Source organism: Nerophis lumbriciformis, linkage group LG16 (assembly GCF_033978685.3).
Source record: "Nerophis lumbriciformis linkage group LG16, RoL_Nlum_v2.1, whole genome shotgun sequence".
Lineage (NCBI taxonomy): Eukaryota > Metazoa > Chordata > Actinopteri > Syngnathiformes > Syngnathidae > Nerophis > Nerophis lumbriciformis.
The window spans coordinates 23,757,618-23,829,706 of NC_084563.2; the positions used below are offsets into that span (position 1 = coordinate 23,757,618).

General features: G+C 39.8%; 2 protein-coding genes across 3 annotated transcripts; both read left to right on the plus strand.

The window, feature by feature from the left end:
- The first annotated feature begins 25,850 nt into the window (after positions 1–25,850).
- rnf4 (ring finger protein 4) lies at positions 25,851–44,990 on the plus strand. Its single transcript, XM_061976814.2, has 8 exons — positions 25,851–26,073; positions 31,512–31,546; positions 38,846–39,029; positions 39,109–39,191; positions 40,201–40,213; positions 40,286–40,406; positions 44,674–44,725; positions 44,789–44,990. The coding sequence occupies exons 2-8, from the start codon at positions 31,535–31,537 to the stop codon at positions 44,936–44,938; spliced, it is 615 nt and encodes a 204-aa protein (XP_061832798.1). The 5' UTR covers positions 25,851–26,073; positions 31,512–31,534; the 3' UTR covers positions 44,939–44,990.
- Positions 44,991–48,008: 3,018 nt separating this feature from the next.
- Positions 48,009–53,072, plus strand: LOC133617097 (sequestosome-1-like). Of its 2 annotated transcripts, none has more exons than XM_061976816.2 (4): positions 48,009–48,319; positions 50,239–50,332; positions 50,414–50,509; positions 52,868–53,072. In XM_061976816.2, exons 1-4 carry the CDS (start codon positions 48,245–48,247, stop codon positions 52,885–52,887), a joined length of 285 nt encoding a protein of 94 aa, XP_061832800.1. In that variant the 5' UTR covers positions 48,009–48,244; the 3' UTR covers positions 52,888–53,072. The 2 variants fall into 2 exon arrangements, with proteins under 2 accessions (XP_061832800.1, XP_061832799.1); XM_061976815.1 differs by having other exon boundaries at positions 48,091–48,319; positions 50,224–50,332.
- The last annotated feature ends 19,017 nt before the right edge of the window (positions 53,073–72,089 follow it).

Here is a 72,089-nt window from a genome sequence, read left to right on the forward strand (position 1 = left end):
TTGTGGCGTAATCCATGGTTTGGAGTTGGGATAAATATGTATTGTTTTGGTTGGAATTGTGGAGCTGATGCAGAATTTGATGTAGTCTGTGATGACAGAGACCCTGTCATTCAACTACCATCAAAAATGGCCTAGTCAGTACAAGCTAGGGCGCCTTGGAGTTGAGTGGTGGCGTCCTCCGTCCACTGGGGGGCACTGCTGCAGTGCGGTTTGTGGCGTTTTAGTTCCTGCTTGTATGACGGAAGTAAACAGATGACGTTGTGGTCGGCAGCTCCGAGCGGAGGATATGAACGGGCACGGAAGGCATCGGTGATGTTCCCGTAGTCCAATATGTTTCCCCTTCTTGTTGGAATGTCCACATACTGTTCGAAAGATGGTACAACATTACATACAGATAAACACTGACATTTTTGTATTGTTTAAAGATAAACATTGTCATTTATTATTGATATATTGTTATTTACAGATAAACACTGACATGTATTGTTTATATATTACTTACAGATAAACACTTACATTTATTATTTATATATTGTTATTTACAGATAAACACTGGCATATATTAATTATATATTGTTATTTACAGATAAACACTGACATTTATTATTCATATATTGTTATTTACAGATAAACATTGACATTTATCATTTATATATTGTTATTTACATATAAACACTGACAAGTATTATTTACAGATAAACGCTGACATTTACTATGTATATATTGTTATTTACAGGTAAACAAACACTGTCATTTATTATTTATACATTGTAAACCAGTGTTGGGTTAGTTACTGAAAACCAGTAACTAGTTACAGTTACTAGTTACTTTATTTCAAAAGTAACTCAGTTACTAACTCAGTTACTTACACCAAAAAGTAATGCGTTACTGTGAAAAGTAACTATTTAGTTACTTCTTTTTTTCTTTTTTTTTTTAAAGCTCCCATTAATGCCCTTTTTGCCTTCATTTCAGTATTGTTATTGCACTGGAGAATAATACAATCTGTTGATCAACTTGACATGCATTTTTATTTTCCTTTTAACATAATTAATGAAAAACAGTGCAACATAAAAAGGCATTCCTCCTTTCTTTAAACTTGGACCAATGACCATTAATAAAAAACAAGTTTAAGTGCAACATAAGAAGAAACATCATCTTCCTTGAAACATAGGTAGTGAAATAAAGCCTGACATCTGGAGTGATGCTGCTGTCTTCCACACTTGGAGCCATGGATTGTAGAATCCTTGTTTTCAGTGGCAGGATCATTGACACAGATGGTGAAGTTTCAGTGCTCAGTAGAGATGGAACACTTTTGAGGGGTTTAAGCACCTAGAGGACCTCATCTGCCACTCTCACATCATCATCAGACAGGGTGACATTTGTCTTCAGGGTGTTGTGGGTCAATGCAGAGTATATAGCTGCCTGCTGCTCCAACATATCATAAGTGGAGTTCCACCTCGTTGGGACATCATGTATGAGCAGGCAGCTTTAGCATTTCTTGCTTTGTCTTAAGCACATGAGCAGCTGTTGTGCTTGGGTGGAAGTAAGAAACCTTCCTGATCCTCCCAAAGAGGCGCTCCATCCTATTGACTGAGATTCCCTTCTGTGATGCCAAATTCACTACATGTGCAAAGCACCTATCTGTGGTCCCAGTCCTGCCTCATTCTCTGTAATTATTTGATTTTTGGCATTATCACGTGTGACTGGGATATCTTTATCTTCCATTCCTCCACTGCTTGTGTCAGTACCTGCGCAAGGTGACTCTCGTAGAGGGGGCGTGTCTTCTCATCTCCCAGTCTGCTGTGATGAAGTGAGCGCTTATAGTTCCGCTGGACGTCCAGCCGTCTGTCATGAGCGAAACAGCTGATGCTCGGGATAGTTCATCCACAACTTTTTTCTTCTCCTGCTCATAAAGATCTGGCACAATCTTATTGCTGAAGTGGGTGCGCGACGGGATGACGTAACGTGGTTCAAGCACGTTCAGCATGTGTTTAAAACTCTCGTTTTGCACAACCGAATCTGCACTTATAAACACGTCGATTCAATGGCGCTGGGCGTTCAAGCTCCTCCGTTATTGCGCTCGCCATGACCACGCTGTGTGTGGACTGAACGTGCCAACAACTTTTTGTTTTTGTTTCATATATCAAACCGCGGATCAAACCTCCCCTCCCCGCCCCCCCACCCCCCACACACACATAGACCGCGCCTCTTTTCTTCTCTCCGGCTTGTGACAGAGGAAGATTCAGAAGAAAGACACCGCAGCGCTTCTGTTTCTAGCCGATACTACATCAAAAGTAACGTAAAATAACGCAGTAACGCATCATGTAGTAACGGTAACTAAATTACTGAATAAAAAAAAAATAACGCGTTAGATTACTAGTTACCGCCGAAACTAACGGCGTTACAGTAACGCGTTACTTTGTAACGCGTTAGTCCCAACACTGTTGTTAACAGATAAACACTGACATTTATCATTTATATATGGTTATTGACAGATAAACATTGACATTTATGTATTTTTTGTTATTTACAGATAAACACTGACATTTATTTATATATTATTTACAGATAAACACTGACATTTATTTACATATTATTTACAGATAAACACTGACATTTATTTATATATTAACAGATAAACACTGGCATTTATTATTCATATATTATTTACAGATAAACATTGACATTTATCATTTATATATTGTTATTTACATATAAACACTGACATGTATTATTATTTACAGATAAACACTGACATTTATTTACATATTATTCACAGATAAACACTGACATTTATTTATATATTAACAGATAAACACTGACATTTATTATTCATATATTATTTACAGATAAACATTGACATTAATCATTTATATATTGTTATTTACAGATAAACACTGACATGTATTATTTATACATTGTTGTTTACAGATAAACACTGACATTTATTATTATTTACAGATGAACGCTGACATTTATTATTTATACATTGTTAACAGATAAACACTGACATTTATCATTTATACATGGTTATTGACAGATAAACATTGACATTTATTTATATATTATTTACAGATAAACACTGACATTTATTTACATATTATTTACAGATAAACACTGACATTTACATATTATTTACAGATAAACACTGACATTTATTTACATATTAACAGATAAACACTGACATTTATTATTCATATATTTACAGATAATCATTGACATTTATCATTTATATATTGTTATTTATAGATAAACACTGACATGTATTATTTATATATTGTTGTTTACAGATAAACACTGACATTTATTATTTACTGATAAACACTGACATTTATTATTTATATATTGTTATTCACAGATAAACACTGACATTTATTATTTATATATTGTTATTCACAGATAAACGCTGACATTTATCATTTATACATGGTTATTGACAGATAAACATTGACATTTATTATTTATATATTGTTATTCACAGATAAATGCTGATATTTACTATGTATATATTATTTACAGATAAACGCTGACATTTATTATTTATATATTGTTATTTACAGATAAACACTGACATTTATTATTTATATATTGTTATTCACAGATACATGCTGACATTTACTATGTATATATTGTTATTTACAGATAAACGCTGACATTTATTATTTATATATTGTTATTTACAGATAAACACTGACATGTATTATTTATATATTGTTGTTTACAGATAAACACTGACATTTATTATTATTTACAGATAAACGTTCACATTTACTATGTATATATTATTTACAGATAAACACTGACATTTATTGTTGATATATTGTTTTTTACAGCTGAAATGGACCAAAAGGAATTGCCTGACCCTCATGAATTCATCATTTACTGAGAGGACGACTTTCTTATGACTTTTTTATGAATCATATTGTTTTGAACATTATTGCTTTGTATTTCATTCACTTACTTTTTAGTAAAATAACTGTGACCTAATATTGTCTGTTTATTGACATGGTATCAGTGTAGAAATATACTAAACCACTCGTCCATAGGTCATCAGCCTGATTTGTACCAACTACCTGAACTGTGACATGCGGTGGAAACACAAACCATACACTTCTACAGGAATCGATAATTCCAGGAACTAGAGGTTCCAGAAACCTAAAGTTCCTGAAGTTTTTTGGTGGAAAAGGGCCTATTCTAACACAATCTCACTCACTTGCATTCTACTGTTAGTTTCCTGAACTATTATCATTACACTTGAGCACTTTACAATTACCTTTTGCCCTTTAATTAAACCGGAAGTAAGGAATTGCTTTTACTGGGAAAATTAAGTTTTTAGCTTCAAAGTTGAAGTTGTGTATTTTTGCAAATTAGCAAATAGCGATTTCAAATCATTATGGCTGTATTTTCAAAAGAATATGATGCACTCTATGAACCTAAAACATCAGTAAGGCCAGTTGCTTTATCTCTTACACCCATGCTACCAGCTATGTTTTAGCTAGCATGGCTAACTTATCTTCGACCGCTAGCGAAAAGCAATATTTTGTTTTGTGTTAGCGACATGTTCAGTATTTGTCCGGTAACATAAACATTTTATTCCAATAGTACCATATTTTCCAGGCTATAAAGCACACCGGAATATAAGCTGCACCTTCCAAATTTTAAAAAGAAAAAGTGTTTTCCATATATTAGCCGCACTGGACTATAAGCTGCAGATATATATGTTGTGAAATGAGTCATCTCCACAGAAATATTTAGTAAACGTTTATTGACATACTTTGTGTCCAAACGGTGTCTGTAATAGACATACAATTATAATCATATAAAACGGTGATCAAACAAAACAGAAGTCATCTTCATGGACCCACTAGCTGCAGAAGCTAGCTCTCCAATCAGCTAAACAGCAACTCCACGGTGACGTTTTGATGAATTTACTGAGGCTTTTTTGGAACTGAAAAAATACAAAAAGAATGCCTTTGTAAGTTACTAACACTAACACAGACACTTCTTAGCATGTTAGCTAATGCTAACTACGCTAGGGTAGTTAGCATTACATTACGACAGCAGGTACAAATATATATGAAAACACCCCTACACACATCACACAATGGGCGGTTTAGTGAGTAAGAATTGTTTTAGTTACATTGTAAAACCTACAAACGTTGCTTGGAGCGATGAATGAAGACTCCAAGCGAGTTGCAAGGCCATGGATGGCTAGAAGACGGAAACGGCACTTCTACATTAATGTTGTGTCGTTCGCGAACGATTCGTTCGAACGAACGAATCTTTTGAGTGAACGTACTGAACCGAATCACTGCATGAACTGATTCGTTCCTTTCTCAGTTCAGTTGAGCTCCGCCGCGACCATACCGGTATGAGTGGAACTGGCGCATTCTGTGACTCACTGAACCCTCGACGTCGGCGAACGACGCAGCCAGCTACTCATCATGGGGGCGGGGGGAGGGACTGAGCGAACGATTTGTTCACCGCGGATTAACGACATGAATCACTCAGTGAACCGCAACGCTCTCGCTCTCTGCTCTGCTTGCCCCAATGCCGCGAGTGATTCTCCTCCCGTCGCGGGGATATGTTTCATGCCATTGGCATCCGCTCTCCATTCATTCTCCAAGCTAACGGCTAATGTTGACTCAAGCCACATGAAAACAAACACACACACGCGCCCCGTCCCCATTATCTCAACACATAAAGTTATGAGAGTAGAGGAGACAGAAAGAAAGTAAGTGCAGGGCAAGGCTGAGCAGCAGCGACTCGAGGGGGAGGGGCGGGGGGTAAAGTGTAGGGCAGGCTGTTTGAGAAGATTTAAAATTAAAATAATAACTAATGTATGTACTGTGGAGCATCACAATACCTCCGAACAGGTGAGACTAGGCGGAGGGCCAGCCATCCCAATGAAAGCATGCACCAGGCGGTCAAACTACGCCACCCTCTAGGTGTGGTCATTGAAGGCAAGTACATCCCTAATTTTATCCTCAATCAGGCTGATGTGTGGCCACCTGCCCCAAGGCAGCTGTGTCAGGTTGGCAATCACTGTGTTTGATTTAAATAGCACCTCAGTGTTTGACTCATTGTGTGGCTGGCTCCCTGCTGGGAAAGGTCTGCTTCCATCGGGCGGTAAGTGTGTTGCTCCACTGAAATGTAGTTTGTAAATTAGTCTGCTAAATGTGTAAGATGTTTGATTCATTGAATGCTGTGTTTTATTGAACTTTGCACTGATCAGAGATTTCTCTGTTATATGTTCCAGGCAATTTAGGAGACCTGATCAAGGCATGAGGAATGCGATAATTTGTTTGTTTAAATGAAAGCCCCAACCAGGAGGAATTTAAGTTAACCTGCATTCCAAAAAAGTGACTGAATAAAGCAACGCTGCTGCGTTTGAACCCTAACAGAACTGTCTCTGGGAGGTTGGTTTGTGACCGCACATCACAGTACATATATATAGGCTATTATTTATCTTGATTTTTATATTATTTAAGCTATTTATTTTCTTTTTTATTGCATATTTAAGTTGATATTTCCATTTTTATATTTTTAAATGTAAGCTACAGAAATTTTAGTTTTAATGTTGGCTTTTCTGGCACTTGGTTTAATATTTGTTTTGTTTTATTTAAGGTAGCCTATTTATTTTCTTTTTGTTTGCACATTTAAGTTAATATTTTCTTTGTTATATTTTTAAACGTAGGCTACAGAACATTTAGTTTTTATGTTGGCATTTCTGGCTCTTAATTTATTTGTTTTATTTTGAAGGTATTTATTTTCTTTTTGTTTGCATATTTAAGTTTACATTTTCTTTGCTACAGAACATTTAGTTTTTATGTTGGCATTTAAGGGTTTCTTAATTTAATATTTGTTTTTGCACTAAACAAACGAGGCCTATTTATTTAACTGTTGATTGCAAGCATTTTAGTAGGCTATTACTATTTTTTTTATTTCCCACTTTTATTTATTTCTTATTTTCATTTCAGTGCAATAAAACATATTTAACAACCAAGACATTTAGTCACACTTTGTTTATTGGACAGGCCGGAAACGCACACACAGTGTTTTTAAAAGTAACAGAATCTCTACTACAGCTGCAATGTCTGTTTGCGAACGTCAAGGGGAGTCTGTCAGGGCAGAGAGCGATTCACGTCTGTCGCCCTCTGGCCCACAGAACTGTAGCTGAGTGATTCAGGTTCGCTTCACAAACCTACAAGAACTGACTGGTTGTCGCTGAGGACGTGATTCAGGTTCGCGCTGCACTCAGTCACTCATTCAGAATCAGGACTCGCGAACCTACTGACACAGAGAACTGACTGTGTCGCGGAGGAGGACGTCACATTGAGGCTCTCGTTCAGTCACTGTGCGTGTCGTTCATTGGGTGCTGAGGGCTTGTCGTTCGCGAACTGACACACACCGAGATCTGCCGCTGGGGAATCTGTTACTGATTGACTCGTGATTCGCCGACCTGCCCTCAGAACTGCTGCTGCAGAAGTGATTCAGTGAACACATTTTTTGAACGAATCAATTTAAGGAACTGATTCTAGTGATTCAGTACAGTCAAAAGAAGTGCCGATCCCATCACTATTCTACATCCGGTTCAAAGCTCAGTCTAAACAGAATGAAAATGCAGCACTGCAACACTTGCAGTGAGAAACCCATCCACAAGATGGAGCCATAGAACACCGATTCATTGCTCTTTTTTTTTTTTTTTACTATTTGCATTATGGCCGTCAGCAAAGATAAATCCATAAATTAGCCGCACCGTTTTATAAGCCGCAGGGGTCAAAGCGTAAGAAAAAAAAGTAGCGGCTTATAGTCCGGAATTTACAGTTTAATCCTTTTTTTTTTTTTTTTACTTATTTCCTTTTTTTTATGGTTTGAAACAACACAATTTCATGATTTTGTCTAATTTTTTCAAATGTATTAGCTTGACTGTTATTCACGCCACTACCTCAATGAACTCAGAATTATAAATAAATAACTTTTTCTTGTATTTTTATGACATGTTATTGTTCAAAATACACAACTTTTGAAATTTTAGCAGACACATTACGTATATTTGCACAAAGTATACCAATACGGATATATATGTATATATATACACACACACATATATATATATATATATATATATATATATACACACACACATATATATACTGTACATACAGTTGTGCTCATAAGTTTACATACCCTGGGAGAATTTATGCACAACTGTATATACAGTTAGGTCCATAAATATTTGGACATTGACACAATTTTCAGTATTCCAGCTCTGTACAACACCACAATGGATTTGAAATGAAACAATCAACATGTGCTTTAAGTGCAGACTTTGAGCTTTAATTTGAGGGTATTTACATCCAAATCAGGTGAACGGTGTAGGAATCACAACACATTTTATATGTGCCTTCCACTTTTTAAGGGACCAAAAGTAATTGGACAAACTAACATAATCACAAATCAAATTGTCACTTTTTAATACTTTGTTGCAAATCCTTTGCAGTCAATGACAGCCTGAAGTGTGGAAGCCATAGACATCACCAGACGCTGGGTTTCGTTCCTGGTGATGCTCTGCTGGGCCTCTGCTGCAGCTGTCTTCACTTCCTGCTTGTTCTTTGGGCATTTTCCCTTCAGTTTTGTCTTCAGCAAGGGAAATGCATGCTCAATGGGATTCAGGTCAGGTGATTGACTTGGCCATTGCAGAACATTCCACTTCTTTCCATTACTTTCAAAATGGAAAAAATAGTTCATGAAAAAGTCGATAGATACCTTGCCACTAATAAACTCATGTACAAATTCCAATCCGGCTTGAGAACTAACCACTCCACTGACACATGCCTTCTCTATCTGACCGACCACATCAAACATGAGGTGGACGCGGGCAAATACTGCGGCATGGTCATGCTGGACCTTCAGAAGGTCTTTGACACCGTTAACCACGCTATACTGTTGGATAAGCTCAGAGCAATCGATTTGATAAAACCTCATCGAGCTGGATGCAATTTTACTTGGAGGGGAGGGAACAGGTGGTAGAGGTGAACGGCATCGTGTGTCGTCCCCCCCCCCCCCCCCCCCCTCTCTCAGTGAGCTGTGGAGTCCCCCAAGGCAGTATATTAGGGCCTTTACTGTTCCTAGTATAAAACGACATGTCATCAGCATGCGACTGTGAATTGTTCCTGTTTGCAGATGACTCGGCCTTGCTGGTATCAGACAAGGACAAATCACAGCTGGAAAAAATCCTCAGTGCTGAACTCTGTAGAACTTGCACCTGGCTCGCTGACAACAAGCTATCCATACACTTGGGTAAAACGGAATCCATCCTGTTTGGGTCCCACATCAACCTTAAGAAAGTCAGTGACTTCACTATAAAAGTGGGTGACATTGTTATCACCAGAAAGGATGAGGTCACCTAACTAGGTTCCATTCTGGAGGCTAACCTTTCCTGTGATAAAATGGCAACCAAGGTAATCAAAAAGGTCAACCAACAAACGAGATTTCTCTTCAGAATCTCCTCTCTGGTCAACAAAAGCACCATGAAGATTCTAGCGGGAACTCTCGTTCAACCCTTTTTCAACTACGCATGCACCTCCTGGTACCCCAGCACCTCCAAAACCCTCAAATCAAGACTCCAAACATCCCAGAACAAGCTAGTCAGGTTACTTCTAGACCTCCACCCCAGATCACACCTCACTCCTACCCACTTCTTCAAAGTGGGCTGGCTCAGGGTGGAGGACAGAGTAAAACAACTTGCACTGAGCCTAGTCTATAAAATCTGCTACACCTCCCTGATACCGAAGTACATGTCAAACTACTTCCTTATATATATATATGACCGCCATAACCACAACACCAGGGGGAACTCCACAAACCACGTTAAACCCAGATTCCGATCTAACAAAGGTCTTAGCTCATTCTCCTTCTATGCCACATCAATATGGAATGCACTCCCAACAGGTGTAAAAGAAAGTGCATCTCTATCCTTCTTCAAAACCGCACTAAAAGAACACCTCCAGGCAACTTCAACCATAAACTAACACCCTGCCCCCACCACATCCCACCTCCCCGGATTGTAACTAATCAAATTTATACCATGAATCGATTTAAGTGGACCCTGACTTAAACAAGTTAAATAAATGATAAATGGGTTATACTTGTATAGCGCTTTTCTACCTTCAAGGTACTCAAAGCGCTTTGATAGTATTACCACATTCACCCATTCACACACACATTCACACACTGATGGCGGGAGCTGCCATGCAAGGCGCTAACCAGCAGCCATCAGGAGCAAGGCGTGAAGTGTCTTGCCCAAGGACACAACGGACGTGACTAGGATGGTAGAAGGTGGGGATTGAACCCCAGTAACCAGCAATTCTCCGATTGCTGGCACGGCCACTCTACCAACTTCGCCACGCCATCCATCCATCCATCCATCCATTTTCTACCGCTTATTCCCTTTGGGGTCGCGGGGGGCGCTGGAGCCTATCTCAGCTACAATCGGGCGGAAGGCGGGGTACACCCTGGACAAGTCGCCATCTCATCACACGTCCCTTGAAAAACGTATTGGGGTGTTACCATTTAGTGGTCAATTGTACAGAATATGTACTTCACTGAGCAATCTACTAATAAAAGTTTCAATCAATCAGTCACCGGGAACTTGTGGATCTCAGTCACCGCCTCGTTTTCGCCCAGCAGGTAAGCTTTCACTATCACCTTCTTCACCATCTTGCTTCTTCTTGTTCTTCTTGTTCTTCTTCAATGGCGGTTGGCAAGCAACCTTCTGGTGTGCATTACCGCCACCTACTGAAATGGAGTGTGGACCGAGGTGGATCCCTACTCTATATTATTTTATTTAACACAGTGTTTTTTAAATATGTCACACAATCTCATTCACTTGCATTCTACAGTTAGTTTCCTGAACTATTATCATTACACTTGAGCACTTTACAATTACCTTTTGCCCTTTAATTAAACCTGAAGTAAGGAATTACTTTTACTGGGAAAAATTAAGGTTTTAGCTTCAAAGTTGAAGTTGTGTATTTTTGCAAATTAGCAAATAGCGATTTCAAATCATTATGGTTGTATTTTCAAACGAATATTATTATTATTTTATTCTACTTTTAGGTTTCCGTTTCTGTTGAAACAGAAACCTATATTACGGGGTGGGGGGAGACACTGACTTTCTCTACTTTTACTAATGTTACAATGAAATATATCTGTCGCTTTACCTTCTATCTGTGTGGAAATATACAAACCCCGTTTCCATATGAGTTGGGAAATTGTGTTAGATGTACAGGTAAAAGCCAGTAAATTAGAATATTTTGAAAAACTTGATTTATTTCAGTAATTGCATTCAAAAGGTGTAACTAGTACATTATATTTATTCATTGCACACAGACTGATGCATTCAAATGTTTATTTCATTTAATTTTGATGATTTGAAGTGGCAACAAATGAAAATCCAAAATTCCGTGTGTCACAAAATTAGAATATTACTTAAGGCTAATACAAAAAAGGGATTTTTAGAAATGTTGGCCAACTGAAAAGTATGAAAATGAAAAATATGAGCATGTACAATACTCAATACTTGGTTGGAGCTCATTTTGCCTCAATTACTGCGTTAATGCGGCGTGGCATGGAGTCGATGAGTTTCTGGCACTGCTCAGGTGTTATGAGAGCCCAGGTTGCTCTGATAGTGGCCTTCAACTCTTCTGCGTTTTTGGGTCTGGCATTCTGCATCTTCCTTTTCACAATACCCCACAGATTTTCTATGGGGCTAAGGTCAGGGGAGTTGGCGGGCCAATTTAGAACAGAAATACCATGGTCCGTAAACCAGGCACGGGTAGATTTTGCGCTGTGTGCAGGCGCCAAGTCCTGTTGGAACTTGAAATCTCCATCTCCATAGAGCAGGTCAGCAGCAGGAAGCATGAAGTGCTCTAAAACTTGCTGGTAGACGGCTGCGTTGACCCTGGATCTCAGGAAACAGAGTGGACCGACACCAGCAGATGACATGGCACCCCAAACCATCACCCAACCATGCAAATTTTGCATTTTCTTTGGAAATCGAGGTCCCAGAGTCTGGAGGAAGACAGGAGAGGCACAGGATCCACGTTGCCTGAAGTCTAGTGTAAAGTTTCCACCATCAGTCAAATCATCAAAATTAAATGAAATAAACATTTGAATGCATCAGTCTGTGTGCAATGAATAAATATAATGTACTAGTTACACCTTTTGAATGCAACTACTGAAATAAATCAAGTTTTTCAAAATATTCTAATTTACTGGCTTTTACCTGTAAATATAAATGATAAATGGGTTGTACTTGTATAGCGCTTTTCTACCTTCAAGGTACTCAAAGCGCTTTGACACTACTTCCACATTTACCCATTCACACACACATTCACACACTGATGGAGGGAGCTGCCATGCAAGGCGCTAACCAGCACCCATCAGGAGCATGGGTGAAGTGTCTTGCTCAGGACACAACGGACATGACGAGGTTGGTACTAGGTTGGGATTGAACCAGGGACCCTCGAGTCGCGCACGGCCATTCTCCCACTGCGCCACGCCGTCCCAATATAAACGGAATACAATTATTTGCAAATCATTTTCAACCCATATTCAGTTGAATATGCTACAAAGACAACATATTTGATGTTTAAACTGATAAACTTTTTTTTTTTTGCAAATAATCATTAACTTTAGAATTTGATGCCAGCAACACGTGACAAAGAAGTTGGGAAAGGTGGCAATAAAGACTGATAAAGTTGAGGAATGCTCATCAAACACTTATTTGGAACATCCCACAGGTGAACAGGCAAATTGGGAACAGGTGGGTGCCATGATTGGGTATAAAAGTAGATTCCATGAAATGCTCAGTCATTCACAAACAAGGATGGGGCGAGGGTCACCACTTTGTCAACAAATGCGTGAGCAAATTTTTGAACAGTTTAAGAAAAACCTTTCTCAACCAGCTATTGCAAGGAAATTAGGGATTTCACCATCTACGGTCCGTAATATCATCAAAGGGTTCAGAGAATCTGGAGAAATCACTGCACGTAAGCAGCTAAGCCCGTGACCTTTGATCCCTCAGGCAGTACTGCATCAACAAGCAACATCAGTGTGTAAAGGATATCACCACATAGGCTCAGGAACACTTCAGAAACCCACTGTCAGTAACTACAGTTGGTCGCTACATCTGTAAGTGCAAGTTAAAACTCTCCTATGCAAGGCAAAAACCGTTTATCAACAACACCCAGAAACGCCGTTGGCTTCGCTGGGCCTGAGCTCATCTAAGATGAACTGATAAAAAGTGGAAAAGTGTTCTGTGGTCTGACGAGTCCACATTTCAAATTGTTTTTGGAAACTGTGGACGTCGTGTCCTCCGGACCAAAGAGGAAAAGAACCATCCGGATTGTTATAGGCGCAAAGTGGAAAAGCCAGCATCTGTGATGGTATGGGGGTGTATTAGTGCCCAAGACATGGGTAACTTACACATCTGTGAAGGCACCATTAATGCTGAAAGGTACATACAGGTTTTGGAGCAACATATGTTGCCATCCAAGCAACGTTCCCATGGACGCCCCTGCTTATTTCAGCAAGACAATGCCAAGCCACGTGTTGCATCAACGTGGCTTCATAGTAAAAAAGTGCGGGTACTAGACTGGCCTGCCTGTAGTCCAGACCTGTCTCCCATTGAAAATGTGTGGCGCATTATGAAGCCTAAAATACCGCAACGGAGACCCCCGGACTGTTGAACAACTTAAGCTGTACATCAAGCAAGAATGGGAAAAAATTCCACCTGAGAAGCTTAAAAAAATGTGTCTCCTCAGTTCCCAAACATTTACTGAGTGTTGTTAAAAGGAAAGGCCATGTAACACAGTGGTGAACATGCCCTTTCCCAACTACTTTGGCACGTGTTGCAGCCATGAAATTCTAAGTTAATTATTATTTGCAAAAAAAAAATTAAGTTTATGAGTTTGAACATCAAATATCTAATCTTTCTAGTGCATTCCACTGAACATGGGTTGAAAATGATTTGCAAATCATTGTATTCTGTTTATATTTACATCTAACACAATTTCCCAGCTCATATGGAAACAAGGTTTGTATGCGCAATACATTTTGGTAGATAATGGCTGTGTTGTTTATATGGAAATTAAAGTGCTCTAATGAATAAATGATCATAAATCTGATCATTCCAGTATGTTTCTGATGCTCAAAAAACCTAAAATAGTTTCCCAAAAGTATCAAAAGTTAAAGTACACCTAATTTTTACATAGCCGCCATCTTGGAAATATGCTAATTAGGTGTCCAGACACACCCAATCATAAAGATGATTTTTCCATCATATTTCTAATTGTCAAAAAACATGAAATAGACACCAAGTTTGTATTTGTAGCTCATCTGGTTCAAATGTAGAAGCAAAAGCGTGTTCAGGTGGTGGCCATATTGGACCAGCTGCTGTGGCGACCCCAAAGGTCACCGGCGCGGGCGCTCTAGCCAAATCATTTAAGTATGCACTGAGCTCCACCAATCTGCCGCTTTTAGACAAAAGTGAACGGACACACCCTAAAATCTCCCTAAGGGCCCCCACTACCACCAAAAGTTCTGACTTTGTGACGCAGCCTTTAAAGCCCACTTGAATTCTACTTCCGTGATGGGCGTCACCGTCGAGAGTACACGGCACTTGATTGGCTGAAATGTTAAGTCCCGCCCAGACGGACCAATGAAATGCCAAACCATGACTAAGCGTTTTCCAATCAGGTTTTTCCGGGATCCCGTGACAAAGTCGCAGAATCGTAGTTAAATGAAGGTATTAAATAATTTCATAACATTCCCAAATAATGCATTTTGTTAAAAGTAGTCATTCGGTTATTAGGAAGTGAATACAAAGTGTTTCCACGCTTAAATATCAATAATTTAGTCTGTTGGTGGTGTTGCATAAGTAATTACGTAAATATAAACAGCACAGAGACAAGCCTCAAAACTTCTGGAACAAAGTAGTTTGGAGTGATGGCTTTCCTCTGGCGACTCGACCATGCAGCCCATTTTTCTTCAAGTGCCTCCTTATTGTGCATCTTGAAACAGCCACACCACAATTTTTCAGAGAGTCCTGTATTTCAGCTGAAGTTATTTGTGGATTTTTCTTTGCATCTCAAACAATTTTCCTGGCAGTTGTGGCTGAAATCTTTGCTGGTCTACCTGAATCCCTCATTTTCCACTTCTTAATCAGCGTTTGAACACTGCTGATTGGCATTCTCAATTCCTTGGATATCTTTTTATACCCCTTTCCTGTTTTATGCAGTTCAATTACCTTTTCTTGCAGATCCTTTGACAATTATTTTGCCTTCCCCATGACTCAGAATCCAGAAACATCTGTGCAGCACTGGATGAAAGATGCAATGGTCTGTCAGAAGCCCAGAAACTCACTGACCTTTTATACACACACATTAATTACAAACAAACAGGTCACAGGTGAGGATTGGAACCTTGATTAGCCATTCAAACCTGTTTGTGTCAACTTTTGTGCATGTTATCAGATCAAAGTCACTGGGGTATGTAAACCTTTAATCAGGGTCATTTGGGTACTTTCTTTTGTCCTTTTGATATACAAAAGAGTAAACACAGTTGTTGGCCAATAAATAGCTTCACACAACCATTAAGCATGAGTGGAAGAAAAGTTTTTGTGTTATCATTCATATCCTCTGAAGAATGGCCAAGAAAACATAAATTCTCCCAAGGTATGTAAACTTATGAGCACAACTGTGTGTGTATATATATATATATATATATATATATATATATATATATATATATATATATATATATATATATATATATATATGTGTGTGTGTGTGAGGGGCGTGGCCTGCGGACCTGCAGCGAGGCGGGACGTGTCGGGACCGGCTTCGAGATTAGCGACAGGTGAGTGGATGACACAGCTGAGTGTGTTTGTCTGATCACCTGTCGCTCTGTTAAAAGCAGCAGTCGGGAAGAAGAGAGGAGGTGGAGCACGAGCGAGAGCGAGAGCGAGACGGACGAGAAAGACATTTGCTGAAAAGCACGAAAAGACTGAAAATAAAACCTTGTTCAAAACCCTGAACACTGCTGTCATGTCCGTGGTTGGTGGTCAGAAGAACCTGGTGGAACCAGACTTCCACAATATATATATCGTTTTTTTCAGCTGGCGAACTACTTATCAAGCTAGTGCCTACAGTCAATGTCCTTGTTTTGAGAAAGACAAGATGACAACTTGGAAAAGACTTGAGTAATGAATTGTTTATTTCTATTCCTGCACATTGAACACACAAGAGAGACACACAAGAGAGACACAACATCAAATGTAGAGGGTGTGGTACTGGCGGGGGGTGAGGCGTTTGCGACAAGTGGGACACGTGTGAGACCTGGACAGAGCGTCTCGGATGCACTGGCTGCAGAAGACATGTCCGCACTTTGTAGAGACCACCAAGCGGCCGCTGTCCACCATCTGTGAGGACCGCAAAGGTTAAAGATGCACACAGGTGAGCCTGCACCTGTGTCCCAGTCTCACCTCTGAGTAGGAGTCCATACAGACTGGACAGGTCCACCTGGGAGACACAGACAAGTACTTGTCTCACTGGTCATTAGGGTCACGTCTACGACCTGGACTTGACTTGTATCTACTATGTGGCACCAGTCTATTACCTGGACTTGACTTGTATTTACTATGTGGCACCAGTCTATTACTTGGACTTGACTTGTATTTACTATGTGGCACCAGTCTATTACCTGGACTGCACCTGTATTTACTATGCGGCACCAGTCTATTACCTGGACTGCACTTGTATTCACTATGTGGCACCAGTCTATTACCTGGACTTGACTTGTATCTACTATGTGGCACCAGTCTATTACTTGGACTTGACTTGTATCTACTATGTGGCACCAGTCTATTACCTGGACTTGACTTGTATCTACTCTGTGGCACCAGTCCATTACCTGGACTTGACTTGCATTTACTATGTGGCACCAGTTATTACCTGGACTGCACCTGTATTTACTATGTGGCACCAGTCTATTCCCTGGACTGCACTTGTATTTACTATGTGGCACCAGTCTATTACCTGGACTTGACTTGTATCTACTATGTGGCACCAGTCTATTACCTGGACTTGACTTGTATTTACTGTGTGGCACCAGTCTATTACTTGGACTTGACTTGTATCTACTATGTGGCACCAGTCTATTACCTGGACCAGAGCCGGCCCAAGGCATAAGCGTACTAAGCGCTTGCTTAGGGCCCCGCGGCCACCAGGGGGCCCCCAAAGGAATTAACAAAAAATTCTTATTTTTTATTTTTTGCATGTACGAGTCTGACTGATGATTTCTAAATGATCAAAGATATATTATTGTACAAAAACACAATTTTAGGTCAACAGAGTGCTGCTGCTGATCTAGGCTTAGTGATTCTTCCTGCCTCTCTTTAAATGTAAAGCTGCCTCTGCTGCACCTGTGACGTTTGCCGCCTGCTATGGCGTCACATTAGTGCCAAAAATCCAAGCGCATAAAAACTGTTATCGCGCGCTGATTCTCCACTTTGTGCGCGCGCGCGACACCCATTTGCGCGCGCGTGGTGCCTTTTTGCGCTCGTGCCGTCTCGGTCTGTGCGCTGGCATGTTTCGTTTTGGCACTTTGGGGGTGGGTATGCTTAGCCGGCCCCTTCTTTCTGATTGGCCAGGCGAAAAATGCTCAGAGGTAATCAGAAGTATAGCAGGGCGGGTCATCGTCAATATGTATCAAGATTGTTATAGGCGCAAAGTTTTCACTTCTTCTTGAACATTTGTTTTCTAATTTATGGAATTTCTTTTGATTCAGCCATAAAATTAATGAAATAAACTTTGAATTTTGTTTTTAAAATGTTAAAAATAGCCTTTTAATGATGTATTCTGAAACAGTTTAAAATAATCAGAGAACTGACTAACACTGACCCTACACAACTATGTTGCACAATTAAGTCATTTTTTTATATAGCGAAAGAGGTGATTTCAACAGGTGCAGCATCCTATGTCATATCTACATGTAATAAGATTTGTAACAAGGCAAACCGTTTGTAAATTGGTCGAAAATCGAGCAAGTTATGGTAATTTAATTGGTACATGTACTAATTAAATTACCATAACTTGCTTTGACATCAATGTAATGATTGAGGCTAGCTGTCCGAGGTAAGATGGCTACAACGTTGCTACGCTGGAGAATGATTGGTCTTATGAAAAATGCTAAGAGCCAATCAGAATGGAGGGGCCGTCTAAGCATACCTGTCCCCAAAGTACCAAAAAGAAACATGACAGCGCGAGGAGAGATGCCAGGAGTACACAGAGAGCGCACAGAGCGAGACGGCGCGCGCGCAGAAAGGCACCGCGCGCGCGCAAAAAGACACCACGCGCGCGCAAAAGGGTGTCGCACGCGCACGAAGTGGAGAATCAGCGCGCGATAACAGTTTTTATGCGCTCGGATTTTTGGCACTAATGTGACGCCATATCTTTCCTCTCAGATTCAGACAGGACTGAGCAGGTGATCAGAGGACCACTGTCTATTAAGGAGAACTTTTCATTCCCCAAACGGCATGATGGCCGAAGTTTTCATTATCATTATACCTACAGACAGCTAGTCAATGGGGAAAAAGTCAAGCGTAGCTGGCTGACTTATTCAAGAAGTAAAGATGCAGTCTATTGCTTTTGCTGCAAATTATTTTCCAAAAAGTCCTTAAAACTGGCAGCCGAGGGACAGCGGGATTGGGTCAACATAGGTGCACTGCTGAAACAGCATGAAAACAGTGAAGATCATTGTAGCAACATGGTGAAATGGAAGGAATTTGCCTTGCGTCTTTCAAAGGGGAAAACTATTGATGAATTTAACTTCAGTAGACTGCGCTCTCTTTGTACAAAGTAAACATTAAATATGAACAATTAACTAAAAATATAAACTAGTAATTAAAGACTAATAAGTACAAGACTGATGAGACAAGATGACACTTTTACTGTAAATACAAAGCTTTATCACTTGGACTGTTCAACCCCAGGCCACTCTTGTAGCTGAATGTTTTCTACATTTTAAGATTAGGAACCATATGTGGCAATCTGGACATCATTCGTTCATTCATTGGTATTATTTATGTTCTTAACTGGGCCACCCCCATATCTTTATAAATGACATGTCATTTGTAAAGACATGCCAGGCTGACAATAGGATCATGTAAACAACACTGCCAGAGCCGCAATGAGTTTATAGTAGGTGTGTGAATGATCAACAATCAATATTATTGGCAGAAATAGAGGGCCCCAAAATCAAATTTTGCTTAGGGCCCCATGGTGCAGTCCAGGTAATAGACTGGTGCCACATAGTAGATACATGTATTTACTATGTGGCACCAGTCTATTACCTGGACTGCACTTGTATTTACTATGTGGCACCAGTCTATTACCTGGATTTGACTTGTATCTACTATGTGGCACCAGTCTATTACCTGGACTTGACTTGTATCTACTCTGTGGCACCAGTCCATTACCTGGACTTGACTTGCATTTACTATGTGGCACCAGTTATTACCTGGACTGCACCTGTATTTACTATGTGGCACCAGTCTATTCCCTGGACTGCACTTGTATTTACTATGTGGCACCAGTCTATTACCTGCCAAAAAGAGCATACCAAGGAGTAGTATAGGGAAAAGAAGGAAGATAGTGCCGTGGCCGTGGACACAAGCGTGCACAGACGCAATAAAAGAACAGAATAGAGCATTTAGAATATTGAGAAGAACCAGTGACGTGCAGTCACTAGAGGCAGGTGAGGCGGGGCCTCACCTGCCATCATGGAAAGAAAAAAAATGTAAAAAGAAAAATTTTGTATTAAATTGTTATATGTATCCAGTGATTATATTATGAAGTTATTTTCCATTTAACTTCACCAGTTTTAGATTATTTGTATTTAAAATCGCTGAATTTTTACATTTGCCGTTCAAATACTGAGAAGAGATGGTGCGGTGAACAGCAACCAGTTGAGGCACGTCACTGCGTTGTGCCTCAACATGGATTGCGGACTCGGCTAACTGCTGGCCTGCTGTGCAGTGAGACAGTATTGCTATATGAACTATATTATACATTTCCATAGTTTAGTTAGCTGAGGTATATAATGTACAGTGTATTTTGTCAACAACTGTATGTGTGTAAGTATTTCTTGTGCTGAGCGATCATAAAACGGCTGCAAAAGACGCACTGGCTGAGGCTCGCAGTAATCCCGCCTCCTGCACCCCCGCCGTTGATATAACACGGGAGTGGTATATCAACTAAAGCCCACACTTAAACTTTCCACGTGCAAGGAGTTGTGAATGACTGCAGGGCCACAACATTAGGTACACCTGCAGACTGCAGGTGTACCTAATTCACAACTCCTCCAACACGAACATTATTGTTTTTGCACTTTTTGGCTTCTTATTAAATAACTTTTGTAACCAATTTTTATGGGCTTTCCTCTTTGTGATGTTAAGTTCCTGTTATGCGCTGTTATACAGTATATGCCTTGAGCTCTTATTTTGAAGGCGCTAAGAGCGGAAGTGATGACACGTTGGAGTGGAGCGGAGGTTTTTGAAAGAAGGTAAATAAAGTGGTCCTCGTATAAACTGGAGCCTCCGTGTTTGTTATTTTGTAGTTTCATACAGTACAGGCGACATTTATAAACCCTCGGTTACACTTTTTTAAATAGATTCAATCTTGCACGTGGAAAGTTTAAGTGAGGGCTTTAGTTGATATAACACTCCCGTCAGGGGGTGCATTAATCCGGCACAACAGCGGCGCATGGACTTCATTTATAAGTAAAGGTAAGACCATAATAACGTTTTTTTTAAATAAATGTGCTTTTTTGTGTGCTACAGTTTGTATGTGTAAAGTTAAAGTTAAGTTAAAGTACCAATGATTGTCATACACACACTAGGTGTAATGAAATTTGTCCTCTGCATTTGACCCATCCCCTTGATCACCCCCTGGGAGGTGAGGGGAGCAGTGGGCAGCAGCGGCGCCGCACCCGCAAATCATTTTTGGTGATTTAACCCCCAATTCCAACCCTTGATGCTGAGTGCCAAGCAGGGAAGAATGCTGGTATGAGCTTTTAAACATAACCCGTTAACTGCTGCCAATCAAATGATGAATAAGATACTCTTTAGGGTTCATATGTTTGTAAATCTGACTGTGATGAAGTCAGTGCCTCACCAGCCATGAACCTCACCGCACGTCACTGAGAAGAACACATCATTTCCAAGATATGATCCAATATAAAAGGCACCAAGCTAAAGTAAGGTACGGTATTAAAAAGACAAGAAAACACTATTGGAGAACGTTTTGTGAATCATTAAATAGAACTACTCCTTTAGGCCAAGTGTGGGGAATGATCAAGAAAATGTCAGGGATCAGAAATGAACATAAAAATCATGTGATGAAAGATGGGACACGGTGTGTGGTAGAAAATTAAGAAAAAGCAGAACTTTTAGCAAAGACATTTGTTAAAGTGCACAGTAATGATAATTTCAGAAATGTAGAAAAACAAAAGAGAGAAGAAACAATTAGTTTACATATTGGGGAAATGATGGAAGACAATGATAATAGTTTAACCAACACTATAGATATGACATTTTCTTTGAATGAAATGGTTCAAATATTGAAAAAGGTTAAAAATACAACACCAAGAAAAGACCAGGTGAGTTATCAGATGATCAAAATCTTAAGTAGCATTGGCAAAGAAGAGGTCTTGAAATGATATAATAGGATATATGAAGAAGGAAAATTACCAGCAGAGTGGAAATAAGCTGTAATAATTCCAATATGCAAACCAGGGAAATACCCGGAAGAGGCAGGTAATTATAGGCCAATAGCATTGACCTCAAATTTGGGCAAAGTAATGGAAAAAATGATGAATGAAAGACTAGTATATTATTTAGAGTCAAAAGAAATAATAAAAAACTACCAAAGTGGATTTCGCAAAGCAAGAAACACAAACGACCCAGCAGTGCAGCTGGAAGAGGAAATTAGAAAGGGACAAATAAATAAATAAAGTATAATTGCAGTATTTTTTGATATAGAGAAAGCTTATGATATGTTGTGGAAACAGGGGTTGCTGATGAAACTAAATAAAATTGGGATTGGAGGGAAAATGTATAGATAGATAAAAGACTTCTTAACAAGTAGAACAATATTAGTAAAAATAGAGAATGAATACAGCATAGTATATGAAGTGGAAAATGGGACCCCGCAAGGGAGTATAATAAGTCCAGTATTATTTTCAATAATGATTAATGAAGTTTTTAGGGAAGTGGAAGGGTTAGTGGATGTGGCACTGTTTGCTGATGATGGAGTGATGTGGAAGAGAGGTAGAAATACTAATCATATAGAAAAGAAGATTCAAAAAGCGGTAAATAATGTTCAAGAATGGGGAACGGCTTGGGGTTTAAGATTCTCTGTTGGAAAGACAAAAGTCATACATTTTACAAAGAGGAAAGTGCAAAAAAAGGTCCAAATTAAACTCTATGGAGAAAATATACAAGAGGTACAAGTATTTAAATATTTGGGTAAATGGTTTGATAAAAATATTAACTGGTCAACCCACATCAGCAAAATAGAGGAGAAAAGTAAAAAGGTGTTAAATATAATGAGAGGTAAAGATTGGGGGGCTGATAGGCAGACATTGAAAGCAATATACATCACTTTAATCCAATCTGTTATTGATTATGGATGCATTATTTATCAATCTGCTTCAAAAACATTACTTGGGAAAATAGACAGGATCCAATCACAGCCTTTAAGGTTATGTTGTGGGGCTACAAAATCAACCCCAGTTGCAACATTACAAGTAGAGATGAATGAAAAACCTTTAGATATGAGGAGAGATCAACTGTCAGCAGTTTATTGGGCAAACTTAAAAGGGTCCAAGCAAGGACATCCAACCCATCAAGTGCTACTAAACTGCCAAGAAAAAGAGAAGAAAAAAATGAATAGTTTGGGGTGGATAATAGGAGACATATGTAATAAAGCTCAAATTGATAATATTAAAGTTAGCCCTACAGTACCAATCCCTGCAATACCACCGTGGATGTATGAAAACCCAAATGTAAACATGCAATTACTAAAGAATAGAAATTTAAATAGTTACCAGATAGAACAATGGATTGAGGAAACGTTTTTAGACAACATCATGGTGTAGACCAGTGACGTGCGGTCACTCGAGCAAGGTGAGGCGGGGCCTCACCTGCCATCATGGAAAGAAAAAAAATGTAAAAAGAAAACAAATTAATTAAATTGTTATATGTATTCAGTGATTATACTATAAAGTTATTTTCCATTTAACTTCACCAGTTTTCGATTATTTTTATTCAAAATCGCTGAATTTTCACATTTGCCGTTCAAATACTGAGAAGAGACGGTGCGGTGATCAGCAGCCAGTTGAGGCACGTCACTCAGTTGTGCCTCAACATGGATTGCGGACTCGGCTAACTGCTGGCCTGCTCTGCAGTGAGACCGTATTGCTATATGAATTATATTATACATTTCCATAGTTTAGTTAGCTGAGGGCTGTGATGAGGTGGCGACTTGTCCAGGTTGTACCCCGCCTACCGCCCGACTGCAGCTGAGATAGGCTCCAGCGACCCCCCGCGACCCCAAAAAGGGACAAGCGGTAGAAAATGGATGGATGGATGGATAGTTAGCTGAGGTATATAATGTACAGTGTATTTTGTCAACAACTGTATGTGTGTAACGTATTTCTTGTGCTGAGCAATCATAAAACTGCTGCGAAGACGCACTGTGTGAGGCTCGCAGTAATCCCGTCCTTAATGCACCCCCGCACAGAGTGCACCCCCCGACGGGAGCGCCACACCAACCAAAGCCCACACCCAAACCCTCCACGTACAAGACCGAATCCACCCAAAAAAAGTCACTTAACAAGAAGCCAAAAAGTGCAAAAACAACAATGCTCTTGCCGGAGGAGCCGTGAATGACTGCAGGGACACAACATTAGGTACACCTGCAGACTGCAGCACGGATTTCATATTTCATTCATTCACAACAACCAACACGAACACCACTGCTCCCGCACTTATAAGTAAAGGTAAGACCATAATAAGTTTTTTTAAATTAACTGTGCTTTTTTATGTGTTACAATTTGTATGTGTAAAGTTAAAGTTAAGTTAAAGTACCAATGATTGTCACACACACACTAGGTGTGGTGAAATTTGTCCTCTGCATTTGACCCATCCTCTTCTTCACCCCCTGGGAGGTGAGGGGAGCAGTGGGCAGCAGCGGCGCAGCGCCCGGGAATAATTTTTGGTGATTTAACCCCCAATTCCAAGCCTTGATGCTGAGTGCCAAGCAGGGAAGAATGCTGGTATGAGCTTTTAAACATAACCCGTTAACTGCTGCCAATCAAATGGTGAATAAGATACTCTTTAGGGTTCATATGTTTGTAAATCTGACTGTGATGAAGTCAGTGCCTCACCAGCCATCAACCTCACCGCACGTCACTGGCGTACACAGATGCATCAAATACTATAAATAATAAGGTAGGAGCAGCAGCTGTTATCCCACAAGGAAACATGGTATTAAATGAGATTAGGACATACATATCTAAATAGTTCATTAAAATTGATAAGGAAACATACTACAGGACTGTGTGATTCTTGCCAACAGAGAGAAAGTGTTTTAATACATTGTAGGAAATATAATAGAGAAAGGGAAATACTGGAAAGTAAGTTAGCGAAAGACAATATTAGGTTAGCAGTGGAAGATATATTAGGATTGCACTCAGAACACATAGGTTATAAAGCAATATACACATTTTTAAAAAACACTGGGTTGAATAAAAGAATATAGAGTAAGGCGGTGTTTTTCAACCTTTTTTGAGTCAAGGCACATTTTTTGCGTTGAATAAATCCGAAGGCACACCACCAGCAGACGTCATTAAAAAACGAAACTCAGTTGACAGTAAAATGTCGCAATTGTTGGATATGACTTTAAACCATAACCAAACATGCATCACTATAGCTCTTGTCTCAAAGTAGGTGTACTTTCACCACCTGTCACATCACGCCCTGACTTATTTGGAGTTTATTGCTGTTTTCCTGTGTGTATGGTTGTAGTTTTTGTCTTGCGCTCCTATTTTAATGGCTTTTTCTCTTTTTTTGGTATTTTCCTGTAGCAGTTTCATGTTTTACCTTTCAGCTATATTTACCGCATCTACTTTGTTTTAGCAATCAAGAAGATTTTGGTTGTTTTTATCCTTCATTGTGGGGACATTGTTGACTGTCATGTCATGTTCGGATGTACTTTGTGGACGCCGTCTTTGCGCCACAGTAAGTCTTTGCTGTTGTCCAGCATTCTGTTTTTGTTTACTTTGCATCCAGTTCAGTTTTAGTTTTGTTCTGCATAGCCATCCCTAAGCTTCAATACCTTTTCTTAGGGGCACTAACCTTTTGTTTATTTTTGGTTTAAGCATTAGATACCTTTTTACCTGCACACTGCCTCCCGCTGTTCCCGACATCTACAAAGCAATTAGCTACCGGCTACCACCTACCACCGACACTCAACAACAACACATCATTTGCAGACTATAATTACTGGTTTGCAAAAAAAATATTTTTAACCCAAATAGGTGAAATTAGATAATCCCCCACGGCACACCAGACTGTATCTCACGGCACGCTAGTGTGCCGCGGCACAGTGGTTGAAAAACATTGGAGTAGGGATCCACCTCGGTCCACACTCCATTACAGTAGGTGGCGGTAATGCACACCACAAGGTTGCTTGCCAACCGCCATAAAAATCAAAAGAAGAAGAAGAAGGAGAAGACCGACACACAGGTACCCGGATGTTGCTAACAGAAGCATTACCTGCTAGCTGTAGCGCCGGAGAGTACACCGCTAAGTTAATATATTTGGAATTTTAATGTCGGACTGTCTGCGTTTAATAGTCGAATTAAACCAGACAGTCGCCAAGTAGCCGAAGAGAGAGAGCACGGAGGGTTAGCCAATTTTGACCAAGGAGAGAGGAAGCGCTAATGGTAAGCAATGGCGGCTAAGTGCTAACTTTTGCGATTTGAAAGTTGTCTTTTCCCTCCCAGCGACTCGAACAACAAGATTCAAGTTCAGTAAAAGTCGATCTCCGATCAGTTGGCGTCGAACCGCTGCGACCGTCTATAGTAGGAATATGTGTTAGCTTCATGCTAATGACAGGGCTTGCTATAACTCCCCCTAAAAAGGGACACCTTGCAGGGCTGCTCCACCTCAGTTTCAATGATTGTCATTCACCCACTAGGTGTGGTGAGATTATTCTCTGCATTTGACCCATCACCCTTGATCACCCCCTGGGAGGTGAGGGGAGCAGTGGGCAGCAGCGGTGGCCGCTCCCGGGAATCATTTATATGTGCAAACATTACAGCTGCACCACTATTCGGAAGAGTCAATTTGCATTAATGAAACCTTGGATTCTATGCCCTAATGGCTGACAATCCACACAAACATAGTTTTATACTGTTGGATGTGCAGGTTTTGGGAAAATACAAGTTGGTAGTAATGCAATTGTTCAATGATCAATGTTTTTGTGCAAAGTAAAAAAAAAAAATAAACAGACAAATACATTCCTAAATTAACCTAACAGAATAACAATAAACCTGTTTCTTAAAACAGACATACAGTAGTGGTCAAAAGTTTACATACACTTGTAAAGAACATAATGTCATGGCTGTCTTGAGTTTCCAATAGTGATGGGTTGATGAGGCGTCATGAAGCGTTTCGACACTTTGCAAAACTGTATTGATACTGTGTCGATACTGTGTCACTAAATACTGACATCTCTGGACATTAAAAATCCCTTCAGGCAACCTATGGACCGACTCAACTGACACTGATTTTATGACCTAGTACAGGGGTAGGGAACCTATGGCTCTCGAGCCAGATGTGGCTCTTTTGATGACTGCATCTGGCTCTCAGATAAATCTTAGCTGACATTGCTTAACATAAGTAAGGAATAATTCCGCTGGTAATCACAGTGTTAAAAATAACGTTCAAAATATAAAACATTCTCATGCATTTTAATCCATCCATCTGTTTTCTACCGCACCTGTTCAAGAAGTTAATGGTAACAAGTATTTTATTTGTTATTGGTTAGCTTCAGAATAACAATGTTATTAAAAAGAAAAAGAGACTTATTATAGTCTAAAAATGTTGGTCTTACTTAAAAATGCACGCATTTAGTTGTATTCAGTGTTAAAAAATATTATATGACTCTCATGGAAATACATTTTAAAATATTTGGCTTTCATGGCTTTCTCAACCAAAAAGGTTCCCGACCCCTGACCTAGTATACACAATAATATAAACCAAGTCATTGTATTTCATTTCGGATTATTTAATATTTTCATTTAAATAAAAATATATTTTTATCTTTTTTAGATACAGTCAATAAATAATGTGACCATGTATCATAACATGGAAATCTAAGAGAGCGTGTTGTGAATGCTTGTGGACTGGGATTTTTATTTTTTTTTTACACATTTTTATTTAAAAAAAACAGTTTTTCCAACGTATTACATTTTAGACGATTTCTCTTCTTAGTTATTATTTCTCCGGCTGTAGAAAAGACCCGCTCACAGGGCACAGAAGAGGCGTCAGTGCGACACAGTTCGTGGGTCGGTCACGTGACCGAAACAGCTCATGATCGGTCACGTGACTTTCTAAAAGCGGTACGCGCACCGACACAGTGTTTTGCTCTATGAGCTCGACGCATACGCCGATGCATCGGTGTTGCCGGACCCATCACTAGTTTCCAATCATTTCTACAACTCTTATTTTTTTGTGATGGAGCAGTGGTTCTTAACCTGGGTTCGATCAAACCCCAGGGGTTCGGCGGAGGTCAAGACACACCCGACTCATCGTGTAAATAAAAACTTATCCCTATCGGCGTATTACGGATACGGCAACAGCAGAAGTCAGACTGATTTGCAGGTGTGTAATTTGTTGTGAGTTTATGCACTGTGTTGGTTTTGTTGTTTGAACAAGGTGATGTTCATGCACGGTTCATTTTGTGCACCAGTAAAAAACATGGTAACACTTTAGTATGGGGAACATATTCACCATTAATTAGTTGCTTATTAACATGCAAATTAGTAACATATTGGCTCTTAACTAGTCATTATTTGGTACATTCGGCATGGCCTTATTATAACTCTAACCCTCTAACCCTGGGTAACCCTCTAACCCTGGCCCTAACCCTCTAACCCTAACCAAATAACTCTAAATTAAGTCTTTGTTACTTAGAATATGCTCCCCTAGTGTCCAAAAAACTCAAAATTAAGTCTTTGTTACTTAGAATATGTTCCCCATACTAAAGTGTTACCAAAAACATATAACTTTGTCTTAAATTTGAAAAAAAAAAAAAAACATTTTATTTTTCACTAAAGAAGGGTTCGGTGAATGCGCATATGAAACTGGTGGGGTTGGGTACCTCCAACAAGGTTAAGAACCACTGTTAGAGAGTGATTGGAGCACATACCGTATTTTTCGGACTATAAGTCGCAGTTTTTTTCATAGTGCGACTTATACTCAGGAGCGACTTATGTGTGAAATTATTAACACATTACCGTAAAATATCAAATAATATTATTTAGCTCATTCACGTAAGAGACTAGACGTATAAGATTTCATGGGATTTAGCGATTAGGAGTGACAGATTGTTTGGTAAACGTATAGCATGTTCTATATGTTATAGTTATTTGAATGACTCTTACCATAATATGTTACGTTAACATACCAGGCACGTTCTCAGTTGGTTATTTATGCCTCATATAACGTACACTTATTCAGCCTGTTGTTCATTATTCTTTATTTATTTTAAATTGCCTTTCAAATGTCTATTCTTGGTGTTGGCTTTTATCAAATAAATGTCCCCAGAAAATGCGACTTATACTCCAGTGTGACTTGTATATGTTTTTTTTCCTTCTTTATTATGCATTTTCGACCGATGCGACTTATACTCCGGAGCGACTTATTCTCCGAAAAATACGGTACCGGTACTTGTTGGTCACAAAAAACATTCATGAAGTTTGGTTCTTTTATGAATTTATTATGGGTCTACTGAAAATGTGAGCAAATCTGCTGGGTCAAAAGTATACATACAGCAAGGTAATATTTGCTTACATGTCCCTTGGCAAGTTTCACTGCAATAAGGAGCTTTTGGTAGCCATCCACAAGCTTGTAGTGGAATGTTTGACCACTCCTCTTGACAAAATTGGTGCAGTTCAGCTAAATGTGTTTTTTTTTCTTCTAGGTTTATTTGAAATAGGGACAGATACAGAAAGAAACATAGACATCTTAAACAGTTATCCAATGTATGCATCATAGTGTTACAACACTTGTCCCTAACAACAACACAGATCTAACATCATTAAAATAGAAAAATAAAAAATAGAATAAGGCAAAAATGAGTCGATAATAATGATAATAGAAATAATACAGACAAAGTGCAGACTAGATAAAAAACAATTAGTAAAAACTAAACATGGGAACACGATTGTTGCTCAACTAGCCACAATTTTGTTTGTTTTTTGAAAGTGACAAGTGCAGGTATACTTTTCAAAGTGTCAGGTAAAGAGTTCCATAGTTGTGGTCCTTTTATTGAAAAGGATGTCTAGGCAAAAGATGTTCGATGGAATGGAACGCAACAGTTGCCTTTTGACATTGCTCGGTTGGTAGATCTGTTACCACTTTGCAGTCTTGTAATTAATTGCCTTGCAGAGCAATTGGGGAGCAGAGTTATCCAAACTTTTAAAAACCAGTTTGACTGTAACAAAAGAAAATTGGTAAAACTTAAAATATTGTATTTGGTTCAAATTTGGCAATGATGATATCGTATACTCTTCTTGTCTATACTTTTCTGACATGGACTTGTTTCTTCAGCATTGTCCACATGTTTAGGTCAGGGCTTTGGGAAGGTTATTCTAAAACCTTAATTCTAGCTTGATTTAGCCATTCCTTTACCACTTTTGACGTGTGTTTGGGCTCATTGTCGAGTTGGAACACCCAACTGCGCCCGAGATCCAACCTCCGTGCTGATGATATTAGGTTGTCCTGAAGAATTTGGAGGTAATCCTCCTTTTTCATTGTCCCAGTTTCTCTCTATAAAACACCAGTTCCATTGGCAGCAAAACAGGCCCAGAGCATAATACTACCACCACCATGCTTGACAGTAGGAAAGGTTTTCCTGGGACTAAAGGTCTCACCTTTTCTCCTCCAAACATATTGCTGGGTATTGTGGCCAAACAGCTCAATTTTTGTTTCATCTGGTAATCATTCAATACACCGACAGGAAGTAGTAGTAACACATTACGTTGTAAACGTCAGCTGCTTCAGTTAAAAACTCAATGTGAAAGGAAACTTGGACATTAAAAAAGCAGCGTGGCTCCTCCCACAGGGGGCGGAGCTTGTCAGGCCGCAGCCTTCGTTGTAAAAACAATAAATAAAAAGATTCACTGACATCACATGGACAAAGATAAGACCTTCTGGAGGAAAGTTCTGCGGTCAGATGAAACAAAAATTGAGCTGTTTGGCCACAATACCCAGCAATATGTTTGGAGGCGAAAAGGTGAGGCCTTTAATCCCAGGAACACAATCCCCACTGTCAAGCATGGTGGTGGTAGTATTATGCTCTGGGTCTGTTTTGCTGCCAATGGAACTGGTGTTTTATAGAGAAAAACTGGGACAATGAAAAAGGAGGATTACCTCCAAATTCTTCAGGACAACCTAATATCATCAGCCCGGAGGTTGGGTCTTGGGCGCAGTTGGGTGTTCCAACAGGACAATGACCCCAAACACACGTCAAAAGTGGTAAAGGAATGGCTAAATCAGGCAAGAATTAAGGTTTTAGAATGGCCTTCCCAAAGTCCTGACCTAAACGTGTGGACAGTGCTGAAGAAACTAGTCCATGTCAGAAAACCAACAAAGAACTGCACCAATTTTGTCAAGAGGAGTGGTCAAAAATTCAAGCAGAAGCTTGTGGATGGCTACCAAAAGCTCCTTATTGCAGTGAAACTTGCCAAGGGACATGTAAGCAAATATTAACATTGCTGTATGTATACTTTTGACCCAGCACATTTGCTCACATTTTCAGTAGACCCATAATAAATTCCTAAAAGAACCAAACTTCATGAATGTTTTTTGTGACCAACAAGTATGTGCTCCAATTATTCTATCACAAAAAAACAAGAGTTCTAGAAATGATTGGAAACTCAAGACAGCCATGACATTATGTTCTTTACAAGTGTATGTACACTTTTGACCACGACTGTATGTCCTGCTTAGCATGCATTTAGTGTGTAGCTTTATGATAAAGGCTCTCCAACTTATGAAAACTACTTTGACAAAAAGAAAAGTGAGGTGAGATATTGGTGTTAACGAAGGCCTGGCTTTACTAATTAATGTGTGAAAATGTCTCCTGTCTCCTCAGTGTGTCCTGCTGCGGTCTCTGCTATGAGCAACACTGTAAGTTATTCTCACTCTCACTTGTTTCTCAAAGACAAAAAGAACTGTCTGCCTTGTCGTCAAAGTGAAAGTAAATAGGGCTAAATGTTGTTTGTGGAAGTGAGTGGTTAGGCACTAAAGTGTAGTGCGGGCTGCAAGCTCATTTAAAAAAAAATATATATATATATATTGTCCCATGTCGGTTTTAAAAAAATAAAATGTATTTTAATATTACGTTCAAGAACCACCAGCAATGCTGATAATCCACGAAACGTACCAATCTTCTCTTCTGCACAATTCATCGACAACGATTCGACATTGCGGTTTTGATTACTGTAATATAACGTACAGCATTTTCTTGACCATAGGGCGCACCGGATTATAAGGCGCACTGCTGATGAATGGTCTATTTAAAAAAAAACAAAAAAAAACTTTTTTCATATGTAAGGCGCACCGGATTATAGGGCGCATTAAAGGAGTCATATTATTATTTTTTCTAAATGTAAAACACTTCCTTGTGGTCTACATAACATGTAATGGTGGTTCTTTGGTCAAAATGTTGCAAAGATGATGTTTTACAGATCATCTTCAAGCCACTTTCAAAAAGTCGCTTCCAGATGCGCCATTTTGTGGGCAGTCTTATTTACGGGGCTCACCTTCGGCAGCGTCTTCTCCCCGTCATCTTTGTTGTCAAAAGATGGAGCTAACTGTTTTAATGACATTCAGACTTTACTTCAATCAATAACGGAGCAGTATCTCCTCATCCGGGAAACAACACCGGAAATGTGTCCTGTGAAAAAACGTCCGACCGGAACTCTCTAATAACTAAAGTTCCTTGGGTGAATAATGTAAACTCACTACACCGGTATGTTTTAGTGCTTTCATGGCGAGTTTACTGACAGATATAAGTAAGAACTTTACACTACTTTATATTAGAAATGGCAACAGCGGAGGATGAATGTCCCATAACAAGAGGATAGAGAAAAAGAAGAAGCTTATCAACTACGGTGTCGTCACGGACTACAAAGGCGGACACACGCAATTTTTCAGGATTTATGCACATCCCAAATACAGTTTAGCAGGTACCAGAAGGTAAGAAAAGTTGCTTTTGCATAATATTGCAAAACAAAACACCAGATAATATGTCTTACCTTATACACACACCATAATAATACTAGTATGTTGAAGCACAGTACAATCCACCAAGCGGTGCGGCTTCATAGCTTACCAAAGTCGTACTAAAACATTTTGATAGGTTTTTGAGCGCCGTGTGTAATGTTCTGTATTTTCAATGGAACATATAAAATGTTGGTGTTGTTTACTTGAGTCATATTGCCATCATATTCCAGTCTACACGTATCTCTTATGTTTGACTGCCATCTACTGGTCACACTTATCATTACACCATGTACCAAATGAAATTGCTTTGAGGTCGGTAAGCAAAACCAGAGTTATTACGTACATTAGGCGCACCGGGTTATAAGGCGCACTGTCGAGTTTTGAGGGGGGAAAAGGGATTTTAAGTGCGCCTTATAGTCCGGAAAATACGGTGAGTTTAGTTTTTTTTCTCTCCTGCATTTTCGAATTGAATCGCCAAGGCCTGCGTCCTGGCCAATCAAAAGCGGGTACAGGAAGCAACAAGTATGCAGTCGGTGTGCCAATAACTAACACCACTTGCGTTGTATTACTGCAAAAATATTTAATGGTGGCTACTTGTCCTAAAAAGTTTTGTCATCACATTGAATTAAAAGCAGGCTGTAAAGTGACAGCATGCTGACTTGTCAATGAAGCACTACAATTGTGTATTAGATGTGAGAGGTGTGGCTCATGTTTATTTTTGTTGACCAAACTGTTGCAGTGCACACTACATGGTGTTGTTAGAGAAGAAAAAAGCTTGTTTGTAGGTCAAACTGCTTTGGGTTTTAAGTTGATATTAAAAAGTAAACACCATGGTGTTTTTACGTTAAGTTATTACTGGTACATAAAAACGAAGTTCATGTGACATTGCACTTTGAATGTTTTGCGGTGCGTAGGTAATTAGTTTGACATATTTCTGCTCAAACTATATTACTAACTTATTATTTTGGCCATAATCGTGCAGCCCTACCGACTATTAGAGGTGGGGAAAATGATGTATTCTCTGAGGCATCACGATTAGAACCTGGGCGATTCATGAATTGATGGACAAATGTTGAAATATTGATTATTTAAGTATGTTGAATAAAGTAATACAGACTGTTCCAAAATTTGGCATTAATGCTAATGTTATTGAAACGATAGTTCTAGGTTTGGTTCTAACTAACGTTGTGTGTTCGCTGGATAAGCGCGGTCACACATGGAGGAGGAGCGGACAAGCTATGCTAGCCAAGGCGCTAAGCTAGTTTGAACGTAAAATTGTGAAAAAGGGAAGAATACGTTTTTGTACACTTCAACAGAAGGCTAACAGGAACCGTGTTACAGCAGAGAGTAACCAGCTAAGAGTTAATTAGCAATTGATTAGTAAGTCGTGAGTTGGGATGGAAATTTATACGATTTTTCCGTTTCCGAATTTACTTTCGATACTGCTTCATGATTCGGTTCTCTTATCGATTCCTATTTGGGGAAAAAAACAAAAGGTGGATTATCATCGATTTTGTTTAGTTTAGAGCTAACATGACCTCAAAAAGCTAACAGTGAGGTCTTAAAAGACATGTAGCATAGAAAAAAATTACTTTGGAAAATTAATGAGAAATAAACATTCTTCTGTAGAATTTAACAAAATGAAACAAGTGGAAATTACGCAAGAATGTAACATTTAGTTTCATTTTTAAAACTTGTAAGAATCTCTTAATTGTCCTAGAAAATATACTGGTGGAATTCAAAATATTAGAATGTTTTGTTTAGATTTAAAAAGTGAATATAACACGCAACTTTGGATGTATCAAGCCTCATTTTGATATGATGTTGATTGTGGCTTACAGCTTATGAAAACCTTGAATTAAAAGCCTCAAAAAATGTGGGCTTTTCACAAACTGTAATCAATGATCAGGATTATAATAAAGGCTTGACATATCTCACTTTGCAAGAATTTATATCACATTTTAGTTTCACATATGAAGTTGAATTGCTGACATGCATGGACATTACCACGATATTCAAATTTTATGAGTTTCACCTATATAGTGGAAATGGCTGAGTGAAAATGTGGTTGCAGGAAAACATGCGACTTTTCTCCGACGACGATTGAACATTCTCACCTCTTGAAAATCAGGAGCACTATGGCAAACTAGTTCGAGCTTTTGACCACAAACTTAACTTAACATGAACTGGAGCTAGTTAGTACATACAATCAGAATATGTTGCTCATCTAAACTACAAAGTATTCATTTTAATTGAACAAATAATAGTGTTATCATCGTAGGCGTCGAGTTAGTACCTGTTGTATTTGAGACAGATGACGTGCTAGCATTACTGCTTTGTTTCAGCATATTGCTCTTATGTCCTCCTCTTGATGAAGTAACAATCTTGCAATTATTACAAGTAGTGCTGTTGCAATCCCTTCTTTTAAAATGTAGCCAATTTAGAGCGTTTCTTCTGCCCGGGCCCCGCCATTTTGCTGTCTGACGTCACAACGGACTTTGCGTAAAACAGGTCATTTTGGAATTTCCAGAAAACCGGGAATTAAAAAAAATATAGATAATATCACAATTGTTCTAAATGATGTGAATGGGTTGGTGTTAGAATTTTTTGAGTCGGTCGAGAAATGTTGACACTTTGTAATTGAGAATTGGTATTTTGGAATTCCTGGATTTTCGGGATAAACAGGAATTTTTACGAAAAGAAAGATAGGTACCTTTGATATCCCAACTGAGAGGAATGTTTTGATGGTGACATGGTTGGAATGGATTGAAAAATGTAGAAGGAGAAGAAAGCCGAAATAAAAAGGGGTGGAAATAGGGCTTTAAAAAACAGGAATTCTGAGAATTCCTGGAAATTTGGGAATTGGTCATTTTAATCGCCCGGGATGAGTGGAGTGTGTGGATTAGTGGAACGGTTCGAATCCGGCGAGAAATGTAGGAATTGTGCAAGTTTGAAAATTGGACCATTCATTTTCAATGGGAAAAATGTCCCGAAAAACAAGGAATTCCGGATAATCTGGGTAAAAACTAGTAAGCCATCGATTCCTGGCCGAGCCGAACATTTTGATACTTAAACGGTTCCAATCGGATGAAAACTGGGGTAGTTGAAAGCCGGCATAGATGATTTTGTGATGTAGAAGAGTGTCAAACTCATTTTAGCTCAGGTGCCACATGAAGGAAAATCGATTTCCAAGTAGGCCGGACTGGTAAAATCGTGACATGATGATAATGTTCGTCAGTCAAATATGCCGAATTGAGTCTGGCAGAGTTTTAAAGTGCTCCCACTGGTGTTGATTTTTATTCTATCAGAAGATTAAATGAAAATTAATTTAAAAATGAAATTACAAGATGTTATGAATAGTTAATTTACTAATTTTCCTCAACTGATGTACTAACATCCTGTGGTTTATTCTTTTCGTATGTAGCATCATCTACAACAAAACCTGTGCATTTGGACTCATTTCATGAATCACACATGAAGTTAGAAGGGGATACATATTATTTTAGCATATTTATGTGCGCCCAGAAAATGTGTCCCTTTTACCAACAACATCTTTAACAACTTAACAATCCTATCGCTAATAAGCAGCGAAGGAATCAATAAAGTACTATCTATCTATCTAAGTACGTGGTGTCCAAACACGGAAGTATTGCCTCGAGCTTAAACACCGCCCATCCTCTGAAGTCATGCGTGCTCTTGGGGCACGGATACATCCATCCATCCATCCATTTTCTACCGCTTATTCCCTTTTGGGGTCGCGGGGGGCACTGGAGCCTATCTCAGCTACAATCGGGCGGAAGGCGGGGTACACCCTGGACAAGTCGCCATCTCTTCGCAGGGCCGGCACGGATACAGAGAATTGCTATTGCAACACCCAGTGGACACATTTAGAACAGCAGTTTCTTTCATTGAAATATTTCAGCTGATTTTTATTCTTACCATATTTTTCGGGCTATAAGGCGCACTTAAAATCTTTGAATTTTCTCAAAACTCGACAGTGGGCCTTATAACCTACCGTATTTTTCGGAGTATAAGTCGCTCCGGAGTATAAGTCGCACTGGCTGAAAATGCATAATAAAGAAGGAAAAAAACATATATAAGTTGCACTGGAGTATAAGTCGCATTTTTGGGGGAAATGTATTTGATAAAACCCAACACCAAGAATATATACCGGTATATATAGCTCGGTTGGTAGAGCGGCCGTGCCAGCAACTTGAGGGTTGCAGGTTCGATCCCCACTTCCGCCATCCTAGTCACTGCTGTTGTGTCCTTGGGCAAGACACTTTACCCACCTGCTCCCAGTGCCACCCACACTGGTTTAAATGTAACTTAGATATTGGGTTTCACTATGTAAAGCGCTTTGAGTCACTAGAGAAAAGCGCTATATAAATATAATTCACTTCACTTCCACTGAATAAGTGTACGTTATCCATCCATCCATTTTCTACCGCTTGTCCCTTTTGGGGTCGCGGGGGGTATCTCAGCTGCATTCGGGCGGAAGGCGGGTTACACCCTGGACAAGTCGCCACCTCATCGCAGAAGTGTACGTTATATGAGGCATAAATAACCAATTGAGAACGTGCCTGGTATGCTAACGTAACATATTATGGTAAGAGTCATTCAAATAACTAACATATAGAACATGCTATACGTTTACCAAACAATCTGTCACTCCTAATCGCTAAATCCCATGAAATCTTATACGTCTAGTCTCTTACGTGAATGAGCTAAATAATATTATTTGATATTTTACGGTAATGTGTTAATAATTTCACACATAAGTCGCTCCTGAGTACAAGTCGCACCCCCGGCCAAACTATGAAAAAAAACTGCGACTTATAGTCCGAAAAATACGGTAATGCGCCTAATGTACGGATATGATGGCAGTCACACATAATAGATACGTGTAGACTGCAATATAACTCAAGTAAACATCACCAAAATGTTATATGTTCCATTGAAAATATAGAACTTTACACACGGTTCTCAAAAATCTATCAATGTTTTAGTACGACTTTGGTAAGCTATGAAGCCGCACCACTTGATGAATTGTACTGTGCTTCAACATAGGAGTATTATTATGGTGTGTGTATAAGGTAAGACATATTATCTGGCGTTTTGTTTCGCAATATTATGCAAAAGCAACTTTTCTTACCTTCTGGTACCTGCTGATGTGTATTTGGGATCTGCATAAATCCTGAAAATTTGCGCGCTTCCGCCTTTGTAGTCGGTGCCGACCCGTAGTCGATAAGCTTCTTTTTTTTCTCTATCTTCTTGTTATGGGACATTCATCCTCTGCTGTTGCCATTTCTAATATAAATTAGTTTAAAGTTCTTACTTATATCTGTCAGTAAACTTGCCATGAAAGCGCTAAAACATACCGGTGTAGTGAGTTTACATTATTCACCCAAGGAACTTTAGTTAGAGAGTTCCGGTCGGACGGTTTTTCACGGGACACATTTCCGGTGTGGTTGTTTCCGGATGAGGAGATGCTGCTCCGTTATTGATTGAAGTAAAGTCTGAATGTCATTAAAACAGTTAGCTCCATCTTTTGACACTTCTTCCACTCCCGTCCTTGCACGCTACAACAAAGATGACAGGGAGAAGACGCTGTCGAAGGTGAGCCACGTAAATAAGACCGCCCACAAAACGGCGCATCCGGAAGCGACTGTCAGAAAGCGGCTTGATGATGTTCTGTAAAACATCATCTATGCAACATTTTGACCAAAGAACCACCATTACATGTTATGTAGACCACAAGGAAGTCTTTTACATTTAGAACATTTTTTTTATAATATGACTCCTTTTAATGCGCCTTATAATCCGGTGTGCCTTTTGTATCAAAATAGACCTGACTAGACCCGCTCATCGGCAGTGCGCCTTATAATCCGGTGCGCCCTATGGTCCAGAAAATACATTTGAAAGTACGTTTGACACCCCTGGTGAGAATCTTATATGTATTCACACAGTTACTCAATAACTAATAACGATTTGTTTTTAAATCTACATAAAACACTTGTTTAGCACTGTTAAAGTACATATATGCCTCTTTGCCAATTAAATGAATCATGACCTCATAAATAGTTTGTGTGTGTGTGTGTGTGTGTGTGTGTGTTTGTGTGTGTGTGTGTGTGTGTGTGTGTGTGTGTGTGTGTGTGTGTGTGTGTGTGTGTGTGTGTGTGTGTGTGTGCGCGCATCAAGACCCCAAGGACGAGGCGCGCCAAACCCAGTGGTGCTAATAATGCTCGGAGGAGGGGGAGTTCCAGCACACGGGCAAAAGCCAGTGGAGCAGCAAGGAGAACGAGTCCGAGAGCCGCCGCCGTCCTGACTCCGCCCACTGCGGCGATTGACGTGACGGACACCATGGAGGACACCATGGAGGACAGTGAGTGCTGATCAGCAATGAATGGGGTGTCGAGTCAGTTGTCGTGTGTGGTCAGCGATCAACAAGACGTTTGTTGCAGGTGTGGATGAGGTGGTGGATCTGACGTGCGAGGCATCAGAAGCGTCGACTGTTGTAGACCTGACCAACAACGACTCTGTGCTGGTGAACACACACACACACACACACACACACACACATGCTTGTATTTGTTGCCTTCTTGAGACCTCTGAAAAATGCCTACCTCTTTAGGACCACCCTAATTTTGATAGATTTCACCACCAGGGAAATGAGATCTCTATTTTTATTTTTTTGTAATGTGCTTAAGGTCGATGACAAAGGAGTCACGGACCACAGATGGCCCCTGTGCCGCACTTTGGGCAACACAACTGTAGAAGCTAACTGTTAATGGCCACTATAGTCTTAGTACCGTAGTGTATTTGTTCCTCCTATGGTCACATGTGGGACGCGGGTTGTCTTACGTCAGCACCAGAAGTCGTAAAATCAGCTGTTCACCTGGCGGTTTTTTGGGGGGATGAATAGGGAAGTCCTTCTTTAGCTTCTTTCATCATATATTACTGCCTTTGCCCCCGTCCATGTTTACTTTTGTATGCACATTAAATCAACCAAAAATCCTGACTTTGGAGCAATATTCATGGACTCTAGTATTTGGCTCTCTAGTAGATGCAATGGTTTTCTGTATTAGGACCGTGATTTCGGTCCTAACTTGTTCGTAAATCCTCATATGGACAGTACTTTTCCTTGTTGATGTCTCAAGAAGGGTAGAAATACAACACACACACACACACACACACACACACTCACACACACACACACACACACACACACACACACACACACACACACACACACATAGCATTCTTACTGTTCAGTGTACCGGTAGCTGATTTTCTATCCACAAAAACTCTAGTCTTTACAATGCTAGCTGTTAGCTTGGTGGCATTCCATAATGCCAAGAAGTAGGATTTTTTTCACTTTTCTACTGTAATCACGCTGAAGTTGTGCGTCCAAGTTGTTCACCCGACTTTTGACTTCCAGCAGCACTTTTATCAGCAGTCTTTAACGCAGCATTAGCTTAGCCTGCTAGCGCTCCAGTGAAACAAACTCTTCTTTTTCCCGCGCTTCGTCTCACCTGGCCGCCGTGCTGCCCCAGCTGGTGGAAGAAGGTACAAAACGTCCCTTAGCTGGACTCGGTGCACACGCTGACGTGACTTGACGCCACCCCTGTCCTCCATTAGGTCCTCAGAACAGGAGAAACGCTTCGGGTGAGAGTTACGTGCTCAGCAGTGACGATGAAGACTCGCCTGCTGGTGCCGGTGATGCCATGATGTCCTCGCTACAGGCTGAGCGCTCTGCCAGGTGATATTCATGTCCCTAATAGAAAACACAAGTCAATTCCAGCTTATAGACGTGTCCTCGGTCTGGATACAAGCCAGATCTAGCTAATGTACATGTGCCCGGTCTGGATAAAAGTCAGATTCAGCTAATACACATGTCTCTGGTCTAGATACAAGTCAGATCCAGCTAATAGACATGTTCCTGGTCTGGATACAAGTCAGATCCAGCTAATCTACATGTGCCCGGTCTGGATAAAAGTCAGATTCAGCTAATACACATGTCTCTGGTCTAGATACAAGTCCGATCTAGCTAATAGACGTGTCCATGGTCTGGATACAAGTCAGATCCAGCTAATAGACATGTTCCTGGTCTGGATACAAGTCAGATCCAGCTAATCTACATGTCCCAGGTCTGGATACAAGTCAGATCCAGCCAATATGCATGTCCCAGGTCTGGATAAAAGTCAGATCTAGCTAATAGACGTGTCCATGGTCTGGATACAAGTTAGATCCAGCTAATATACGTGTCCCAGGTCTGGATACAAGTCAGATCTAGCTAATATATACGTGTTCCTGGTCTGGATACAAGTCAGATACAGCTAATATACATGTCCCAGGTCTGGATACAAGTCAGATCCAGCTAATATACGTGTCCTAGGTCTGGAGAAAAGTCAGATCCAGCTAACAGACGTGTGCCAGGACTGGATGCAAGTCAGATCCAGCCAATATACGTGTCCCTGGTCTGGATACAAGTCAGATCTAGTTAATGGTTGTGTGCCTGGTCTGGGTACAAATCAGGTCTAGTTAATGGTTGTGTCCCTGGTCTTGGTAAAAGTCAGGTCTAGTTAATGGTTGTGTCCCTTGTCGGTAATAGTCAGGTCTAGTTAATGATTGTGTCCCCGGTCTGGGTAAAAGTCAGGTCTAGTTAATGGTTGTGTCCCTGGTCTGGGTAAAAGTCAGGTCTAGTTAATGGTTATGTCCCTGGCCTGGGTAAAAGTCAGGTCTAGTTAATGGTTGTGTCCCTGGTCTGGATACAATTCCGATCCAGCAACTACACGTGTCCCAGGTCTGGATACAAGTCAGATCCAGCTAATAAACGTGTCCCAGGTCTGGATACAAGTCAGATCTAGCTAATATGTACGTGTTCCTGGTCTGGATACAAGTCAGATCCAGCTAATATACATGTCCCAGGTCTGGATACAAGTCAAATCCAGCTAATATACGTGTCCTAGGTGTGGAGAAAAGTCAGATCCGGCTAATAGACGTGTCCCAGGACTGGATACAAGTCAGATCCAGCCAATATATGTGTCCCAGGTCTGCATACAAGTCAGATCCAGCTAATATACGTGCCCCTGGTCTGGATACAAGTCAGATCTAGCTAATAGACGTGTCCCAGGTCTGAATAAAAGTCAGATCTAGCTAATATACGTGTCCCAGGTCTGGATACAAGTCAGATCCAGCTAATATACGTGTCCCTGGTCTGGATACAAGTCAGATCTAGTTTATGGTTGTGTTCCTGGTCTCGGTACAAATCAGGTCTAGTTAATGGTTGTGTCCCTGGTCTTAAATGGTAAATGGGTTATACTTTTATAGTGCTTTTCTACCTTGAAGGGTCAGGGTTAGGGTTAGGGTTAGGGTTAAAACGAGAAAGAGCCATCAATCTGTCAATCCTTTCCGTGTCCGGGCCAGGACACGGAAAGGAGGCTGTGCGAGACTTTATCAACGTTACCGGGGTCGACGAGGAAAGGGCCCGCTTTTTCTTAGAGTCCACCAGTTGGAATAATAATAATAATGTCAAAGCACTTTGACACTATTTCCACATTCACCCATTCACACACACACATTCACACACTGATGGCGGGAGCTGCCATGCAAGGCCCTAACCACGACCCATCAGGAGCAAGGGTGAAGTGTCTTGCTCAAGGACACAACGGATGTGACGAGGTTGGTAGAAGCTGGGGATCGAACCAGGAACCCTCAGGTTGCTGGCATGGCCACTCTCCCAACTGCGCCAAGCCGTCCCCAGTCTTGGTAAAAGTCATGTCTAGTCAATGGTTGTGTCCCTGGTCTGGGTAAAAGTCAGGTATAGTTAATGGTTGTGTCCCTGGTCTGGATACAATTCAGATCCAGCAAATACACGTGTCCCAGGTCTGGATACAAGTCAGATCCAGCTAATATACGTGTCCCAGGTCTGGATACAAGTCAGATCTAGCTAATATATATGTGTCCCAGGTCTGTATACAAGTCAGATCCAGTTAATATACGTGTCCTAGGTCTGGAGAAAAGTCAGATCCAGCTAATAGACGTGTCCCAGGACTGGATACAAGTCTGATCCAGCTAATAGACGTGTCCCAGGACTGGATACAAGTCTGATCCAGCTAATAGACGTGTCCCAGGTCTGGATACAAGTCAGATCCAGCTAATAAACATGTCCCAGGTCTAAATACAAGTCAGATCCAGCTAATAAACATGTCCCAGGTCTGGATACAAGTCAGATCCAGTTAATATAAGTGTCCCAGGTCTGGATACAAGTCAGATGCAGCTAATATACGTGTCCCAGGTCTGGATACAATTTAGATCCAGCTAATATACGTGTCCCAGGTCTGGATACAATTTAGATCCAGCTAATATACGTGTCCCAGGTCTGGATACAATTTAGATCCAGCCAATATATGTGTCCCAGGTCTGGATACAAGTCAGACCCAGTTAATGGTTGTGTCCCTGGCCTGGGTAAAAGTCAGGACAGTTAATGGTTGTGTGCCTGGTCTGGATACAAGTCAGGTCTAGTTAATTGTTGTGTGCCTGGTCTGGATACAAGTCAGGTCTAGTTAATTGTTGTGTGCCTGGTCTGGATACAAGTCAGGTCTAGTTAATGGTTGTGTGCCTGGTCTGGATACAAGTCAGGTCTAGTTAATTGTTGTGTGCCTGGTCTGGATACAAGTCAGGTCTAGTTAATGGTTGTGTCCCTGGTCTGGATACAAGTCAGGTCTAGCTAATGGTTGTGTTCCTGGTCTGGATACAAGTCAGGTCTAGTTAATGGTTGTGTCCCTGGTCTGGGTAAAAGTCAGGACAGTTAATGGTTGTGTGCCTGGTCTGGATACAAGTCAGGTCTAGTTAATAGTTGTGTCCCTGGTCTGGATACAAGTCAGGTCTAGTTAATAATTGTGTCTGGATGAACAAATATCTAATATTTAAGTCTGTTAAAGTAATACAGATTGTTGTAGAATGTGGAACTAGTGGGACACACATAAAGCAAACCACAGCAGGAGACCAGGAGAAGCCGTGCTAACCGCTAAGCTAGCCTGCATGGAAAGTGTGGAATGGAGCGAGGAGTAACCAGTTAAGTGGAGGAAATGAACAAGTAAATGCATGAAGAAGAGAGAATAATATCCACGCAATGTGACAACACTGAGATACAAGCCAAGTCCAGGTAATAGACTGGTGCCACATAGTAAATACAAGCCAAGTCCAGGTAATAGACTGGTGCCACATAGTAAATACAAGCCAAGTCCAGGTAACAGACTGGTGCCACATAGTAAATACAAGTAAAGTCCAGGAAATAGACTGGTGCCACGTAGTAAGTACAAGTCAAGTCCAGGAAATAGACTGGTGCCACGTAGTAGATACAAGCCAAGTCCAGGAAATAGACTGGTGCCACGTAGTAGATACAAGCCAAAGCCAAGTCCAGGAAATAGACTGGTGCCACATAGTAAATACAAGCCAAGTCCAGGTAATAGACTGGTGCCACATAGTAAATACAAGTGCAGTCCAGGTAATAGACTGGTGCCACATAGTAGATACAAGTGCCGTCCAGGTAATAGACTGGTGCCACATAGTAAATACAGGTGCAGTCCAGGTAATAGACTTGTGCCACATAGTAAATACAAGTAAAGTCCAGGAAATAGACTGGTGCCACGTAGTAGATACAAGTCAAGTCCAGGAAATAGACTGGTGCCACATAGTAGATACAAGCCAAGTCCAGGTAATAGACTGGTGCCACATAGTAAATACAAGTGCAGTCCAGGTAATAGACTGGTGCCACATAGTAGATACAAGTCAAGTCCAGGTAATAGACTGGTGCCACATAGTAGATACAAGTCAAGTACAGGTAATAGACTGGTGCCACATAGTAGATACAAGTCAAGTCCAGGTAATAGACAGGTGCCACATAGTAAATACAAGTCAAGTCCAGGTAATAGACTGGTGCCACATAGTAAATACAAGTCAAGTCCAGGTCGTAGACGTGACCCTAATGACCAGTGAGACAAGTACTTGTCTGTGTCTCCCAGGTGGACTCCAGGAACGATTACCTGTCCAGTCTGTATGGACTCCTACTCAGAGGTGAGACTGGGACACAGGTGCAGGCTCACCTGTGTGCATCTTTAACCTTTGCGGTCCTCACAGATGGTGGACAGCGGCCGCTTGGTGGTCTCTACAAAGTGCGGACATGTCTTCTGCAGCCAGTGCATCCGAGACGCTCTGTCCAGGTCTCACACGTGTCCCACTTGTCGCAAACGCCTCACCCCCCGCCAGTACCACCCCCTCTACATTTGATGTTGTGTCTCTCTTGGGTGTCTTTCTTGTGTGTTCTATGTGCAGGAATAGAAATAAACAATTCATTACTCAAGTCTCTTCCAAGTTGTCATACACAGTTGTGCTCATAAGTTTACATACCTTGGGAGAATTTATGATTTCTTGGCCATTCTTCAGAGAATATGAATGATATCACAAAAACCTTTCTTCCACTCATGCTTAATGGTTGTGTGAAGCTATTTATTGGCAAACAACTGTTTACTCTTTTTAAATCAAAATGACAAAGAAAGTACCCAAATGACCCTGATCAAAGGTTTACATACCCCAGTGATTTTGACCTGATAACATGCACAAAAGTTGACACAAACAGGTTTGAACGGCTAATCAAGGTTCCAATCCTCACCTGTGACCTGTTTGTTTGTAATTAATGTGTGTGTATAAAAGGTCAGTGAGTTTCTGGGCTTCTGACAGACCATTGCATCTTTCATCCAGTGCTGCACAGATGTTTCTGGATTCTGAGTCATGGGGAAGGCAAAATAATTGTCAAAGGATCTGTGAGAAAAGGTAATTGAACTGCATAAAACAGGAAAGGGGTATAAAAAGATATCCAAGGAATTGAGAATGCCAATCAGCAGTGTTCAAACGCTGATTAAGAAGTGGAAAATGAGGGATTCAGGTAGACCAGCAAAGATTTCAGCCACAACTGCCAGGAAAATTGTTCGAGATGCAAAGAAAAATCCACAAATAACTTCAGCTGAAATACAGGACTCTCTGAAAAATTGTGGTGTGGCTGTTTCAAGATGCACAATAAGGAGGCACTTGAAGAAAAATGGGCTGCATGGTCGAGTCGCCAGAAGAAAGCCATCACTCCAAATTACTTTGTTCCAGAAGTTTGAGGCTTGTCTCTGTGCTGTTTATATTTACGTAATTACTTATGCAACTCCACCAACAGACTAAAATATTGATATTTAAGCGTGGAAACACTTTGTATTCACTTCCTAATAACCGAATGACTACTTTTAACAAAATGCATTATTTGGGAATGTTATGAAATGATTGAATGTCTTCAATTAACTACGATTCTGCGACTTTGTCACGTGATTGGAAAACGCTTAGTCATGGTTCGGCATTTCATTGGTCCGTCTGGGCGGGGCTTAACATTTCAGCCAATCAAGTGCCGTGTACTCTCGACGGTGACGCCCATCACGGAAGTAGAATTCAAGTGGGCTTTAAAGGCTGCGTCACAAAGTCAGAACTTTTGGTGGTAGTGGGGGCCCCTAGGGAGATTTTAGGGTGTGTTCGTTCACTTTTGTCTAAAAGCGGCAGATTGGTGGAGCTCAGTGCATACTTAAATGATTTGGCTAGAGCGCCCGCGCCGGTGACCTTTGGGGTCGCCACAGCAGCTGGTCCAATATGGCCAGCACCTGAACACGCTTTTGCTTCTACATTTGAACCAGATGAGCTACAAATACAAACTTGGTGTTTATTTCATGTTTTTTGACAATTAGAAATATGATGGAAAAATCATCTTTATGATTGGGTGTGTCTGGACACCCAATTAGCATATTTCCAAGATGGCGGCTATGTAAAAATTAGGTGTACTTTAACTTTTGATACTTTTGAGAAACTATTTTAGGTTTTTTGAGCATCAGAAACATACTGGAATGATCAGATTTATGATCATTTATTCATTAGAGCACTTTAATTTCCATATTAACAACATAGCCATTATCTACCAAAATGTCTTGCTGAAATAAGCAGGGGCGTCCATGGTAACGTTGCTTGGATGGCAACATATATTGCTCCAAAACCTGTGTGTACCTTTCAGCATTAATGGCACCTTCACAGATGTGTAAGTTACCCATGTCTTGGGCACTAATACACCCCCATACCATCACAGATGCTGGCTTTTCAACTTTGCGCCTATAACAATCTGGATGGTTCTTTTCCTCTTTGGTCCGGAGGACACGACGTCCGCAGCTTCCAAAAACAATTTGAAATGTGGACTCGTCAGACCACAGAACACTTTTCCACTTTTTATCAGTCCATCTTAGATGAGCTCAGGCCCAGCGAAGCCGACGGCGTTTCTGGGTGTTGTTGATAAACGGTTTTCGCCTTGCATAGGAGAGTTTTAACTTGCACTTACAGATGTAGCGACCAACTGTAGTTACTGACAGTGGGTTTCTGAAGTGTTCCTGAGCCCATGTGGTGATATCCTTTACACACTGATGTCGCTTGTTGATGCAGTACAGCCTGAGGGATCGAAGGTCACGGGCTTAGCTGCTTACGTGCAGTGATTTCTCCAGATTCTCTGAACCCTTTGATATTACGGACCGTAGATGGTGAAATCCCTAAATTCCTTGCAATAGCTGGTTGAGAAAGGTTTTTCTTAAACTGTTCAACAATTTGCTCACGCATTTGTTGACAAAGTGGTGACCCTCGCCCCATCCTTGTTTGTGAATGACTGAGCATTTCATGGAATCTACTTTTATACCCAATCATGGCACCCACCTGTTCCCAATTTGCCTGTTCTCCTGTGGGATGTTCCAAATAAGTGTTTGATAAGCATTCCTCAACTTTATCAGTCTTTATTGCCACCTTTCCCAACTTCTTTGTCACGTGTTGCTGGCATCAAATCCATAGTTAATGATTATTTGCAAAAAAAAAAAAACATTTATCAGTTTGAACATCAAATATGTTGTCTTTGTAGCACATTCAATTGAATATGGGTTGAAAATGATTTGCAAATCATTGTATTCCGTTTATATTTACATCTAGCACAATTTCCCAACTCATATGGAAACGGGGTTTGTATATTTCCACACAGATAGAAGGTAAAGCTACAGATATATTTCATTGTAACATTAGTAAAAGTAGAGAAAGTCAGTGTCTCTCCCCCCCCCTGTAATATAGGTTTCTGTTTCAACAGAAACGGAAACCTAAAAGTAGAATAAAATAATAATAATATTCTTTTGAAAATACAACCATAATGATTTGAAATCGCTATTTGCTAATTTGCAAAAATCACAACTTCAACTTTGAAGCTAAAAACTTAATTTTCCCAGTAAAAGCAATTCCTTACTTCCGGTTTAATTAAAGGGCAAAAGGTAATTGTAAAGTGCTCAAGTGTAATGATAATAGTTCAGGAAACTAACTGTAGAATGCAAGTGAATGAGATTGTGTGACATATTTAAAAAACACTGTGTTAAATAAAAGTATATAGAGTAGGGATCCACCTCGGTCCACACTCCATTTCAGTAGGTGGCGGTAATGCACACCAGAAGGTTGCTTGCCAACCGCCATTGAAGAAGAACAAGAAGAAGCAAGATGGCAAAGACGGTAGTAGTGAAAGCTTACCTGCTGGGCGAAGACGAGGCGGTGACGGAGATCCACAAGTTCCCGGTGACTGATTGATTGAAACTTTTATTAGTAGATTGCACAGTGAAGTACATATTCTGTACAATTGACCACTTAATGGTAACACCCCAATAAGTTTTTCAACTTGTTTAAGTCAGGGTCCACTTAAATCGATTCATGGTATAAATTTGATTATCTACAACCCGGGGAGGTGGGATGTGGTGGGGGCAGGGTGTTAGTTTAGGGTTGAAGTTGCCTGGAGGTGTTCTTTTAGTGCGGTTTTGAAGAAGGATAGAGATGCCCTTTCTTTTACACCTGTTGGGAGTGCATTCCATATTGATGTGGCATAGAAGGAGAATGAGCTAAGACCTTTGTTAGATCGGAATCTGGGTTTGACGTGGTTAGTGGAGCTCCCCCTGGTGTTGTGGTTATGGCGGTCGTTTACGTTAAGGAAGTAGTTTGACATGTACTTCGGTATCAGGGAGGTGTAGCAGATTTTATAGACTAGGCTCAGTGCAAGTTGTTTTACTTTTCCTCCACCCTGAGCCAGCCCACTTTGAAGAAGTGGGTAGGAGTGAGGTGGGATCTGGGGTGGAGGTCTAGAAGTAACCTGACTAGCTAGTTCTGGGATGTTTGGAGTCTTGATTTAAGGGTTTTGGAGGTGCTGGGGTACCAGGAGGTGCATGCGTAGTCGAAAAAGGGTTGAACGAGAGTTCCCGCTAGAACCTTCATGGTGCTTTTGTTGACCAGAGAGGAGATTCTGTAGAGAAATCTTGTTCGTTGGTTGACCTTTTTGATTACCTTGGTTGCCATTTTATCACAGGAAAGGTTAGCCTCCAGAATGGAACCTAGGTAGGTGACCTCATCTTTCCTGGTGATAACAATGTCACCCACTTTTATAGTGAAATCACTGACTTTCTTAAGGTTGATGTGGGACCCAAACAGGATGGATTCCGTTTTACCCAAGTGTATGGATAGCTTGTTGTCAGCGAGCCAGGTGCAAGTTCTACAGAGTTCAGCACTGAGGATTTTCTCCACCTGTGATTTGTCCTTGTCTGATACCAGCAAGGCCGAGTCATCTGCAAACAGGAACAATTCACAGTCGCATGCTGATGACATGTCGTTTATGTATACTAGGAACAATAAAGGCCCTAATATACTGCCTTGGGGGACTCCACAGCTCACTGAGAGGGGGGTGGGGGGGGGGACACGGTGCCGTTCACCTGTACCACCTGTTCCCTCCCCTCCAAGTAAGATTGCATCCAGCTCGATGAGGTTTTATCAAATCCGATTGCTCTGAGCTTATCCAACAGTATAGCGTGGTTAATGGTGTCAAAGACCTTCTGAAGGTCCAGCATGACCATGCCGCAGTATTTGCCCGCGTCCACCTCATGTTTGATGTGGTCAGTCATATAGAGAAGGCATGTCTCAGTGGAGTGGTTAGTTCTAAAGCCGGATTGGAATTTGTACATGAGTTTATTAGTGGCAAGGTAACCATCGACCTGTTCATAAACTATTTTTTCCATTACTTTCAAAATAGAACTGAGAATAGAAACAGGTCGCTAGTTGCTAGGTTGTAATTTGCTTCCTTTTTTAAAAATGGGAGTTACTCTTGCTATCTTGAAATATTTTGGCACTTGGCCTTGTTTAATTGAGAGGTTTATTATGTGTGTGATGATTGGGGCAATGGTGGTGGCAGAGTCCCCGAGGAATATGGAGTGGATATTGTCAAGGCCGATGGCCTTGTTTTGGTGGAGCGTGCTCAATTTTTAAAGCACCTCGTCAGTTGAGACCATTTCTAATTTGAAATCATTGTTGGATACTCCTGGCTTTCTGTAGAAGGCTTTAATGTGTTCTACACCAAAGCGACCAGAGTGGTGGGACAGCTTGTTGACAAGAGTTGTGGCTATGCTGGTGAAAAAAGTGTCAAGTCTGCTTGCTACCTCCAGTTCGTCTATACGAAGGAGGATTTCTTCAAAAGCGCCGATCTCAGCAGGAACATTTCCAGTCTGTTCTTCAATCTGAAGAAAACCGCCGCCCTCAACATGTTCTACCGAGGTCAGTCTACATGTTCTACAGAGGTCAGCTGCTTGTGTGAGCGACATGTTGGAGACCATCGATGTGCTTGATGGGTTACAGATGAGGAGGGAGACCTGGTGGGGATCTCCTCGGATGATGAGCTGATGATGGGCCTGGCCTGCATGAAGGACGACATTTTCCGTGTTTACATCAAAGGTACCGTCATAGAAGACCACTTTTAGCAATACTTCAATTGTGTTCCAAATGGCCGCTTTTAAGAGCGCTCAATGAAGTGTGCCACCAGTACCCGGATGTTGTGCTCGCCACGCCCCAAAGGGTGAGTGTGCAGTATAGGAAGGACCCTTACTGGAATATTATTTTCATCAAAAATAAACATCGTTTTTCTTTTGTATGTTAAGTTTTTTTTACTTTATTGAAATAAATGTATTTTTAAGCAACTAAACAAAAAGTGGATTTGTAACAGTAAACGACAAAAAATATATACTGTATGTATTTGAGTGAGTGTGTGTGTGTGTGTGTGTGTGTGTGTGTGTGTGTGTGTGTGTGTGTGTGTGTGTGTGTGTGTGTGTGTGTGTGTGTGTGTGTGTGTGTGTGTGTGTGTGTGTGTGTGTGTGTGTGTGTGTGTGTGTATTAGGAATGTCTGATAATGGCTTTTTGCCGATTTCCGATATTGACCAAACCCTTAATTACCGATATTGATATATACAGTCGTGGAATTAACACATTATTATGCCTAATGTGGACAACCATGTATGGTGAAGATAAGGTCCTTTTTAAAAAAATAAATAAATAAATAAAATAAGATAAATAAATTTAAAAAAAAATTATTGAATAAAAAAGAAAGTAAAACAATATAAAAACAGTTACATAGAAACTAGTAATTAATGAAAATGAGTAAAATTAACGGTTAAAGGTTAGTACTATTAGTGGACCAACAGCACGCACAATCATGTGTGCTTACGGACTATATCCCTTGCAGACTGTATTGATATATATTGATATATAATGTAGGAACCAGAATATTAATAACAGAAAGAAACAACCCTTTTGTGTGAAGGGTAGTGCACCAACCTAAGGTTTTTGGGTTGGTGCACTAATTGTAAGTGTATCTTGTGTTTTTTATGTTGATTTAAAAAAAAAAAAAAAAAAAAAAAACGATAATAAAAAAACCGATACCGATAATTTCCGATATTACATTTTAAAGCATTTATCATATGTATATATATACGTATATATATATAAATATATATGTATATATGTATATATACACACACATATATATATATATACACACATATATGTGTATATATATATATATACACACACACATATATATGTATATATATATATATATATATATATATATATACATTATACACACATATATATATATGTGTGTGTATAATGTATATATATATATGTGTGTGTGTGTATGTACAGTTGTGCATAAATTCTCCCAGGGAATGTACTTATGAGCACAACTGTATGTACAGTATATATATATATGTGTGTATATATATACATATATATGTGTATATATATATATATATATATATATATATATATATATATATACACACACATATATATATATATATATATATATATATATATATATATATATGTGTGTATAATGTATATATATATATGTGTGTGTGTGTGTATGTACAGTTGTGCATAAATTCTCCCAGGGAATGTACTTATGAGCACAACTGTATGTACAGTATATATATATATGTGTGTATATATATATACATATATATATATATATATATATCCGTATCGCTATACTTTGTGCAAATATACATAATGTGTCTGCTAAAATTACAAAAGTTGTGTATTTTGAACAATAACATGTCATAAAAAATACAAGAAAAAGTTATTTATTTAAAATTCTGAAGTACATTAGTGGCGTGAATAACATAGTCAAGCTAATACATTTGAAAAAATTAGACAAAATCATCAAATTGTGGTGTTTCAAACCATAAAAAAGGAAATAAGTAAAAAAAATAAAAGCATTAAAATGTAAATTCCGGACTATAAGCCGCTACTTTTTTTTTCTTACGCTTTGATCCCTGCGGCTTATAAAACGGTGCGGCTAATTTATGGATTTATCTTTGCTGACGGCCATAATGCAAATAGTTTTTAAAAAAAGCAAAGAATCTGTGTCTGTTCTATGGCTCCATCTAGTGGATGAGTTTACTCACTGCAAGTGTTGCAGTGCTGCATTGCCATTCTGTTTAGACTGAGCTTTGAACCGGATGTAGAAGTGCCGTTTCCGTCTTCTAGCCATCCATGGCGTTGCAACTCGCTTGGAGTCTTCATTCATCGCTCCAAGCAACGTTTGTAGGTTTTACAATGTAACTAAAACAATTCTTACTCACTAAACCGCCCATTGTGTGATGTGTGTAGGGGTGTTTTCATAAATATTTGTACATGCTGTCGTAATGTAATGCTAACTACCCTAGTGTAGTTAGCATTAGCTAACATGCTAAGAAGTGTCTGTGTTAGTGTTAGTAACTTACAAAGGCATTCTTTTTGTATTTTTTTCAGTTCCAAAAGAGCCTCAGTAAATTCACCGAAACGTCACCGTGGAGTTCTGAGTCTGTTTAGCTGATTGGAGAGCTAGCTTCTGCAGCTAGTGAGTCCATGAAGATGACTTCTGTTTTGTTTGATCACCGTTTTATATGATTACAATTGTATGTCTATTACAGACACCGTTTGGACACAAAGTATGTCAATAAATGTTTACTAAATATTTCTGTGGAGATGACTCATTTCACAACATATATATCTGCAGCTTATAGTCCAGTGCGGCTAATATATGGAAAATACTTTTTCCTTCTAAAATTTGGAGGGTGCAGCTTATATTCCGGTGCGCTTTATAGCCTGGAAAATATGGTACTATTAGAATAAAATGTTTATGTTACCGTACAAATACTGAACATGATATTGCTTTTCGCTAGCGGTCGAAGATAAGTTAGCCATGCTAGCTAAAACATAGCTGGTAGCATGGGTGTAAGAGATAAAGCTACTGGCCTTACTGATGTTTTAGGTCCATAGAGTGCATCATATTCTTTTGAAAATACAGCCATAATGATTTGAAATTGCTATTTGCTAATTTGCAAAAATACACAACTTCAACTTTGAAGCTAAAAACTTAATTTTCCCAGTAAAAGCAATTCCTTGCTAATTAAAGGGCAAAACTTAATGTGCTCATGTGTAATGATAATAGTTCAGGAAACTAACAGTAGAATGCAAGTGAGTGAGATTGTGTTAGAATAGGCCCTTTCCCACCAAAAACTTCAGGAACTTTAGGTTTCTGGAACCTCTAGTTCCTGGAACTATTGGTTCCTGCAGAAGTCCATGGTTTGTGTTTCCACCGCATGTCACAGTTCAGGTAGTTTGTACAAATCAGGCTGATGACCTATGGAGGAGTTGTTTAGTATATTTCTACACTGATACCATGTCAATAAACAGACAATATTAGGTCACAGTTCTTTTACTAAAAAGTAAGTCAATGAAATACAAAGCAATAATGTTCAAAACAATATGATTTATAAAAAAAGTCATAAGAAAGTCGTCCTCTCAGTAAATAACAATATATCAATAATAAATGTCAGTGTTTATGTTAAGATAGAGTTCAAGGGTGGACCCCGGGATGCAGAGAATGGAGGCAAGGGAAGCGATAACAAATGAAAATATTTAATAAGTCCAAAATGGTAACTAAGGGTGATGGGGCAAAAAGTGCACACCATGGGAAATATAACAAAAGTAGTCTCTTTCAGAGGTTGGCGGAGCCAAGGTCAGGACGCACACAGCGTGGCAAAAACTAGTCCTCTAAAACAAGGTGGCTAGAAAAACAAAAACACAACAAGGTCAATATAACAGAAATATGCGAAGGCAACATACCAGGGAAGCAGAATCAAGGTAGCACATGTCAGAGTGGAGTTCAGGAACAATAACCGGCGGGGACCAGCTGGTGGAGACGCGCTTAAATGCTACCCGGAGGTGATTAGCAGCAGGTGTGCCTCGTTGGGGACAAAAGACTGTGGAAGAAACTGAAAAAAACAATAGAGAAGGCAGGGAGAAGACAACAAACATAACAGTTTATCTGTAAATAACAATATATACATAGTAAATGTCAGCGTTTATCTGTAAATAATAATACGTGTCAGTGTTTATCTGTAAACAACAATGTATAAATAATACATGTCCGTGTTTATCTGTAAATAACAATCTATCAATGATAAATGTCAATGTTTATCTGTAAATAATATATGAATAATAAATGTCAGTGTTTATCTGTTAATATGTAAATAAATGTCAGTGTTTATCTGTAAATAATACGTAAATACATAAATGTCAGTGTTTATCTGTAAATAATATATAAATGAATGTCAGTGTTTATCTGTAAATAATATATAAATAAATGTCAATGTTTATCTGTCAATCAATCAATCTTTATTTATATAGCCCTAAATCACAAGTGTCTCAAAGGGCTGCACAAGCCACAACAACATCCTCGGTACAAAGCCCACATACGGGCAAGGAAAAACTCACCCCAGTGGGACGTCGATGTGAATGACTATGAGAAACCTTGGAGAGGACCGCATATGTGGGAAACCATCCCGAGCGGAGACGGGTCAGCAGCGCAGAGATGTTCCCAACCAATATACAGGCGAGCGGTCCACCCCGGGTCCCGACTCTGGACAGCCAGCACTTCATCCATGGCCACCGGACCTGTGCCCCCCCCCCCTCAAGGAAAAGGGGAGCAGAGGAGAAAAGAAAAGAAACGGCAGATCAACTGGTCTAACAGGGGGGCTATTTAAAGGCTAGAGTATACAAATGAGTTTTAAGATGGGACTTAAATGCTTCTACTGAGGTAGCATCTCTAATTGTTACCGGGAGGGCATTCCATAGTACTGGAGCCCGAATAGAAAACGCTCTATAGCCCGCAGACTTTTTTTGGGCTCTGGGAATCACTAATAAGCCGGAGTTCTTTGAACGCAGATTTCTTGCCGGGACATATGGTACAATGCAATCGACAAGATAGGACGGAGCTAGACCGTGTAGTATTTTATACGTAAGTAGTAAAACCTTAAAGTCACTTCTTAAGTGCACAGGAAGCCAGTGCAGGTGAGCCAGTATAGGCGTAATATGATCAAACTTTCTTGTTCTTGTCAAAAGTCTAGCAGCCGCATTTTGTACCAACTGTAATTTTTTAATGCTAGACATAGGGAGACCCGAAAATAATACGTTACAGTAGTCGAGACGAGACGTAACGAACGCATGAATAATGATCTCAGCGTCGCTAGTGGATAAAATAGAACGAATTTTAGCGATATTACGGAGATGAAAGAAGGCCGTTTTAGTAACACTCTTAATGTGTGATTCAAACGAGAGAGTTGGGTCGAAGATAATACCCAGATTCTTTACTGATTCGCCTTGTGTAATTGTTTGGTTGTCAAATGTTAAGGTGGTATTATTAAATAAATGTCGGTGTTTAGCAGGACCGATAATCAGCATTTCCGTTTTCTTGGCGTTGAGTTGCAAGAAGTTAGCGGACATCCATTGTTTAATTTCATTAAGACACGCCTCCAGCTGACTACAATCCGGCGTGTTGGTCAGCTTTAGGGGCATGTAGAGTTGGGTGTCATCAGCATAGCAATGAAAGCTAACACCGTATTTGCGTATGATGTCGCCTAGCGGCAGCATGTAAATACTAAAGAGTGCAGGGCCAAGAACCGAACCCTGAGGAACTCCGCACGTTACCTTAACATAGTCCGAGGTCACATTATTATGGGAGACGCATTGCATCCTGTCAGTAAGATAAGAGTTAAACCACGACAAAGCTAAGTCTGACATACCAATACGTGTTTTGATACGCTCTAATAAAATATTATGATCGACGGTATCGAAAGCAGCGCTAAGATCAAGAAGCAGCAACATAGATGACGCATCAGAATCCATCGTTAGCAGTAGATCATTAGTCATTTTTGCGAGGGCTGTCTGCGTAGAGTGATTTGCCCTGAAACCGGATTGAAAAGGTTCACAGAGATTGTTAGACACTAAGTGTTCATTTAGCTGCTGTGCGACAATTTTTTCGAGGATTTTCGAAATAAAGGGAAGGTGGGACACCGGTCGGTAGTTTACCATGAGGTCAGGATCAAGGTTAGGTCTTTTGAGCAGAGGATGAATAACCGCTTTCTTGAATGCTAGGGGAACAGTGCCAGAGGAAAGTGATAAGTTTATAATATTTAGCACTGATGGACCTAATAATACAAAAAGCTCCTTGATAAGTTTCCCAGGAAGTGGGTCAAGTAAACATGTTGTTTGTTTTATCCCACTTACACGCTGTAATAGTTCCTCTAATGTTATTTCATCAAAAAGAGAGAGACTATTTTGTATTGCAGTATCCGTCGTAGATACAGTTGTATCTGTGTTCATAGAACCCAGTTGTAGCTGGGATGCGTTGTCTTTAATCTCCTTTCTAATGAGTTCAATTTTCTTATTAAAGAAATTCATAAAGTCATCTGCCGAGTGGGTGGAGCTATTGGGAGGAGTCCCTTGTTGGGTTAGCGATGCTACTGTACTAAACAAAAATTTAGGGTCGTTTTTGTTGAGGCGGATGAGATTTGAGTAATATTTAGCTTTAGCTAAGGTAAGCATGCGTTTATACGATATTAAACTATCACTCCATGCTTGATGGAAAACCTCAAGCTTGGTCGCGCGCCATTTGCGTTCCAACTTTCTACATGATAATTTATGAGCTCTGGTTTCCTCTGTAAACCATGGGGTGCGCCTTTTAGGGGCCCTTTTTTGTTTTAGCGGTGCTATACTATCAATGGTTTTGCGCAGGGCATTGTCAAAGTTGTTAGTGAGGTTATCAATAGAGCCGACATAATTTGGGAATGGTGCCATTACCGAAGGCAGTAGGTCAGCAAGAGTCATCGTTGTGGCGGCATTAATGTTACGGCTGCTATAGCAGTTATTATTATTATTAGTTTGGTCAATAACCTTGTATGAATGATAAATGTCAGTGTTTACCTGTTAATAACAATGTATAAATAATAAATGACAGTGTTTACCTGTAAATAACAATATATGAAAAATAAATGTCAGTGTTTATCTGTAAATAACAATATATACATAGTAAATGTCAGCGTTTATCTGTAAATAATAATACATGTCAGTGTTTATATGTAAATAACAATATATAAATGATAAATGTCAATATTTATCTGTAAATAACAATATATGAATAATAAATGTCAGTGTTTATCTGTAAATAACAATATATACATAGTAAATGTCAGCGTTTATCTGTAAATAATAATAAATGTCAGTGTTTATATGTCAACAACAATGTATAAATGATACATATCAGTGTTTATCTGTAAATAACAATATATAAATGATAAATGTCAATGTTTATCTGTAAATAATATATGAATAATAAATGTCAGTGTTTATCTGTTACTATATAAATAAATGTCAGTGTTTATCTGTAAATAATATATAAATAAATGTCAGTGTTTATCTGTAAATAATATATAAATAAATGTCAATGTTTATCTGTCAATAACCATGTATGAATGATAAATGTCAGTGTTTACCTGTTAATAACAATGTATAAATAATAAATTACAGTTTTTACCATTAAATAACAATATATGAAAAATACATGTCAGTGTTTATCTGTAAATAACAATATATACATAGTAAATGTCAGCGTTTATCTGTAAATAATAATACATGTCAGTGTTTATCTGTAAACAACAATGTATAAATAATACATGTCAGTGTTTATCTGTAAATAACAATCCATCAATGATAAATGTCAATGTTTATCTGTAAATAATATATGAATAATAAATGTCAGTGTTTATCTGTTAATATATAAATAAATGTCAGTGTTTATCTGTAAATAATATGTAAATAAATGTCAGTGTTTATCTGTAAATAATATATAAATAAATGTCAATGTTTAGCTGTCAATAACATGTATAAATGATAAATGTCAGTGTTTACCTGTTAATAACAATGTATAAATAATAAATGACAGTGTTTACCTGTAAATAACAATATATGAAAAATACATGTTAGTGTTTATCTGTAAGTAACAATATATACAGAGTAAATGTCAGCGTTTATCTGTAAATAATAACAAATGTCAACGTTTATCTGTAAATAATAATAAATGTCAGTGTTTATCTGTAAACAACAATGTATAAATAATACATGTCAGTGTTTATCTGTAAATAACAATATATAAATGATAAATGTCAATGTTTATCTGTAAATAATATATGAATAATAAATGTCAGTGTTTATCTGTTAATATATAAATAAATGTCAGTGTTTATCTGTAAATAATATGTAAATAAATGTCAGTGTTTATCTGGAAAAAATATATAAATAAATGTCAATGTTTATCTGTCAATAACCATGTATAAATGATAAATGTCAGTGTTTACCTGTTAATAACAATGTATAAATAATAAATGACAGTGTTTACCTGTAAATAACAATATATGAAAAATACATGTTAGTGTTTATCTGTAAGTAACAATATCCATCCATCCATTTTCTACCGCTTATTCCCTTCGGGGTCGCGGGGGGCGCTGGAGCCTATCTCAGCTACAATCGGGCGGAAGGCGGGGTACACCCTGGACAAGTCGCCATCTCATCGCAGGGCCAACACAGATAGACAGACAACATTCACACTCGCATCCACACACTAGGGCCAATTTAGTGTTGCCAATCAACTTATCCCCAGGTGCATGTCTTTGGAAGTGGGAGGAAGCCGGAGTACCCGGAGGGAACCCACGCAGTCACGGGGAGAACATGCAAACTCCACACAGAAAGATCCCGAGCCCGGGATTGAACCCAAGACTACTCAGGACCTTCGTATTGTGAGGCAGATGCACTAACCCCTCTTCCACCGTGACAATAGTAACAATATATACATAGTAAATGTCAGCGTTTATCTGTAAATAATAATAAATGTCAGTGTTTATCTGTAAACAACAATGTATAAATAATACATGTCAGTGTTTATCTGTAAATAACAATATATAAATGATAAATGTCAATGTTTATCTGTAAATAATATATGAATAATAAATGTCAGTGTTTATCTGTTAATATATAAATAAATGTCAGTGTTTTTCTGTAAATAATATGTAAATAAATTTCAGTGTCTATCTGTAAATAATATATAAATAAATGTCAGTGTTTATCTGTAAATAACAAAAAATACACAATAAATGTCAGTTTTTATCTGTCACTAAACATATATAAATGATAAATGTCAGTGTTTATCTGTTAATAACAATGTATAAATAATAAATGACAGTGTTTACCTGTAAATAACAATATACACAGAGTAAATGTCAGCGTTTATCTGTAAATAATAATACATGTCAGTGTTTATATGTAAACAACAATGTATAAATAATACATGTCAATGTTTATCTGTAAATAACCGGTTTCATAATACACCTCACGGTGCAACCTGGACACATCATCAGTGATTCTCCCGGGGTCATAGGGTGTTTCGGGTCTTAATCCAACACCCTCTCCCGGGCGACCCAGCCGAGGGTGATCAGTCCCTCGACTTGTGTCCAGGTAGCGCTCCAATATATGAATAATAAATGTCAGTGTTTATCTGTTAATATATAAATAAATGTCGGTGTTTATCTGTAAATAACAATATATAATTAATACATGTTAGTGTTTATCTGTAAATAACAATATATAAATAATAAATGACAATGTTTATCTTTAAATAATAAAAAAATGTCAGTGTTTATCTGTAAATAATATATAAATAATAAATGTCAGTGCTTATCTGACTATAACAATATATAAATAATCTTTGGCAAGCTAGGTAATGTTTGCTGTGGTCTGGAACAACATGGCGCACATACAACTATCAGAAATGCAGCCAATATTACATACAGATAATGTGTCATGAGACATGCAAAAGTAAATTATATACAAAGAGGATAACAGCAAAGGATATTAAATGAGCTCAAATATACCTACAAATGAGGCATAATGATGCAATATGTACATACAGCTAGCCTAAATAGCATGTTAGCATCAATTAGCTTGCAGTCATGCACTGACCAAATATGTCTGATTAGCACTCCAACAAGTCAATAACCAGCAAAGCGCACCTTTGTGCATTCACGCACAGTATAAAAAGTTTGGTGGACAAAATGAGAAGGGAAGATTTTACATGTAAACAAACTGTTGCGTCACAGGCCACACTATGGTGAGTTCAAGAACCGCCAAAATTAGTAGGACAAAACGATGTCCACCAAATAGTGTCATCGTTGAAGCATACACACAAACATATTAAACAGTGGGATGTCTAACAATTGGGAAGGTTTGTGTCATGTTTGTCCTCAAACAAAAAAAAATACTAAAACAAAATAAATATTTCTCTCCATCTTTTTCCATTTGCAATCCTTTTTAAAAAAAAATGCTCCAGGTAGCAACTAGGGCGGCACTAAAGAGCCGCATGCGGCTCGAGAGCCGCGGGTTGCTGACCCCCGCTCTAAGGTGTATGGCTGCGGAAGTAAAGAAAAAAGTGTAAAAACAGCTAGAAAAGTTAACATGCCAATGTTAGCATGCTAGCAAGCCAACAGTTGACAAGTGTCACATACCAAGTTTTATGACTCTGGGGTAAACCCTTGCAAAACTAACTAAAAAAAAGTTAGCATGCTAGCAAGCTAATGTTAGCATGCATTATACTTTGCTGAGCCAGGAACAAAATCATGTCTTCACAAGACCCAAGACAGTCCAGTGGTTAAGACTGTTGGCTAGGAATGGAGGGTGGTTCAAATCCCAGTTGGATCAATTTGCAACTTCTGAGGCTGGAGGCCTCCAGGTGACATACATTGTAGCTGTTAACATAAATGATTTATTTTCAAAATCCAATTACAATTAACCTATCTTATATTAATGGTACCCAGGAGAGCTCATAGGTCAAGGCTCTTTATTATTGACTTTCTACTCCTATTCCCACCCACCTCAGGAGTTACACTCACACAAGGTGTCATCATTGACTATTTATCATTATCTTTAGCATTGACTTCATTTTTCAACAATTGCTACTGGGTTCGAATCCCAGTAGGACTGATAGGTAACTTACAAACTCGACTAGGAAGAGTTAGTGTTTTATCACATCTCCATCATAGTTTACAGACACAGGTTCACCATTAAATCTGGTCTTAAGAAGACCCAAGGTAGCTCAGTGGGTAACATCAATACTGTTAACCAAGGGGTACTGGGTTCAAGTCCCACTTGCAGTTTTATATCATAGTTTACTGAGACAGGTTCTCAATTAAATGTTTCATTGGGACCCAAAAACTTTGTTCTAGAAGACCAAGGCTAGCTGAAGGATTAAACAGCTAGCTCCCAATTAAAGGGTTCTGGGTTCAATCCCAGTCAGGTCACTCTACAACTACAAAATATCCACTCAGAGCAATTAATCTTTTAAATTAAAGTTTACTGAGACAGTTCTCAATTATATATGTCATTGGGGCCTGAAATCTGGGAGCAATAAGACCAAGGATAACTGAATGGTTAAATAGCTAGCTCCCAATCAAAGGGTTCTGGGTTCAATCCCAGTCAGGTCACTCTACAACTACTAAATATCCACTCCGAGCAATTCATCTTTTAAATGAAAGTTTACTGAGACAGTTCTCAATTATATATGTCAATGGGGCCCGAAATCCGGTAACGAAAAGACCAAGGATAGCTGAATGGTAAAACAGCTAGCTCCCATTCAAAGGGTTCTGGGTTCAATCCCAGTCAGGTCGATCGGCTTGCCAAGCACAAGTAAGCAAGGGTGGGGAGTCGCATTATGTGGGGGTGTATCACCTCCCCCACACAGAATAAAGTTAAGTGGTAGCTGGTTAATTAACTTATAGTTAAAAAGGTAAGTATGGGTAATAATAATAACAAATAGTCTATAGTCCAAAGGTAACCTCGGGGGTTAGCTCCTCCTGCTTGCCGAGGCTAAAGTTGGTAAGTGTACCATCGTAATTCCTAGGCTGGGATGGGCGGGAATAGGAAGATAGATAATTAATCATTGTGAGTGTTGACCAATCAGCTCTCCTTTACTCTGTGTGGGGGAGGTGATACACCCCCACATAATGCCCTTTCCCACCCTTGCTTACTTTGGCTTGGCAAGCCGATCGACCTGACTGGGATTGAACCCAGTAATGCGTGTAATGCGAATTCAGTAATGCGGACGCTGTATCGATCCGTTGTGGTGAAGAAGGAGCTGAGCCGGAAGGCAAAGCTCTCGATTTACCGGTCGATCTACGTTCCCATCCTCACCTATGGTCATGAGCTTTGGGTCATGACCGAAAGGACAAGATCACGGGTACAAGCGGCTGAAATGAGTTTCCTCCGCCGAATGGCGGGGCTCTCCCTTAGAGATAGGGTGAGAAGCTCTGTCATTCGGGGGGAGCTCAAAGTAAAGCCGCTGCTCCTCCACATCGAGAGGAGCCAGATGAGGTGGTTCGGGCATCTGGTCAGGATGCCACCCGAACGCCTCCCTAGGAAGGTGTTACGGGCACGTCCGACCGGTAGGAGGCCACGGGGAAGACCCAGGACACGCTGGGAAGACTATCTCTCCCGGCTGGCCTGGGAACGCCTCGGGATCCCCCGGGAGGAGCTGGACGAAGTGGCTGGGGAGAGGGAAGTCTGGGCTTCCCTGCTTAAGCTGCTGCCCCCGCGACCCGACCTCGGATAAGCGGAAGAAGATGGATGGATGGATGGAAAACACTAATCAAAGATAATTGCAATATGAGACAATAAAAAAACTGCAAGTGATACAATAAAAAAATAGAAATAATATTTGGTTTATTCATTATCCAATTAGAATTGTTTCATCTTTCATTTATTTTATTATCTCAATTGCAATTAGTCAGACCAGAAGAGCTGATTGGTCAACACTCACAATGATTAATTATCTATCTTCCTATTCCCGCCCATCCCAGCCTAGGAATTACGATGGTACACTTACCAACTTTAGCAAGCAGGAGGAGCTAACCCCCAAGGTTACCCTTGACTTTTGGACTGTAGACTTATTATTATTAGCCATACTTACCTTTTTAACTATAAGTTAATTAACCAGCTACCACTTAACTTTACTCTGTGTGGGGGAGGTGATACACCCCCACATAATGTCCTTCCCCACCCTTGCTTACTTTGGCTTGGCAAGCCGATCGACCTGACTGGGATTGAACCCAGAACCATTTGAATGGGAGCTAGCTGTTTAACCATTCAGCTATCCTTACAAAATGTAAAATGAATACATAAAAAGAAAAAGGTTTAAAAATGGTTAAAAGCTATCGTCCCAGGGAGCATTTCATTTCGTCCCGTGCATTCTTTTTTTACCGTCCCCGGGATGACGGGACTACATTAATCTCAAACCCTGGAAGTTACATTTTATTGTTTGCATTACTTGTTTCAGCATTGCACTTTGAAGATGGTCCCTCAGCTCTTTGACAGCTTTGGCTCTTTTTCAGATCAGCAGACGGACTCTTAAGTCTTTCTTATTTCCAGTATATATCAGGGGTGTGGGAAAAATCGATTCGTATTCGAATCGCAATTCTCACGTTGTGCGATTCAGAATCGATTCTCATTTTTTAAAAATCGATTTTTTATTTTTTTAACTAATCAATCCAACAAAACAATACACAGCAATACCATAACAATGCAATCCAATTCCAAAACCAAACCCGACCCAGCAACACTCTGCAATAAACAGAGCAATTGAGAGGAGACACAAACACCACACAGAACAAACCAAAAGTAGTGAAACAAAAATGAATATTTTCAACAACAGTATCAATATTAGTTACAATTTCAACATAGCAGTGATTAAAAGTCCCTCATTGACATTATCATTAGACATTTATAAAAAATAAAAAAAAGAACAATAGTGTCACAGTGGCTTACACTTGCATCACATCTCGTAAGTTTGACAACACACTGAGTCCAATATTTTCACAAAGATAAAATAAGTCATATCTTTGGTTCATTTAATAGTTAAAACAAGTGTACATTATTGCAATCAGTTGATAAAACATTGTCCTTTACAATTATAAAAGCTTTTTACAAAAATCTACTACTCTGCTTGCATGTCAGCAGACTGGGGTAGATCCTGCTGAAATCCTATGTATTGAATGAATAGAGAATCCTTTTGAATCGGGAAAAAAATCGTTTTTGAATCGAGAATCGTGCTGAATAGAAAAGGAAAAAAAAAATCGATTTTGAATCAAATCGTGACCCCAAGAATCGATATTGAATCGAATCGTGGGACACCCAAAGATTCACAGCCCTAGTATATATAAACATTTCTCATTTCAGAATCAGAATAGTTTTATTGCCATTGTTTGAGAACGGGTTCACAAACTAGGAATTTTTCTTGGTGCAATCGTGCAACATAAAACACATATAACCAGTGTTGGGTTAGTTACTGAAAACCAGTAACTAGTTACTTTATTTCAAAAGTAACTCAGTTACTAACTCAGTTACTTACACCAAAAAGTAATGCGTTACTGTGAAAAGCAGGGCCGGCCCGTGGCATAGGCCGTATAGGCAAATGCTAAGGGCGCCGTCCATCAGGGGGCGCCACGCCAGTGCCACAAATGTTGGAGAAAAAAAAAAAAGAAAAAAAAAGTTGGTATTATTATTTCTAAATACAAAAAATAATCCCACGTTAATTAAAATGCAAAGTAAAACCTATTTAATAGAAATATTATTTGTTACAACATTACGCCCCCCCACCCCCCTCTCCCCCGCACGGTGCGCCCCCTCCCTTCCCGTATCATGACTCTTTTTGGACGTCACCACATCAAAAAATCAACACAAGATGTCAAAACGGCCAAAACTGTCAGGTGCCCAGGGAAGAAAAAAGAGAAAAGAAGAGGAGTAGAAACGAGAAAAGACAGAGTTAGCAGGTAGGTAACGTTAGCCTACATGAAATTATTTGTCTGTTACAGAATGTGATAGTAACCTGGCTTTTTAGCATTAAGCTAATGTTACATGATTCGGCAATTGCTAATCAATAAATAGCAGAGGTGGGACCAAGTCATTGCTTTGCAAGTCACAAGTAAGTCTCAAGTCTTTGCCCTCAAGTCCGAGTCAAGTCCCGAGTCAAGACAGAGCAAGTCCGAGTCAAGTCCAAAGTCAAGACTGGAAAGTCTCAAGTCAAGTCCCAAGTCCTGCATTTTGAGTTTCGAGTCCTTTCAAGTCGTTTAACCACAGACTAATATATTTACACAAATTGTGTATGCTTTTAAAATGCTGTATTTATTAATTAAAACAAGTGCATTTGAAATTGCAGGGGAAAAGATAGTGCTGACATTGCACTTCAAAATAGCACTATTAACCAGTCATTTTAAACATGTAACTCATTCCTTTACAGAATAAACACATTTGAAAAAAACAAGTGCAACTGTACTTATTTGCACAAAAGTGTTAACATTGTATTTCAATGGCATATTGCATTGTAACTAGTTCCACAGCAGTTTCTATCCTGTTCTTACCTTATCTCATTGATCTCATCTCATACTGTATGTGTGTTTATGTGTGCGTACACATGAAAAACATAACAAATATATGAACATAACAATGAACAGAGTTGTACTTTTTAGATGTCAGGACCCTATACAATATGTACACATATTCTTAATATAGTATACATTTTAACTGACCTTTATTTGACTATGTTTGTCTTTTTGTAGGTGGCTAAAATACGCGGTGCTGCTGACCACCGTCTAACTTTACGTTACTGTGTGTGATACATTGACTAACGTAATGTTACTGTGTGTGATACATTGACTAACGTAATGTTACTGTGTGTGATACATTGACTAACGTTACGTTACTGTGTGTGATACATTGACTAACGTTACGTTACTGTGTGTGATACATTGTCTAACGTAACGTTATGTGTAGGTACCTCATGCAACCCTGCTTAAAAAAAAATCACTTGACAAAAAGTATGAATAAGGTAGCAAACTGCAGTGGACGCAACAGATTGCCGTGTTTGCAATGACGTTGTAACCATAGACATCTTATAAGTAGACGCAGGTTGCTGTGACGTGAGCAATTTGGCCGCCATCTTGAAGTGGTGATGAGGAGCCGGCGAGCAGCCTAAACTGACAGTTGACAGGTAGAAAACAAAGATGCCGGGCTGGTGTTCAGCGTTTTCCTGCTCAAATGAGCGGACTGTTGAAAATAGGAATCGGGGGATTACTTTTCACAAGTAAGATTTAACATTAACGTACTATTGGTTGTATCTTATGAAAATAATATTACCAGAGTTGAGAAGGATCAAAGATCTTCAATATTTGTATGTGAAAATCACAAAGAAATCTTCTGGGGGAGGATGACGCCCCTACAGGGGTTTGGTTTACAAACTTTCAGCCCCACCTAAAACAAAATTCAACAGCCGCCACTGATTATGATGCATTCTCATTTTAGGCAAAGTATAAGACAATACTTTCTTAACAGTATAATTGTAACCAGGAATAAGTCTTCAAGTAACAATATTCAAATACTAACATTGTTGGGTAAAACAGAATTTGGTTTTATTCTGAATCCAGTGAAACAGATTGGTGGTTTTAGCTGATATGAAGACTTTCAGGTGTTTATATGTGTTTATGTTTAAGTATTTGGCAGACGCTTTTATCCAAAGCGACTTACATAAAATAATACATATAAAACAATCACTGCAAATATTATCATTTAAGGGAAGAATGTAATAGAAAATATCAATACAAAGTGTCAAGACAGAATAAACTCTCTGCTGCTGCAGCAACAGAGATACAGTCTATAGGTCCCTAAAATATATAGAAATCTAATGTATTCATACATTGTTTATGTAGGATATACGCATGTATATATAACCTAATCATATTGTTTCTTCAACTTAAAAATAGTTCACCGTTTTTTCCCCTTCTCTAGGATTATAATCCCAGTTTTGATCTCGGACGTCTGGTCACTTATAGCATATAAGAATATTATATTACTGTTAAGCAAACTATAAATACTAAAACACGCCAAAACATGTGTCTGTTATCATAGCTACACGTATGACAAAAAAGGGGGGTGAAAATCAGTGGTATTCAGTGAGGTAAAATGAATTAAATGCGCTGACAGTTCATTGCTCCTGCCAAATGAATTGCACTGAGTGGAGCGGATCACCACTCCAAGATGGCGGCCCCGCGCCTCGTCTGCGCCAGTAGGCAGTAGCGCTCCATGCTGCGTCTACTTATAAGATGTCTATGGTTATAACGTTAGCAGTGAGTTTGCAGCCTCACTGATTTAACTACACAGCAAATACAAGTCACGTTACTTAGCCAATAAACGTTATCTTACATTCAAAACTTACCCTTCTTTGTGCAACTTCAAATGTTGAACGTTGTTGCGTCTCCGTCTGTAATATTCGAACTGCGTGATTTCCATACGGCAATTCGTTTTTTGTTGACCAAGTCGTAGTTTTTATACCCGAACGAAACCAACTTTGGCATAATTGTTGCGTTGTTTGACAACTTGTTCGGTGGTTGTACTGCAATTTGATTGGATGAATGCTGCGTGATGAAAACAACGTAGATCTAATTTGATTGGCTGTTGTACTGACAGCACACCAGCTGACAGGAACAACACGCTGAGAGACACAGACGAAGAAAATGAAAAATACGGGGCGCTCCCAAATAACTTTTTAAGCGTTGGATTTTGGGGAAAGTAGCAAGTCATGTCAAGTCAAAAGGCTCAAGTCCAAGTGAAGTCACAAGTCATTGATGTTAAAGTCTAAGTCGAGTTGCAAGTCTCTTTACATTTTGTCAAGTCTAGTCTAAAGTCATCAAATTCATGACTCGAGTCTGACTCGAGTCCAAGTCATGTGACTCGAGTCCACACCTCTGATAAATAGCTAGTTCTGTTTTAACGTCGGGTTAATATTGTGGAGGGGGCTAAATTGTTATGGAAAATAATAATGTAATGTTAGGTAATTACAGTACTCACCTTACATTCCTCAGGGACATTTGTATTAGATCTTTTAAGCAGGTGTTTTTTGTTTACATTGTTATTGCCTTCTGGTTAGCTAATGTTTGCCCTGCAGGTAATAGTCACTTTTCCACCCCTTTCTATATTAGGTATAGTTGTAAGTAAAAAAAAAAAAGGTCAAAGACAAAGCTATTCGGTTTCTTGCGAGTATATACACTTCACTGCCGATGTGGGGGGGCGCCACCTAAAATCTTGCCTAGGGCGCCAGATTGGTTAGGGCCGGGCCTGGTGAAAAGTAACTATTTAGTTACTTCTTCTACTTTTTTTTTTTTTAAAGCTCCCATTAATGCCCTTTTAGTCTTCATTTCAGTACTGTTATTGCACTGGAGAATAATACAATCTGTTGATCAACTTGGCATGCATTTGCATCACTGAACTCTGCTAAGCAATGTGCTCTACATACAACACACAAAGACAAAGATATGTTTCAAAGGGCCAATTTATTTCAGGCCAGAACAAATTGACAAAACTATTTTAAATAGCTGCAACATAACATACATAAGTAACAAACAGCATAATAACAACATAGCTGTAAAGCTGGTTTCACCTAAGGAAGGCACACGTGACATACACAAAGCCTAACCAAGCAGATTTTAATTGTTGTTTTGGGCAGTAGACGGGATCGTTGATCCAAGACACAACTTACATTTAACTCAAATGTTCTTTTCTTTGTGCTCGACAAAAGAAAAGAAGTGAGAATATCTCATACTTGCCAACCCTCTCGAATTTCAGAACAACCATTCTCCCAAATTTCTTCAGCCGGACTTAAGGCACGCCCCCTCCAGGTCCGTGCGGACCTGAGTGAGGACAGCCTGTCGTCACGTCCGCTTGGCCAACCAAAAAGTAACCACAGAACACTATACCGATAGTGTTCTGTGGTTACTTTTTGGTTGGCCAACGGTTTACGTTGTATTGCGCAACCCCCTCCCCTTCCCACACCCAGACACACACACAGAGCGCAGAGGAAGATTCAGAAGCACGTCACTGCTTCGCTGCAATAAAACACACTCAGATCTTCAGTTTCTAGCCGATACTACATAAAAAAATAACGTAAAATAACGCAGTAACGCATCATGTAGTAACGGTTACTAAGTTACTGAATATAAAAAATAACGCGTTACATTACTAGTTACCGTTAGTTCCAACACTGCATATAACACATATTTGGTAATAAAAAGAGCTGTAACTGAGCTATCAAATCTTGTTATAGACTTAGAAGGAACTCAAAGAATTCAAGGAGCTACTATTAGGAGTTATTGTTCATGTGCCTGATGGCCGAGGGGAAAAAACTGCTCAGGTGGCGGGAGGTGTGGGTCTTAGTCTCCTGCCTGAGGGGAGAGGGGAGATTAGTTTGTGTCCAGGGTGAGAAGAGTCAGCTGTGATCCGAGCCACACGCCTCCTGGTCCTGGAGGAGAACAAGTCCTGGAGGGATAGGAGCTTGCAGCCAATCACCTTCTCAGCAGCATGTACGATGCGCTGCAGTCTATGCTTATCCTGGACTGTGGCACCGGGGAACCACACTATGATGGAGGAGGTCAGGATGGACTCTATGATGGCTGAGTAAAACTGCACCAGCCTCTCGGTCGGCACCTTAAGTTTCCTCAGCTGCCGCAGAAAGTACTTCCTTTGCTGGGCCTTCTTGATGAGGGAGCTGATGGTCGGCTCCCACTTGAGGTCTTGGGTGATGGTGGTGCCCAAAAAACGGAAGGAGTACACAATGGAGACGGGGGTGGGAGAGTCAATCAGGGTGAGGGGGGATGGTGGGGCTGTGACTTTCCTGAAGTCCATGATCATCTCCACTGTTTTCTGGGCATTCAGCTCCAGGTTGTTGAGGCTGCACCAGGACGCCAGCCGGTCTACCTCTCTCCTGTAGGCGGACTCATCGCCATCCGAGATGAGCCCGATGAGGGTGGTGTCATCCGCAAACTTGAGCAGTTTTACGGACTGGTGACTGGAGGTGCAGCGGTTTGTATACAGGGAGAAGAGCCAGGGGGAGAGTGCACAGCCCTGAGGAGTACCAGTGTTCGTGGTTCGACTGTCTGAGGTAATCTTCCCCAGCCGCACATGCTGTCTTCGATCTGTCAGTAAGTCATTGATCCAACTGCAGAGGGAGTCGGGCACGCTGAGCTGGTTGAGCTTGTCTCGTAGCAGTCCAGGGAGGATGGTGTTGAAGGCAGAGCTGAAGTCCACAAACAGGATCCTAGCGTAGGTTCCTGGGGAGCCCAGATGCTCCAGGATGAAGTGGAGGGCCGGGTTTACTGCATCATCCACAGACCTGTTGGCTCTGAGGTGGGGCAGGACCAAGCGCTCAAAGGACTTCATGACCACAGACGTCAGCGCAACCGGCCTGTAGTCAATTAGTCCTGTGATCCGTGCTTTCTTGGGGACAGGGACAATGGTGGAGGTCTTAAAGCAGGACGGCACGCGGCATAGCTCCAGAGAGGTGTTAAAAATGTCAGTGAAGACAGGAGCCAGCTGATCCGCACAGTGTCTGAGAGTGGAGGGGGAGACACCATCCGGCCCGGGGGCCTCCCGCGTAATCAGCTTCAAGAACTGCCGGTAGTGATGGGTCCGGCAACACCGATGCATCGGCGCATGCGTCGAACTCATAGAGCGAAACCCTGTGTCGGTGCGCGTACCGCTTTTAGAAAGTCACGTGACCGAACACGAGTTGTTTTGGTCACGTGACCGATCATGAGCTGTTCCGGTCACGTGACCGTTTCGCGAACTGTGTTTATAAAGAAGCGAGATGCTGCTGCCAACAGAATCACCACACTTCTGTCGTTGGTTATTTCTAATTTATCGTCGTCGGAGATCATGGAGCAGCCTCAGGCAAAAAGAGAGATTTCCGCCGTGTGGGAATATTTTGATCATATATCGGAAAAAAAGGTATTTGTGTTCATTTCCTTGTCGTTTCATCCTCTTCTCTCAAAGTTTCCACTTGATCTTTTAGAATTTAAAATCTCTTCTAAATGATTCTTAGTTTACTATTCATATTTTCTGCAGGTTAAATGTCGCATTTGTACGACAGAATTGTCGTACATCAACAAATCCACCTCCTCAATGCTGAGGCATTATAGGGCCAGGCATGAAAATGAAGTTCCAGAGACACCCAGGATAAACTCAGGTATACAGCCATTCTACAACTTACTCAGTTTCTTTTTTGAGAATGAATTCCCTTCTTCTTTACCTCATTTTTAACCATCAAGCTACCAGAAAGCAGATGCTGGATGAGGCTCTGCTGAACTTCATTGTGAAGGACTGCCAGCCCCTCAGCATTGTGGAGAGTGAAGGGTTCAGGGAACTGGTGCAGGTCCCTGAGCCATCATATGTTTTGCCTACCAGAAAGGTTTGTGTGGAAATGATCCAAAGTTGTAGTTGATACATCCAATTTATTTGATATTTAAATTGAATACGTTGAGTTGCTTTTGGTTTGACTTGGTGTTATTTTCAGACCACCAAAAAAATACTGGTGAAAAAATATGAGGAACGGGAACGAGTGAAATTGGAAGTACAGCAAGCTGTGGCAGTGAGTATAACAGCTGACATGTGGACATCTGTCAACATGGAGCCTTACTTGGCTCTTACATGTCACTACATAAATGATTATTTGCAGTTGTGTACATCGATGTTGGGTGTGCAATACTTTCCACAAAGTCACACTGCTGAC

Excerpts from the sequence above, each read along its gene's own strand:
- rnf4 (XM_061976814.2), top strand. Across the intron at positions 39,030-39,108 it reads GGAGGACACCATGGAGGACA|GTGTGGATGAGGTGGTGGAT; the intron begins GTGAGTGCTGAT and ends CGTTTGTTGCAG. Across the intron at positions 40,407-44,673 it reads CAGGCTGAGCGCTCTGCCAG|GTGGACTCCAGGAACGATTA; the intron begins GTGATATTCATG and ends TGTGTCTCCCAG.
- LOC133617097 (XM_061976815.1), top strand. The coding sequence starts at position 48,245 with ATGGCAAAGACGGTAGTAGTGAAAGCTTACCTGCTGGGCGAAGACGAG. Across the intron at positions 48,320-50,223 it reads CGGAGATCCACAAGTTCCCG|TTCGTCTATACGAAGGAGGA; the intron begins GTGACTGATTGA and ends TGCTACCTCCAG. Across the intron at positions 50,510-52,867 it reads TTTCCGTGTTTACATCAAAG|TTCCAAAAGAGCCTCAGTAA; the intron begins GTACCGTCATAG and ends TATTTTTTTCAG.